The sequence below is a fragment of the Daucus carota genome, chromosome 3, assembly GCF_001625215.2.
Source record: "Daucus carota subsp. sativus chromosome 3, DH1 v3.0, whole genome shotgun sequence".
NCBI classification, from domain to species: domain Eukaryota; kingdom Viridiplantae; phylum Streptophyta; class Magnoliopsida; order Apiales; family Apiaceae; genus Daucus; species Daucus carota.
This window is the reverse complement of record NC_030383.2, coordinates 46,740,704-46,810,941: the sequence shown is the minus strand read 5'-3', so window position 1 is coordinate 46,810,941 and position 70,238 is coordinate 46,740,704. Positions and strand designations below refer to the sequence as shown.

Sequence of the window (70,238 nt, the reverse complement as noted above, 5' to 3'; positions counted from 1 at the left end):
TGAGCTCTATATTAATAAATTTTATATGGTAGAATAGGTGTGTTTGTGTGTGTAATTACTTCTTAATACGTAATACATGATAAATTTTAATTAAAAAAAACAAGATAATAAAGATAAGAAAATATGCATTTATTAAGTTTACGTAAAGAGAGAAGGAATGAGAGAGAGTGTATCAAAATAATAAATGTGAATGGGTCCTATTTCACCTCATCCGAGCAAAGACACCATCTCCTTCTCCTCTACCTTTTCTATTTCTTTTTTTCCTCCTCATAGACAAACCATCTTGTCTAGAGCATCTAGGAAGAGGCACGGAGACACTTTCCATATCTTTTCTGATTTGCTTAGTATAGCACTTGAATGAAGAAACATATATTAACAGTTTTTATATCTTTATTAAGAAAATATCATCATAATTTAAGTGCTTAACAACATACTACAAGTTGTATAAACTTCAAGACTAATTAACATAGATAATTATGTAGATGCTCTTACATAATGTCTGCTTCGCATAGATATCTAAGCTGGGCTTTGTCCAGTTCAATAAATTAATTATTTAAGAGTAAGAATCTTGATCTTGAGTCTTGACATCATATACTTGAGTCCTGCATCTTGCTTGCCACAGATCTTGCATAACATAACATAGTAACATACAATAAAAGCATGTGCTACTTTATTCTTGCATGAACCTGACAGAACCAAGATCAGAATATTCAGTAACAATTCAGCTGATAAGAAATTAACTACTGTCCTCCATATTTGTAACTTTATTTTCTACTTATTCCAGGTGATCATGTGGCCGGAGGGACATGAAAACTGCAGCATACTTGAGTAGTTTCCTATCGCCGCCATTTTCAGTAACAGGATTGATCACCGTAGGCCTAGTCCTGGCAATGTAACGCCTCCAAGACAGTTGGATATTAACAGCAGCCCATGTTCTCCAGTTGGATGAATAAAACCTTGCTGTTCTCTTTAGTCTCTCATTATTGAATTTGTAACGGAAATGATCAGTGATGTATCGCAGATTGTTGGCTCCAAGTTCGAATACTTCTGTTGGTTCGAGGCAAGTGAATGTAGCTGATGAACTAGGCAGTCTGTCAATGAAAGGGCGTCTAAGGCACCACGACAGAAGTTCATCTCCCAGGAAGCCTCCGGGCTCTAGAATGCTCGTGGCTACTATGCCTCTGCTTAAGTTTTGGGTACTTTTCACGCGTCCCTTGACAATGAACACAAGTCTAGGTACAGGGTCCCCTTCCCGAATGATCTGCAGCACAATTAGAACACTTAACGAGTGATTACAGTGATGATGGAAAAATAATTGTGTCCGTGATCCATTTTACCTTTTCGTTTTTGGAGAAAACAAGGGGCTTAACACGGTCACATATGTTGTCGAGGATCAGATCATCTAGACTTTGAAAAAGTGGTACCTTCAAATCAATTAAAGAAAAAACAATGAGCATAAGGATTATTTAGTAAGATGTAGACTTATAGTCTTGAAAGATAGTAGAATCAAGTTTGTTACCTTTCTAATGAGATCTAAGCAAAGGAATCGTTTGATATCACGTCTGAGTCCTTCAGGCAAGTCTTTAACCACCTCCATTTCATCATGACCTCCCATGGCTGACCATTTCTGGCGTTCGTAGTGCCTGACTCTGTTTCTCAACTGAGATGGTAACTGTCTCCTCTTCATCCACCATTCCATGTCTCTGATTCGTATCTGCATTTTCCTCTTCTTTGCCATAACCGCGTGCAGGAATACCTTAAAATGTACACTCATTTTGTTACAACCCGAGTCCTTAATGCTAAATTATTGATATTATAGACAATAAAGTTACCTGAATATTTCCAATCAACAGAGTGAAGAGCATTAAACCACTAAGCACATTTGTTATACTAAATACCACTTCTAGCCAGTTACTTGTTGGTTCTAGGTCATTGCCAAATGTGCTGTGACCAACACATGAGAAACGTAAACATACTTTTCAAGAATTACGGAGAAACATAAAAATGCTTAGATTAGCATCAATTGATTTTATAGTTTACCTGAGGGTCATTAAACCCCAAAAGATGGGGTAGAGAATCTTGACGGCCACAGAGTTACTGGAAATGACCGGAAGAGCACCCTTATAGATACCATAATGGAATGGTCCGTTAACATCTAAACATATTGGATTTCTGAGCACACTGCTTGAGTTACCACCACAGGGATTGTCTAGTGTATCCGCAGCTGACATAAAAAGCTGGTAACACACCTCCTCGGAGCAAGACAAGGAGAGATCACATGAAGCTTTCCTCTCACATTGTTGCCTAAGGCAAGACGCGACTCTCTGTATAGCAAGAACATACCAGCATCCCCCAGCCACCTTTCAGGAGGAAAAAAAAAGTAATTAACGAAAAAATACATGTCAGATGTCGCAGTCACTGGTCCTGATAATATATACTTTACAGCAAAATATTATGAATTTAGAATTAAAAAACTTTACATGAGAGGCAATAAAGTACGCGATGAGATTAAGGGCAAAACCCCACCAAATGGTCCCAAATATATAGCCTGTGACCTCCTGCATTTTTCTCATCAAGCAAATGCTATGGTAGACCTTGGGGAGGAATTGAAATAAAAAGATAAGCAGAAGAATTGTCATGATCAGCTTTATCTTCTCTTCTCTTATCAATTTCGGAACCACTAACCAGAACACAGCCTGATACAATTCAAGTGCAAGTGATATTATCAACATCATATAAATTAGCTCCCATGATCAAACTAATTATGCAATTCTACTTGATCGTATATTATCTTTTCATCTCGGATATTAATAGGTCAAGTGAGTGGTTTCTTTATTTCTCTGTTTTTGTTGCAGAAAATTGGCTAGACAGGCATAGCTCAGACTTGATATAGTAGTTGGGATCCAATAATTGCTGATGGTGCAATCCCAACATAGAACAAGTACCTACGCTTAAAGATATGTGTTTGTCCCGATTCACATACTTCTAAATCTTGAGTGCCCACAAAAACTATTCCAATTCAGGCTTTTTTGTGTTCAATAGTTTTCACATGGAAATCTTCGCCCGTGATGACACTCTGCATATCAGAGCTTATGCCGGTACATTCTTGATTCTTGTTGCAACTTGCAACCTATATATGTACTCTAGTATACTACTCCCTCCGTCCCAATCAATTATATACAGTTTCCTTTTCGGGATGTCCCATTATATCTATACATTCCCAAAATAGCAACTTTTTATAATATAAAACACTACTACACATACTACATTCTCCCACTATCTTCATTCTATAATAATAAAAACACTATTCCACCCACTACTTTCTTCCACTATCTCAAATCTATTATTAAAAAAATATATGGGTCCCACCACTTCACCCACTTTTCATCTAACTTTACCCATTTCTTACACTTTTTCTTGGTCTCCGTGTCCAATCATTTCTTACACTTTTTTTGTCTCCGTGTCCAATCCCAATGTATATAATTCATTGGGACGGAGGGAGTAGTATGCAGTTCACTTCTACATACGCATGATAATTACAAGATAATTTGCATTCTACACGAATAAATTATGAACCCTGATTTAGTTTTCTCCTGCACTAATACTTAAACACATTTGAAGAGTATTCTTTTTGGGTTTTCCCCGAGGAATTGCATGGGATCGCCTAGTCCCCTGTCGGAACTTTTACTACTTCACTTGTTCAAAATTAATTTTACAGAAAAATAAATCTGTTACACAAAAATTAATTTTTTTTAACTCGAAAGTCTGAAACAACCTTTTCTACGACAATAGATTAGTAAATTTTCGATAAGTTGATTGTCGATGTGCAACATGGTATCAGAAGTCAAGTTTATTGTACTTGCGAGTTAAAACAATTCCACTTGTGGTCCATCCTGTGGTGATGAAATAATTGATAATAGGAATCGACAAATGCAAGTATGGTGGCTAACTAACCTGTGGAACGGGAAGTATAACGAAAGCATCGAACCAGAAGCCCTTGAGTGAGCGCAAATAATGCGCAGCAATAGAACGCGCATCCCACACGAGTTTCCCGCAGCCAACCACTAAAGTCTCCCTGGACACGTAGGCCAAGCGGAACTGGAGCCAGACATGGAACAGATGCACCGCATCCACGCAAGTCCTGATCACGGTCACCACCGCGGCTAACCCGCCATCCATGTACAAGCACGGGGAGCCGCCTCGGCCAATCGAGAGCGAGTAGAAGAAGAGAGGATCCACGGCTAAGGCCATGCCACGTGCGAGTAAAAAAGCGCGGTTCCATCTCTGGACCCGTTTGCTCCTGGGGTCAAGGACGGGTCCGAATGGGCCTGAGGTTCGGGGAATTTTCGTGGTGCGGTTGGGGGCTCGGGCTCGGATGGGGACTAAGGAAGAGCCGGCAGAGGCTTCCCATTGGGGCTGGTGGACTTGGTCACAAGTTGTGGAGTGGAATACCGGGAGGCCTACTTGTGTGCAAGCGTAGCACTCCACTGGAGTTGAGTCTTTTGCATCGTCCTCCTCGCTTTTCTGGCGTCCAAATATTTTAAACCACCTGCAACTCATTAAAATTCCAAAATTTTATAATAAATAAATTTGTTTAACCGGAGTTTTCTGCTATAGTATGATGAGTGAAATGTGGAGGAGTTGAGGAAACCTGGAGAAGGAGAAGCGGAGATCTGGAGAGGAGCTAGGCATGGTGTGAAGATGGTAACCATGGAAGGAGCTCGAGTATCAATTATTTTACTCCCTGGAAGATGGAGCTATTTTTGTTTTACAGGAGGAAGAAGAGTGTGTATTTATAGGTGGAGAGAACCTTGTAATTCAGGTTGATGATATATATAGGAGGACTGTGTCAATATGATAATTCTACTGGTAGTAACTGAAATGATTGATAGGTGACATTTTTATGCCAAATATTTTATGGTTAAAAAGACAGGTCGAATTAATTAACCGATGACGATCTACTGAAATGCAGAGTTGGGTTAATTTCTGATGATACGAGTGCAAGTTGCAACTTATAAGAGCATCTCCAATCTATGCCAACCAAAGTTGCTAAACATGCTTATTCATCAAAAATATTAATATTTTATTTTTTCTTTCTTTTAAGTTATTTTTGGCACCCCTCTTATCAATATTCACTCCAATGGTTGGCACTTGAAGTTGTCAAAAATACTATAATTTTGTTTATCTAAAATTAGATAGAATATTATAGGCTTTCATGACAATAAATGAATTTTTCTCATTTTGGGAGGGTGCCAAAAGGTGCCAAAAATTGGCAACTTTGCTTGGCACCCCTATCACTCCAATGGGTAGCCAAAAAGATTGTTATGACATGTCATCCCACATGGCATTTTAGCACCTCTCTTGGCACCCCCATTGGAGATGCTCTAAGTTCTAACTACTACTCCCTCCGTCCCAGTCATTTGTATACAAATGGCTGGGACACGGAGACCAATAAATTGGGTAAGAAATGAGTAAAGTTGGATGAAAAGTGGGTAGAGTGGTGGGACTCATTAATATTTAATAATATATTTTAGATAGTGGAGGAAAGTAGTGGGTGTAATAGTGTTTATATTATTATAGAATAGAGATAGTGGAGGAAAGTAGTTGGTGTAATGATATTTTATATTATAAAAATTTACTATTTTTGGAATGTATACAATTGATGGGACGTCAAAAAAAGAAATTGTATACAATTCACTGGGACGGAGGGAGTACCTAGCACATGTGAAATACAATATCTAACTAGTGGTGAATGGTGATCCTTGAATAAAAAAAGTCTCAAATTTTTTTCGAATAATATGAGTGATAAATGACTGATATTAGTTGGGCAGTGTGTCTCATTATTATTTTTATGAGCAGAATCAATTAAATACGATTAATTAAAATTTGAAAAAAAAAATAAAATCACATTTTTCATTTTTATATGGCAGAAGCCGACAAGGAGATTTCAAATATGTCGAACTACATAGCCGAGGCCCGAGAGTGCCTCTAATCATGCGCGGCTCTTAAGAAAAAAAAACTGTAAATTAAAATTATAAGAATTATGTAAAAAAAATATTTTAACTCCACCCAGATATTTCTTTAATTTATAAGTTTAGCCAACTTTCACATATTGACTTTCTATTTGTCAAACCTCTTTGATATATATACGAAGATTCTATTTTCAGTGTTAAAATACAGTATATATTATGAGTAAAATGTAAAACGTGTATCTCAATTTTGGACAAAATACGAAGTATGTACCTGAAATCGTCCAGCTGCAGAGTTCAAACTCAAACACCGATAAGAGGTTGATGAGAGGTTGATTACGTTAACCATGGCTTGAATGCGAAGATATTTTTACAATAATTTTCTCACTAAACATACACGATTTTTAACTAAATAGTCTTCATAGAATTCAATTCTTAAATATAGATATATAATTTTATTATGTGAGAGATCAATAATTACCTAATAGTTAATACAAACTAAAGTAAAACTCAAGAAAAAGGGAAGGTTTACGCGTTTCAGAATGGATCACTAGATGTAGCCTAATAATGGTGGGATGGATTGGATGTGTGAAATCATGATGGGGTCAAGTGTAAACTCCTAAACAGTTAAATTGTTTGGAGTTTAACAGTTAAATTGTTTGGAGTTTAGATCAAGTGTAAACTCCTAAACAGTTAAATTGTTTGGAGTTCATCTCTATTAAACATATCTGGAATCCATCTAGTACTGCTCGAAGTCTTGGTAAGAGTTAAGCGGAATTCCAGATATATTGAGTGGAGTCGAGAAAATATCACGAATCAGTGATGTCATCTAAAGATAGCTGATGTCAAAATAATTTCTCTTAAATTTTTATTTGGTCGTCGTATAAAAGTACCTTCAATTTCATTCAATTTGGACACGTAGACAGAAAAAAATGTATAAAAAATGAGTAAAATCACATAAAAAGTTAGTAAAAATAAGGAGATCAATTTGTATTTAGACCTTGTTTGGTACGCTGTAACCTAACACAGTAACCTACACGTTTGTGGAACTTATACAATTTCGGTGTTTGATTGTATGTTATTTCAAGTGAACAAAAGTAACTCAGCGTTCCTATGATTCTTAACTTCCTATGAAACACCCGCTATAAATATATATATGTGATCATCATGGCTATGTTGCTTTATAAATTTTCAAATTATTTTAATAAATACTAGAGACAATTATGAAAATACTCAAAGTGGTTTTATAGTAAAAGAACAAATGATTGATTTTTAATAAATTTTCAGAAAAATTAATTTTAAGTTTATTAAATAAATTTTGCTTTTCAACAAAAGATTATTATTATTTACCGCAACAACAATGCCAATGAAGCCTAACTATAAGAAAATTGAAAGAATCTATGGGCCTGTTTGTTTGCTGGAAGCAGAAGCTGCTTCTTGTTTCTGCTTTTCTTGACCCGTCTGTGTAAAAAATTAGAAGCACTTTTAAAAAGCTGAGAATCTTATCTTCTCTCTTCAGTTTCTTTTCCAAACACTTCATCAAACTTACTTACTTCTCACTTCTGCTACACGTCTCTGGTTTAAGCAAGTCACTTCTTTTAAACTTGTCCAAACGGACCATATATAATGGGATCGAAAGAGTACATAAGTAGCCGCTGTTTCGACGATACAGGATGAAGAACAAATATACATATGTCTGTTGACTATAGTCAATAGTCCATAGTCATGGACTCGTATCATAAATTGATGAAGTATTGAAGTAATTATCCGATGGATACATCATATGTAGTTGGGCAAATGGATAACTCCAGAAAGAGAAGAGATAAGTTACTGCAGCATTGTAACAGCATTGTATAGTAGGAGTACTTAAATGACAAGTTTCCAAATTGATACGTAGTGCTGCAATTAATAAGCTCCTTCCTTATCTACACTTCCATCCTGAGCTTTGTTATCACTTTATCATTCTGTTTTAGATGCATATCTGATTATTTATCTACGTCCATGCTCATACACGCATTTATCATATCTGCACTCAGGATGATGTTGTTTCCGTCCACTTTGATTAGAATTTCAATTATTGTTTCGACCTTTTATTATTTAACTAGCCTAATAGCCCGTGCAAGGCACGGGCAATTTCTAGAGATACATAAATATGGGCCATATATTTTATCATTGGATATATAAAATTTATGCTCAAGCATGCGACGAATATAGTAATAATTTGATATTCACTTCTTGATTTTATTTAGTTATGATATATAGGTTGAAAATAATATTGAAAATCTTAATTGATTAATGATTTGTTTAGTTTTGTCGATAAATCACAGCGCCTATTTTTTTTAGAGGAAGTACGAAGGCTTCTGTTTTTCTTGACCTTCTATAAAATTACTAAAATGTGTATCATTGTCGGTCATCACAAGAAATAATAGAGAAGTAGTGATGCCCTGATTGCAATTGGCAAGCAGATAATGTTTTCGCAATGGTGATTACAGTCGTTGAAGTTTAATTAAAAGCTCAGACATTTTGAGCACAGTAGTAACCTGTCAACTTTTATAGATCCTCTGTTGTGCAAGTGGTTGCTTTTTGTTTCAATAAAAGCCACTTCAACTTACTCTGATCTTTTTGATGCAGTTCTTCCCGAATGGTATTGCTGAAAGGTTTTGATAAAGATGGCTTTGTCTGGTTAGTCCTCTTATGTAGCTTGTGTGATGATATATGCTAAATGCTTTATGTAGCTTATCTATATAATCAATATTTTTGTTTAGTAAATGACTACTGTTTATATGCAGGTATTATGGAAGCCAAAAGGCTCGTGAATTATCTGTAAATCCTCATGCAGCACTTCTTTTTTACTGGGATGGTTTAAATAGTCAGGTAATATCTCTACTCTCTAGTTTTCAGCTGGACACATAAAAATTAAAAGAAATGGCTCCCTATGCTTTAGACTTGTGTTTACTTTCTTACGAGGAATATATTATTTTGTACCTCCAATATACTCCCTCCCTCCCTCCCTATCAATTGTTTAGGACGGGGGCTCGACACAAATTTTAAGGCTCTGATAATTTGAGTTCTTGCCCATTTCTGTGAGTGTTTGATTTTATCATGTTTTCTTAAATTTCTTTTCTTAAAGAGAAACACACAGAAAAGTATATTTTCTTATCTCATTGAGTTCTTTAAACATTAATAGTTCCTGCAACTGTTAATTAAACGAAGACTTTTTTTTATCAGTGTCAAAATATCTGGTGTTGTGGCTACGTATATAAGGCTTGATCTTTTGCAAAATCGAAATATGCGGGTGACAATAGATCCAAGATTTACTCCATGATTTATCACTATTTTAGCAGAAAGAAACGACAACAAAACCTTAAACTAAAATATATTTAAGAAGTGTTCAGCAAACCAAGTTAAGATTATAACCTTTCAAATGTAAGATACTGTCTTTTGATAACTCCTCAATGGATCTATGAAATTCCTTACTTTTACATATTGAAACAGCTCAAATGACGACTTCCGTATGACTCATTTCCCTGCATTCCAAGGAAGCTCATACCGGACTAAAACCTGCAGCCCTGCCAAGTTTTGGCTATATATATTTTCCGAATACAGGGCTTAGCAGTACAGGCATATTAATTTACCCCGTCAAATAAAATTACAAGGGAAAAACATTTGGTTTGACATTTCAACAACCATGATTATTTAAAAACCTTATCCAATAATCTTAAAATTTGTTCAACACATTTCTACGGAGATCCCACACGTTAATGTTGTTGTCAATTCCACCCAAGTAGATCTTGTCAGAAGCATCAGAGAAATCGACTGCTGTTATTTGGTATTTGTCCTGAAAGGTCTGGATGGCACCCCGCTGTCGCAGATCCCAGAGTTTGGCAGTGCCATCATCTGACCCGCTGACAACAATGGGAGGGATCCCGACGGGAACGACAGCATAAATTCACACATAAAGAGTGCTCAGCCATTCTTTTTATCTGCTTTTCTATTTCGACATCTCATGCTATCAGTGTCTTGTCGGTACTGGCTGATATTATTTGTAATCCATCAGCAGTCTACTACAGGTCATGAACTGCGTTTTTTTGAGCTCTGAGTATGATGAAGTTCTTAGATTCACCATGGACTTTCCACAAGAAAATTCTGTCATGAGATCCATAGGCAATCGCATTTCCAGCCAGATTAAATTTTATAGTGTATCATAAATGGTGACTCCAAGTTTGATATCCTCTGCTTTCCATTTGACCTGGAGGCATGAGAACCAGCATGTGGGGCAGTAGATAATTCCATAGGCTTGGGGCCCACCAGAGACAAAGAACTTTCACCATCTCTGTGCAATGCTTGCATCATGGCCTCTTGCTTACTGCAAAAAACATAAACTAAATAATTATAATTATCAGATCACATATGTCAGCAAAAAAAAATAAAATTTAATCAGATCATATTACTATTGAATGAAATATACAAGTATTACATTGCGATATTGTGTTGAAATAATTTTTAATTTCAAATACATATTAGAAGTTGTTTATACACAATAATTATAAATCCATTATCTAAGTTGGACTCCTAAGCAACTCCACCAAAAATCTGGAATACTCCATTTGTTCCTTTTACACAAGTAGTTTTAAAAATCAACGGTTAACTGATTAATCACCTGGATTGCTACAAGGTATTTTAATTTAATTATTATATTATTTAATATGTCCGATTAATGTCCCAATTAATCGTTATGATCAATCCCCGATTATTCGCTAAACAATTATTCCACTGATTACTTCTTATTTCCGTTTTCACTCGGTTGTTTTTTACCTGCAACAACTTTGCAAGCAAAAGGACCATACAGTAAAATCCATTAAATTACCATCTGTCTTTAGGCATCATAAATTTATAGATAGTGCTGACTTCAAAGAATTAATAGGAAGAAAGAGCATAGAAAGACTAAATCCAAGTAGGGTAGCCGATTGTAATACACACAAGGCAATAATGAGGCCAGATAACAGGAACGGGAAATGCAATCCCACGTATTTGGGGAGCTTAAGAAAAAAAATTCTGACTTATCTATGTTAGTTGAAGTTCAAAACATCTGTTTTCACTATTTTTTAGCTAAAAATCATGAACAGGGAAGACATTATTCTATTAATTCAGCCGCCTCACAAAAGGAACCAAGAATACTAAATTGCTATTAGACTGTCTATATGACATGAGTAGGAAAAGTTATCCGAAGATATTTATATTAGCTCAAGAAAGGGAGCTGCAGACGGAGGAGGCTGATGCCTACACAAGAAAAGCTATTCGAAGACATTTATATTAGCTCAAGAAAGGGAGCTGCAGACGTATGAGGAAGTTGATGCCTACAAAACACGCAAGCAAAGAAGCAGAGCGGAGATATACGCTAACTTAGTTTATTGCTATTCTATAAATATTAATAAGAACTTAAAAATTAAAGAAAATACTAATCTATTTCGTCTTACAGTTCCATACAATTTTTAGTTCAGCAATGACAAAAGTTAAGAACTTGACAATCAATACATGTAAACCAATGGACCAGATAAACCTACTTCGATATCTACACGGCTTAGTTCAATTTCTGTCAAATTTAATACCTGAAACAGTTCTGATGATTCTGTCAACTAATGGAAGTTTGTCAACTACAGATTAAAAGCTAGAGGCTATTACCATATAAAAGATCTTAAGGCAAATCTTGTAGTTATTTATCATAAACATACGCAACATAGCTTGTAACTGTTCGTCTAGGTCATTTGTTAACATCATTTTTCTCTGACCTTCTCTTTCAGTCTAGAGCTTTTAATTATTATCTGGAGGCTTTCTTTACTTTGGGAAATTACCTTTATTAAATCCTTAATATGTACTGAATAAATACAAACATATTGCAATGGAAAATATAAAACTCTAGAATATAAGCTGAATTTGTAAAGCGTCATAGAAGAATTGTTAACCTTAGGGTGCAGAGGGATCCTTCCGTCATTAGAATCTGTCAAATGATGAAGCAAGGGTCACCGCTACCAGTCAAAGTAACTGCACTTGGAGAAACTTTAAGAAGATCATAATCATTTCTTGCAAGTCAACAGTAGAGTTAATTCAGTTGGATTAAGCCTCCATAATTACAAAATGGCCTTAAGGACCAACCCTTCCAGTTTCCGATCTTGAGCTGCTGATGCTTCATAAAATCGAAAGGTTAGCTTGTGGTGGCTAAATGGATAGTCTCCTCTGGCTTCGGCAAATCCTGCCCATCTAAGAAGATGACATAGCATTAGCATCTAATTGTTGTAAGATTGTTTCAAATATTGCTTATATGGTGACAGTGAACATTATGCAATATTTGTATTGCAATATGCAATACATAACTCTAGTAATGGTGTTAATGTGCAACTACAAAAGTGAAACAGAATATGCATGAAATATAAAGAAATAAATTACTTGCTCTCTGAATGGCTTTGAACATATTTGATGAGGTGCAATGTCAACCTAGTTTGGTGTTTGTTTACTGAATCAGATGTACTCTTCCAGCTCTTTGGTTAGCAACTGCCCTGCCCTAGCATGACGTGATCCCAAACGCTGAGCACATAAAAGAACCGCTTGAACAGCTTGAAGACTATTACCAATGAAGAATAACATACGACTGACGCATATAACTTGCAGAAAACTTTTATCAAATGTCAGGGAGCTTAAACACATAGAGGTCAATTTTTAAGAACGAAATAGGCAGGTAAACACCAGGGATTGGTACCACATATATCATAACACATTAAATAACAAAACACATATTAAAAAGCATAGCAAAATAGAGGATCAAAACACCTGCCTGTGTAGGATTTATCCCACCCCTTTAGGTTCTTTCTCCTATTTATAATAAAATACATAAACCAACTCCACGCCACAAAAACCAAACAATATGGCAGAACCCAAGTCGAACTGCAACTGAATAAAACTTATCTATGTTGGAATTCAATCACGTGATCTCTCCATGATGCTTCTTTCTAGGTCTTGCTGTGGGATATTGCAATTCGATATCTAGTAGGGGTTTTTATATAATTTTTTGTCCAATTTCTTCACATATTTTGCCCTTGATTCTTCTTAATATATAGGTAGATTTCAAAAAACCCAAGCAATCCATCAAACTTTAAATGTCACATAAACACAATCATCAGAAGAAATCCACACTCAAGCAGAAAATGGAAAATAATAGGAAAACAGGAGCAACTATACCTTCATGACCTTAAAAAAAGGAGGTTATCAGATTTGAAAGCTTCAGCCGAGGCAAGTGCTCAGGCTCAGGCTCTGGCTTTCTTTAATTGCAGGCGGACAATCTCCCAATTTTGCCAAACCATCTTGTAGCCAAACCTCACCTTCTAAACTGTATACAGATACATATGACACATGTATTTGTCGTATAAGAAGATGACCAGAAGCTCCTAAGATATAATATGGATTAGGAGGAGAAGAAGAACTGGCGTGATCACTAAATCTTTTCTGAATTTTTGAGACAGCAGCGGGAGAGTCTCGCAATGTGTTATCTGCTTGGTTATGATAAAAATGTAATTCTGAAAAAATCAAGGCCATGCTCGTCATTTCACAGGTATTTTTCTGGCATATTTTGCCCTTGGTTGCCTTATTATATATAGAAGTAGAAGTATACGCCTGCATTTTTTTTACTTCTTCTTTTATATATTTCATAGTGAACTCAAAACTATCAAAAGCGTATATTAGCCTTTTTCAAACATAACTTAATTTACAATATTCTACGAATATAAAAAATCTTTTGAGAAGAATAGAGTTAATACCATCAAAATGAGTGTGATGTGATGAGGCTGATATTTTGGGGTCGTTATCGTTGTTAAACTAGTTTGTAAATATTAATTAATACTAGCTTATAGCCCGTGCAAGGCACGAGAGCTTTTTAATTATTTATAAACTTTTTAAATATATTTTAAATGATGTGAAAAAATTTAATTTATAAATAATAAATTAAAATTTTCAATAAAATAAAATTCGAAATTATGATTTGTTTGTAAGTTAGAACTTTGGTAAATACATCATCACAGCCATTAATGGTTTCAAATAAATTATTTTGATCAAGCAATTCCTTTTCTCGTATGTATCATGCCAAAGTATTAAATTCTATCTATCAAATTTTAATATATTTTGAGTGGAATACGTTATGCCAACTCCTATTAGATTATATTAATAAATGTATTTTATATTAAAATTATTATAATGTGATTTAAATATTTTTCAAAAAATTTATATGGTTCTAAATTAAAATTGATAAACATAATTTGTTTTGAATTAAGAAAATGAATCATAAATATGCAATAAGAAGGTAGAATCTATTTTGGATTAAGAAAAAGTTTTTGTATTTGTTCCTCACTTAAATCCGGCTTATTAATTTTAAAATATATTATAAAAAAATTGTGACGGTGAGATTTATATGATTCTACGAATAAAACTGGTAGGAAATATTTATTTAGGATTAAAAAAAATCATATACATGTGAAAGAGAGAATTTGTTTTGGATTCAGAAAAGGAATTATAAACATGCAAGTAGATATCAGTTGCCTTCTAGAACAGAATTTAATTTTGTTCCAATCTAACGGTGCTTATTTGTTCAATATAAGATCCAACGGATGATAAGCTTTTGGACCAGAGGACCATGCGACCAAATTATCTCCCTTACGCTTATTATATATAAGTATATAATGAATATGAATGCGATTTGAATATGAATTAGGGATTCGGAAGATTCACATTTTACATTGGGTTGTTCAATTCAGATAGTCACAGCTCATATCCAATATATATTTATTTGGAATTTTCTAATGTTAATATTAAAGAATATATTTATTTGTTGTATGATAAAAAAAAAAAAAAAGAGAGAGAACTTAAGCATGGTATATAAGAGTGAGTTCATTTATAGTCTTTATAGCTATCACCTACACATAAAAATCATATAACAATCATATAAAATGTTTAATTTAAATAATTGTATTTGAGAATTCTTAATTTTTTCTTTTACATCTTTGAAAGTTTTATATTGCTTGCATTCTCTCTTTTTCTTGCTAAGGACTTCAACTGGAATTTTGAAACATTGTCGCTTTTTCCTCCACTTCAAATGCAATACTATATACTGGGTGCAGTTCCTGGACCCAAGTTCCCCAAAACTTTTCTGGGCCTCCCGTTTATTCGGATGCTGCATGCGCCATTTTTGGGCTTTGTTTTACTTAAAGTTAATTCTCAGGTACAAAAGGCTTTACTCAAGAGTTAAATGAATATCCTATTCTACTATATATTGTATACAAGAAAAATTAGAATTATATTATCATATGTTGCATGTTTATGCTAATACTAGCTTATAGGGTGATTCATAACATTTGTAATTATATCATCCATATATATTTTTTAAATTTAATTGAAATACAAATCGATCATACTAATGAATTTTTAAATGTTTTTGCTTAATTGATAATAAAAATATTTATAATAACACGTTATATATTAAGGAGACCCATAAAGTTAATACCGCTAAGCGGATAAAACTCGACCGATCAATAAAATTATTAATATTTCAGTTTTAAATTTTAATAGAATAATAATAATATATATAATATAATAGATAGTATAGATTTGTGATATTACTTTTAAAGTGATATCGTTGGTTGTATATTAATAATTATATATATAATAATATTATCTTTCTTATATGTATGTTACATGTGTTATTTTTAGAAAATCAATTTTTTAGTTAGGAATCTGAAAAAGATAATGTGTTTTAGTTAAAAAGGGTAATCGCTATGTTGTTCAATGTTATTTTCAGAAAATTGTGTTTTTTCTAATTAGAAAATATAAAAAAGATAATAGTTTTACTTAAAAAGGATAATTGATTATATAAGTACGACTCATTACCTGGCCAAGTACCAACCGACCAACTGACCGGTGAAAATTTTATTATTTCAACTTTAATCTACTTATATATATAATAGCCCAACACGTTCGTGTCAAGCCTCCCTCCTGAGCAAATAAATTACCTAGCTCCGAACCGGAGTCTAACTCCGAACCTAACTCCTCCTCATACATATAAAAAAATGTTATTAATGGGACTCGAACCCAAGCCCTCTTCATTACCATCACACCACTCAAACCACTTGAGCTGCACAGGCAATTGATTTTTTTATTCAAAAGCATTAAACTCATACATTAAAACTGTTGTATTTATATTCTTTTCAATATCTTATTTATTTGAGATAAGTTATTATTTCACGTAGGTCTCATATGTTTTTTACATGATAGATTAATATCTATAAATTAATTACTTATGTAATAAATTTAAATTTGATAAAGAATTTGAACAATTGGGCTCGAGCCATGTTTCAGACCTAAAAAAATGGATATAATTCATATTTGAATAAAATTGGACGAATTCAAATCTAACTTAATACTTTAAACGAGTACCGATACAATATTAGAGAAATTTAATTCATGAATGTGAGAAATAAGCACAAAAACTAAAATTTCGGTGAGCATCTTTGAAAGGAAAAATTGATGGACTTTCAACATGGACTATGTCATATTTTTTTTTTAATTATAAAAGGTGACTTATGAAGAGAATACAATATTTTTAAGAAAATGAAATAAGATAACTGAAAGAATATTTTTGTTTAAAATATTTTTTATTTTAAACTTATGAATTCAGAATTTGACGTGTAACCAAATCTTTTCAAAAAAAATTTTATAGATATAAGAATAGTGACAAAGACATCAAATTTGGTGTTAGAAAATATGTCTAAGTTATGTGATTTTGGTGATATATGAATTTGAAATATTATAACTTGTGATACAAAGGTGAATTTACGAAAATTTAATGTTGTTAATCAAAAGTCAACCAAATAATAATAAAACATGTTTACGAGACCTACTAAAAAGAATTGAGTTATAAATTTTACTTGCTTGAAATAAAATAACACAAACGTACGCTCAAAAAAGAGAAATAAATATAAAACAACGCGGACCACACATCTTCATCTAATCATGATTTAGGATATCGTAATTCACATATCAAGAACAAGTTTTCATATTTGATGAAATAATTTAATAATTTTCAACCATAAATTACAGATCTTTTCAATGAGGTATAATATATTTAAATTCTAAAAATTTCAGTATTAATTTCCAATATAATTTTGAACATGTAGATAATATGGTAGTGACCTCTATATCCTAACGAATTTGAATATAGAAAAATCAGTTCAAATGTTGTTTTTGATCCATAATTTTTTTTAAAATATAGTACATATTATTACCATCAATGCTATTAGATTGCAAATGTTACATTTCATATTTACATATTCTGTTTTAAAAAAAGACGTAATAATTATGCTCGAAATAATATGATAATACACGAATATTATTTAAAACACAACAAAACTAGAGTCCCGTGCCTCGCACGGGCTTTTATGCTAGTTATATAATATAGATCGAATAATATTATAGTTTATTCTCTCTCAAATTAGGGTTTTGAGAGTCGACTCCCAAAACTAGCCGTCACTTCTCCATTCTTCACCTTCATCCTTTTCATCCACCAAATCATTTTCGCTCTCCCATCTTCTCCACTATTTACCAGTTTTTTGTTTTTCAATAAAATCGAGTGTTGCTTAAACCTCGAAGATTCCAATCGAGTTTTATTCTCGGATCTGTTTCGGATTTGAGTTTGGGCTTGATTGTTTTCTGAATAAATCAGATCTTTTGAAATCAAAGGTCCGATTGTGTTTTCCCGTCTCGCCTTCTGGCGTGTGTTGATTTAGTACCCCATTCTTGGGTGATTCTGCGTTGTTATGTCTTTCTGTGTTATCAATGAGAATGATTGTGATGGAGTTTTGGGAGATCTGGGTTATCGCATCATTATTACTTTCGGCATGTCTATAGCTGGCTCCCGGCATGTAGATAGCTGGGGTATACTTGGAACGGTGGCGATCGCATGTGCTCACCTTTCACAAATTATAGTTGTTCATTATTCGAGGACCCTTGTTCCTCATTGCTTAGTTTTTACAACTGAGTCGTCTGAACACCGCAACAGCCATAGAACTATTGTGAGGGTCAATTGTGAAGCTACCATTTTCGGGATTGATGTAGGCTGGATTACTCGAGAAGCCTTTGTATTCATTCTCAATTTCAAGAATCCTTGGATTCAGTTTGTTAAGCAGTCTGGAAACAATGCGGCTATTTGTTTAGCTCGTTTTATTGTTTATCAACCTGATTGCATTGTTAGTTGGGGATTTGTCCGACTAGACTTGTTTTAATTTAATGGAATGAATTTGCATTTTGTCAAAAAAAAAAAAAAAAAACTCATCGTGAAGTGGCATTTAAAAGTAAATAAAAACATAGTTCGTTCCTTAAAAAAAAAACATAGTTCCTTAAGACTGTATTTTAAATTTTTATAGAATGAAAAGTATTATTTATATTTTTCTTATATCTTAAAACACGTGAATAAAATCAGCATGATTGTTAATTTGGAAGAGAGGGACAATAACAAAAGCATATTTGCAATAAGGAAAGAGAGTGGAAATCATCACCATTTGTGATGTGATTTCGTGTAATATTTAAAGAAAGCATAGATAATTCCCAAGCCTGTGGCTCTGAATCTCCTCTAATAAAGCAGCTGAGAACAAGTAAACTAGACGCAATGTTGTTGCTGGACAGATTGAACGGATTTAGTTGGAGGGTCACCACCACATATCATTCACCATTTGTTTTTGTAACGATACCAGTTCTAAATTTACATAAAAGTACAGAACAGATAAATGTCCACAGGCACATTTGATTTTCTTAACTGATTACTTTTACACTGTGAAAGACTCAAAGCAATTAACGTATGATCAGTATTATGAGTTTCTAGTCTAGCTATCACTTAAAAATCCATGACAAAATTGATAGTCTAAGACCAATATGACTTTGATCAATTATGTTCGCACACTTATATAAGAGGTGACGTCATTTTGAGAATATGACATGTTTCTAATCGATTTTCGCTTAATTTTACAATCGACATTTTAAGCCGATCACTGTAACAGCGGTTATATCTTTCAAAATAGATCAGGTTTTTCTGAATTTTTTTAAATATAATTTCTTAAGTTCAATAGGCTTTGACTGACGTCGTTTAGATTTAAAATCGAAATCTCTTGTCCAGCTCGGATCGATTATATTTCTTTGATATCAAATTTATTGTTTTCAGTTATTTGGGAAAGAATCTTTAAGTTGTAATTTAAGAATAACGCCGTTTTTGTTTAAAGTCGTAATCGTCCGTTTTTACCCGTCGATTATGGGTGTTTTAAAATAAAATTCTTATTTTCAAATAATTTGAAGAAAAAAAAATATGTACATTATATATAGGGGAATGACGCTATTTTGTGTTAAAGTCGTATCGACTATTTTACCATTCAAATCTCGAGACAACGAACCGTATCCTTGAAATGATGTTGGGTTATGTGCGGTCCATTTTAGAAGTTTACAAGCATTGCTGTTTTAGACCCGATCAATAACATATAACTGATCACATGACGGTCAATTTTATTAATCAAATGTCGTTCTCTCAGTTTCCAGACTTGTTGCTTGATCAATAAATGTTTATAATCGATCGGGGACGGTTAATTTTATGTTTGATCCTTAATTTTGATTGGTCAACGGTCAATATTCAAGGAGTTATATATTTGATGACTTTGGATCTCAATCGGTTATATGATACGGGATATGGTGTAACTTTTCAGGTGACACTCTTGAACTCCTTTCTTAGCAGTTTTTTTTAAAAAATAAACCGACCACCTGATGCAATCGGAGTCAGTTGAGTAGGTTATACCGACCAAAGTCTCTAAACCGACCAACATAAAATCGACAACAGCTTCCGATCGATTGAACTAAAACCGGACAATTTGTAACGTTGTTCTCCCCCGATATTAGTTAGTGTATCATGATTTCTACGTTTCGTGATCATTGAAATTTTATCCGTATTGTCAAATTAAATATTATACATGTTTATATCTCTCGTAGTATTTATAAATGAAAAATTACATTCTTTTGAAGCACAAACTACTTACAAGTTAAATCAAATAAATATTTAGTCGGACAATAATACAAGCTTGTTTTAGCTTTACAAGAAATTAATTGAAACTATTAGATATCACTTATCAGATACTCCGTATTACATTTAGATGAAAAATAATGAACATTACTTGTGTATGCGTGAGCACGTGAATGAGCAAGTATAGTGTGGACCAGCAGAAGCATGTATGGATGAAGGTGGCCAACCAGCAGCACCGGCGGTCCAGCACCATATAGCTAGATGAAGGTGGCCACTACTCGATTGTTTCACTTTAGTCGTTACTCTTGTGGAGTGGTAAGTGATTACAAAATTTTGAGAATCCAAGGCAGAATTATTTAAGTATGAGTAAATGACAAAGTGGTGGCTGTAGTTTCCCGGATTTTACAAAATGTTGGCTGGAGTTAAAAAACTACAGATCGGTGGCTAGACTTTACTTTTCCGTTTCAATAAAGTGGCTGCCGTCAAGGTCCGTTAAATTTAGACCGTTAAGTCCAAAAAAAATAAAAAAAAGAAGGGTAAAAGTGGGTTTTAGGATAAAACACAGTAAACTATATTGAATACAATTTCTAGTACTAGCACGGTGATGTTGCCGACCGTCCTGGCCGCCGTCTCTGGCACCGTCATTGTTCTTGCTTTAGGCCTCCACAAATTTCACCTACCAACTTTTCTAGAACCAATTATTCCGCTGTTAGTTGTTTATTTGGTTTGTTGGTTACTCAAACCTAACCATACGCCCATACCCCACCCAGAATCCCAGTAGCACCAGCAGCCAATCCATCAATAACACCAGGAGGAACAACTGATTTTGCTCATTTCGTAGCCCGATACATCACTCCAGTCCGTAACCCAGCCACCACACTATTCACCGGTTCATCTATAATGCAAAACAGTACTATCCAACCTCGAAAAAATCAACACCAAAATCTTCATGAAAAAGAAACTCAGGCGAGGTGGATACCTCGTAAAACTTGTGAATTGGGGTGTTGAGGCTCTGGTAGGAGTGGCAGTGCCGTGTTGAGGGTTTGTTTTCATTGGGATTTGCTAAGGGTTTTGAGCTCGTAGAAGATGGGGTGGTTTGGATTGTGATGAGAGTGATGGATGACTTTTGAGGATGATTTTACTACTTTACCCTTACTTTTTTTAATTTTTTTTGGAGTTAACGGAGGAAACTAACGGAGTATCACGGCCGCCACCTTATTGAAAGGCGGAAGTGAATTTCAGCCACCATTCCGTAGTTTTCGAAGTTCAGCCACCATTCTGCAAAATTTGACAAACTTCGGCCATCACTTTGTCATTTACTCTTTAAGTATTTAACTACTATGTGTGTATACTTGACCACATGGAGTATCATTTTCACATTTTCTAAGTGAGACTTGGCATCAAACGGGGTTTGAACTTTTGAGTCTTTTGGACCAACCATGAAAATAATGTCTGTTTCGGAAGAAAAGATTTTTGTAATATTTGAGTTGAAATGTTTATATTAATTTATATAATAACAAAATTAAATATCTAGATCAAATCCTCCTCTTGCAATGTTCCGTATCCATTTCATACAACACTAAAATTTAATCTGAACCACTCCCGCCCATCAAAAGAGTGTGGTTCCAGAAATTTAGCCGCAGATCATACATGTATAACACATTATGAACATGCAACTCGTAGTCTTACACGAACCACACGATTGTATTTACTTTTTTGTTAATAATGTTGTTCTTTGCATTAGTATTCACGAGTACATTCTTTATTCTTACGTAATTTTTAACTCTGACGACTACGAGTGTTTGTCCGGCTCAAAATTTAAACTCAAAACTAGCATAATAGCCCGTGCAAGGCACGGGCGCTAGTCTGAATTGTCTGTCTGGGGAGATGTCTGTTTGTGCAGTGTCACGGCGGTTGTTAATTTTGTATTTTGTAATATTGTGCAGAGGAGGGTTGATTGTTCCCTATGTAGAATTTTTTGTTCTGAAGTTTTCAGGGTTGTGTCTTTGTAGTGATGAATGCAGAAGCATGCAAGCCCTTGCAAGAGTCTTGTGTTGCAGGCGCAGTAAGCGAGGATGTTATTATTGCGTTTGTTAAATTTGTATCTTGTAATATTGCGCAGAGGATGGTTGATTGTTCTATGTGTAGCATTTTCTGTTCTGAAGCTTCCATGTTTGTGTCTCTGTAGTGATCAATGCAGAAGCATGCATGCCCTCTGTCAAGAGTTTTGTGCTGCATGCGCAGTATGCGAGGCTCTTATGGAGTTGTTTGTTTGTGTAGTATTAGGAATGTTGTTATCTTCGTATTTTGTAATATTGTGCAGAGGCGGGTTGATTGTTCCATGTGTACCTTTTTTTCTTCTGAGGCTGCCAAGGTTGTGTCTCTGTAGTGATTGTCTACTGCTACCCAATGCAGAAGGCGGCAGGTCCTCTTGGCATAGTCTTGTGGTGCCTCCGCACCATGTGAGGCTTTTATTTGAGGGCCATTTCTCCAATCTATCTACAGAGCATCCTGGCCTGACCCGGGTATTTTTTTACCTCTTTCAGAGTGCTGGCATGGTAATAGGTATAAATGTTTTTAAAGGCGACGATGCGTGGAGTGCTCTGTTCTTATCTGTAGTCGCACCGCCGGAGTCCTTTTCCTGAACAGAGTTGAGATTGCTGTTATACTTATTTTTCTCTGGGACTGCGTATTCCTGTGTGCACGACGGTGTCATGTTCTGTTTTCCATTTTCGTACTCTGCTATATATATATCTGAGTATTGCTAAATGCACAATACTCACAAAAGAAAAAAGGAAGTGAGTTAGACCAAACAGAAAAAAACTTGGGCAAAAGAGGAAGTGACTTGCCCAGAAAAATTGACTTGATTTAAAAGAAACGAAATAATTTAGACAAACCCTTATTTACTTGATTATATGAATATAAGGTCATACCCACTCAATGGGAACAAAATCCATGTGCCTTAAGTTCACTTGAATAGCCCTTTTATTAAAAAAAACACTTTACTATGTTGTGCCTTAAATGAATATGTAGTTCGAAAAAAGGGAATAATCTAATAAAAAATGCTTATTGGAGTTGGAATTTTTTGTTAATTAAAATAATTGTAAATCTATTAATGTACTTAACAGAAGAAGTAAATAGTTATTTTTTTTATATAATTTGTGAGTAGGAATACTAAGATATACTAATTATCAACCAAGTACCTAAAGTAAATGAATACAAAATAGGCCAAAATAATTTAATAGGTAATAATTAAAGTTTTACTTGTTTATAATGATAATATTTACGACCTAAAAAAATATAAAGTATGGATTCTAATCGACCTACAGTAAAATATAAAATTAATATATATGTATATAAATATTATGGTCTTGAAAATGGGAGTCCCCCTAAACTTTGGAATCATGTGCTGAGTGGCCGTTTGCACATGTTAATCACCGCTACTGTTTAATATTCCAAGTGCTATGCAGTATTACCACAGACTAATATTGACCGGCCAATGCATTCATGCTGAAATATATCAGAATTTATTGAATGTGTTAATTCGGGGCTTCTGAAGGCACTAATAGAATATGCCACACCATACTGTGCGAACATATATCAGTATTGAATGCAATATTCTTTTAGTCTGAAATGAAAACCCGTGCTAGTTAAGATTTGTTTTATAGGTTCATAAGAAACAATAGTTTATAAAGGAGTCTTTCCGAATGCAAACCCGTCATAGTACTCAGTTTGTTTTGAAGGCACTGCGTAAAGTGTTGTGGCGATAGATTGTTTTTGGTTGGATTGGCTATCAATCCAACCTAACCCTCTTGTCCTTGTGGACAACATTGACACCGTCAGAACTACCGGCTTCATCATTTGAGCATTCTGAGACGCGGGTGACGGTATACTCCTCACAGCCATGTGTTATATTGTAGTTGTTGATCTTAATTTGGAAAGCACATAACTTCCCAACGATGTTTTTGATTGCAGGTGGGATTTCTTCCATGTCTGTTCCCTGCAATGAGATCATTATGAAGTTGAGAATTTATAGATAGGTTTCGAATGTAGGCAAGCGTCGTCGAATACAATGCGTAGAATGCTTACCTCGGTTACCTCATTAATGAGCTTTTGAATTGGAGCTCCAATAAGTTGTTCCGCCTCTTTGTTGAAAAGTGTCACCGTCGTTGTTCCAGTGTCATCCTTGATGCGAGCTACGACTCTATACCTTAAATCATTTATTGAGGCTTAGTACATAATTTTCAAAATTTTGGGGTTGAAGGTTTTGTAAAGAATAAATTGTATTCCTGCAGGTTATTAGTTTTACTTATAGTGTACAATTGTATGAATCACGCAGGTGTTGTTCCAGGGATTATACCTTTGTGAGACCGTTATGTTGTCAGCGTTGCAAGCCGCGCAGAAATATTTTCCTTGGGTTGGGTGCACAGCTCTGGCACATTTTGAGCAGCAATTATATAGCCATCCGTTTCCCTCCATTATCTCTGTTATTGTTGCCGTACAAAGACCGCGCACTTGCTGCGTATCAACAGAAATTAGTTAGCAATTGTACCATGTTATGTTCAGTATTTGGTAAGTATTTGTAATGCCCAGAAATTATATTGTTTTATCTTTTACATCTTTTCCTGGTGGGATCTCCATGTCGAGGACATCTCTAATATGGAGTTGTTGGACGCTCTTTTCGTCCGAGGTTACGAATTGAACGTTTGTTGGAGGTACCAGAGCAACGCCAGCTTTCGCACTTGCCTCATGTAGTGTATTCTTCAAATCTTTGAGTGGTTTGTAATCAATATCAAAATAAGTTCTTGTTGCATCAGTGCTCGATAGAGAGGGTTTATCTGTGTCATCCACAAGGCATATATCAGTGTATGAGTTTTTTTGTACTGAATAAATCGGCATGCGTGTACCTGGGAATGATTAATACTTATATCTCAACCTTTCTCATCTATTGGTTCCTTTAAAAGAAATAGGCCTGAAGGTCATAATATTTCGTGATATACCTGAGAATTTCTTTGCTAGCAGTCCAGTTATGACAACAAATATTGGTCATTGACCTGTGTTCTGGAGGCCTTCCTGGAATTGATATGCTCTGTCTTCCCACAATGTGACTATCATTTTCTCCTTCCTGCAATGCATACATGTTACAGGGGAAGTCCATGTGTATAGGTAAACTCATTTACCATGTGTGAATATTTTATACAACTGTATAGTAGATTGGTTAATTGATTGGTCTAGTTTAAACCTCCTGTTGCATTCAGTCTAGATCATATATATACACAGTCGTCATTTTTTGTTTCTCTTGTCCTAGTTTTCATTACCTCATCACTTTATTGTCGTGGCCCCTAGCTGGGTCTACATTGTTGTTTTAGATCAAAATCATATGGAAAATTTAGTATAAGCTGGGCACCAGATTTAGCTTATTTTTTGAGAACCTAAATTTTGGCCATAAATGTGCATTGAACCAACAACATCGAGAATGTGTAGTGGTTTATGTATCCAGTGCCTTTCTACACGAAAGACTTCTCAAAGTTTTGGTGGCTAGATTTGCGTAATCCTGTCTATGTTTTATGGATCAGGTGTATTAACATTTTTGCTTTACTACCCTGTAAGATTTTGTTGAATTTGCAGCTGCAGTTTTCCGCTTGCTTTACGCAAACAGAGGTCTTGCATAAGTGTTTGGTCACCTACAAGAGTATAGTAGAATCCAACTGCCCACCAGATGGATGAGATTAAAGTGGACACAGATTGTAAGCTATAGCCTGGTCTGAAATGAAAAGGGAAATGGTTTACTGAGATGAACCAATTTTCAAAACTCGGTAAATTTTTATAATATAAAAGTTAAACTCATCCACTATTTTTATTCACTACAGCCCAATAGCGCACGGCCCAAAATTTTTAAGGGCCCCATTTTTATAAAAGTTCCCTTCAGTCAGTTTATTTCTCCCTTTCACTATTAAATATTAATTAAAATTTGTATTAGTTTAAAACACACAACTATTTAACCCCTAAATGAACTTTCCACCCCTTTCTTCTGCGGTCAGAAACGCTAATTTTATTCAGATTTCACGTTAAATTTATAAATAGTTAAAGATAACACTTGATTTTAGGTTTGAAATTTATGGTTGGACGAATCTTTTTATCGTGAAACACCTGTATGGGGTTAACATAGAATCTCAATGATTGTCAACTGGACTGGAAAATAACGCAAATACAAGGGTCCCAGAACTTACCCGTCCTGCTTGGCTCAGCTCCATCAGCTGCATGAACTTGACTGCTGCAGCGTGCAGTGGGTAATCTTGGCGAAGGAGTTACACTGAAAACATCGGAGGATGTTGGACCTAATTCATGCACGAGATCGCAAAATTTCAAAATGCAAGTTAGGCACAACAGCAAATTCAAATCAACAACCTTTGCAATAACATTATCAGCACGACCTCTGGTATAGAAAACAGCAGTTCAAAGTCCTATGGATTGAGCACTTGGATTACTACTGACATATAGATTTAGAGTTTACGCTTCTATGCAAGTCAGATGATTAGAGACAGCATTATTTTGTTATGCTCAACCAAAAAAGCTAGGTTGATAACCTCCTCACATGCTTCATTTCATTACTTTAATCATATCTATTGCAAATTGCTATTACTTTAGTGGTAAGCATTGTTTATATGTTCAACCAAGGTTAATTCCTTAGTTTACATATGAGATACATCGATACATTGAATTTGTAATACCGTCTCATATGAGTTTTTAATACATCTACTAATCAGACCACATGGGCGTGTATTTAACTATGTATCAAACAACTTTAGTAATATAAAGATAAGTCATATTCAATTGGTCGTTCTCCAGTTTACATAGTTGTTCTTTTATTGACGTAAAAAGTGTAGCTTCCTTGCCAACCACTTTGATAATGTTTGATGATTATTAGCCGGTTGCATCTTATTTTAATTTTAGATTAGGTTGCTTTCTCTGTATTATTTAGTGGCTAACACACGTCTATATATCTATTGCGGTAACATGGCTCTTGTGCACAGCGCAAAGGTTTTAACTGACATCACTACCTAGGTACCAGCAATACATATATTTTAAACCCTGATTATGGTATCTCCTTATGACTATGTTTGTATATTTATGTTCGTCCAATTTTAGCATGCTTGTTATGAAATTATCTATGTAGTCTTCACATAGGCAAACTATATTGTGTTGGTGCAAAAAATTTAAACTGCAATTGTATCCCTCTGTGTATGCCTTGAGATTTATATACGAGTTGAGTTGGGACACTCGACAAGCTTCTCTCAGTGCTCGACACACATTTTAAGGCTCCGACTAAGTATAGTTCCATACCCCTTTTTTGAAATTTTTCTTTTATGAACAAAAATTTAAACATCATATTTTAATTTAGAAGGGAAAAAATCTAAAATTATTTATATAATTATTCTTAATCAGAGTCTTAAGACTATGTGCCAGTCCCCGCCCCCCATGTAAAGTACATGGTGTCTTTGCCCATAGCTAAAGGAGGCAAAAGCAATTCACTCTTAATTTATATGTTTTGCAAATGATATATGTGTGAGTGTTTGACTTTCGTCGTGAGATGCCAAACCGTCGGCTACATTAACCTGAAGTAATAGTCTAATACCAGTGCTGCGGAGTTGATCAAATTTTGGCAGCTTGCTAGATTCAAGTCATCAACCTAGACATATAGAAAAAGCATTTAAGCTTCAGTGTGCAACCACTTTGACATAAAAAGGGCTATACATCAAATATTTTCCTTTCCTTCGCACTAGGTATTAAAACCTTACTCAACGAATGAGCTATATATCTGAAATCTAACATTGTTAAAATCAGCATTACCTAAGCTAGTAAAAATTTCTTCATTTAAAAGCTCTTCTGGATAACCGTACTAATAATTACAGAGACATTGGTAGTTACTTCCTGTGTTCTTGATATTCACACATATTTTACTTTATAAAATTGGTTTAGCTGTCCATTATACCCAAGCCATTTAAAACTGCTCAGAATAAAGACCTTGAACATCTTTATTTTCCTTGCTGAAATATAGTGTTAATGATGTATATCACTTTATTTACAAACTTTGGAATTCAACCAAACTGGGGTCTGGGGTTCCGCATTGTCAATATTTACCATCAACTACAGAGCATTCACCCAGGAGGAAAGTTAGGCAAGGGAACCAGAGGTCAAACATCGTTTTAATGATGGGACTCACAAGGCCAATTGACTCTTATAAATTATTTATTTATTTAATAATGGAGTGGTCCTAGGCAAACCAAATAAATGTGGTGAAAAAATTATAAACTGGCTGCCGGTGAAATGGATGCGATGAATTCAGCCAAACTGAGGTCCAGGGCTACGCGTTGTCACAATTTATTATGAAGCACAAGGCATTGACAAGGAAAGCAATTGCAGCAGATGGTAAATAGTGTTTTAATGATGGCACTTACAAGGCCAAGTTAGTTGGATATTTTTGGAGTTTTGACTGATAATGCCTCTCCTATGTGCGCGGCTTCAAACCCCTTAAAGCAATCAAAGAATAGACATGAAATAGATATTCTTGCTACATGAAATAGACATGTACCCGGTCTAAATCTTTGGCTGATTTAAATTATTATACACAGGCAACTAATCAAACACCACATGCATGTAGATAGTCGGCTGACCAAACAGAATATCAAAAAGGCATTGCACAACGATCTAACACAATTGTTACAACATGCATGTTCAGAATACAAACCTTGGCGGCCGGTACGTCTAGCATTTTGCTTCCGCTTGGAGAGCTTTCTCCATTCTACAACATCTTCGGTGACAATGAGCTTCGGCCGGCCCCTTTTCGAGGTGCCATCTCCGGAAACAGCTTGTAATGGAGCAGCTCCTTCTACAGATCGAAATCAGGGATTCCTTCATTAAATTACTCAGGCACAAATCAACATAGAAGGGTACAACACGGAGCAAAGCAGGAGCATGAATCTAGCTATAAAGAAGCCTAAAATAAATACACACAAACAAAAAACCTGAAAACCAAATCATTTCAGGAGCTGAAATGCAATTTTGAATGAACATGATTCTGACGGGGGAGAAGGAGGGGGTTAAATAATTGACGGTTTGAGGGTGGGATCAGTCGGGAGATAACGGCCCCGTAGTCTACCAATTTTTTGCCCATGCCATATAAGTGGCCAATGCCGCATACTCCTCGATTGGTGCACAACATGCCTCATGTAGTGAACTTTCCTCATCAGACGGAGGAAGGCAAGGGCGAGCAAAAGTAAAAAATTGGATTCATTAAATTCATTCAAAAATAAACTAAACCCAATCACCAATCGAATGAAACACCAGAAAGAACTGGACAACAATTTAAGCATGAACAACAAAAATACTTATGATCAAATTGAATAAATCGCGGGAGCACAAGCGCGTAACCAAAAACCCAGAAATCAAGAGAAGGCATGAACTCACAGACCTCCACGATGGGCCATATATATGTCTGTGTGTGCCCGACCACACCCCAGGTGCATCAAACCAAAACCGTTGCAGAGGAAATGCAAAGAACAGCCGCTTCCAATTGAAGACTGCACAGACCAATGACAGATTTGACCAACACAGGCACCGCCGCGGTGGGCCGCTGGAGAGAAGCAGATGTCGTGCCGGGGGCAATTTATAAAGAGATTACAATATTTTGGAGAACACGAAATAAGGTGACTGAAATAATATTCCTATGTAGAATATTTTTTTATTTTAAACTTATGAATTCAGAATTTGACGTGTAACTAAATCTTTTTTTAAAAAAATTATAGATATAAGAATAGGTACAATACATCAAATTTGGTGTCGGAAAATATATCTAAATGATATAATTTTGATGATATATGTATTTGAAATACTATAACTTGTGATATGAAGATGAATTTAAGGAAATTTTATATTGTTAATCAAAAGTCAACCACATAATAATAAAACGCGTTTACGAGAACTACTAAAAAAATTTGAGTTATAAATTTTATTTTGTTAAATAAAATAACACAGAGAAATAAGTTATATATATTAAAGTCTTAAAACTATAATTTTTAATATGCCATCATCCAATATATAACATACCAGTTAAATAAAATGATTCAAACTATAGTTAAATTAATCATTTACAAATTAAACTAATAAAATATAATTAATTCTGAACCGGATAATCTGACGCGATACGGTGAAACTAATATCTGATCAAACGGGACTAAAACAAGAATAGTTTTTTCATGATTCAAAATATCGAATATATAACTTGATCTTTAACAATTGAACATGATATGCCACATTGATCACTCCTAATAAATACGAGTATCAAAATATTAAAAATGTGAGTTTGCACAAAGCTAAAAAAGTAACTACACGACTAATTGAACTAAATATTTTATGGTTTTATGAACTTCATGATGCCTAATTTATATCTACTCTCGTTTTGCTATTTGAAATTCCATACTCAGGAGCAGATAGCACCAGGCTTGGAACTGAGGTTCGGATATGCTGTGGCCTATAAGCTAGCCTCGGAATTTGGTATTTTATTTGCTCAGGAACTCGGTTTGACAAGTACCTGTTCTGTTATAATATATATAAGTAGAATACTTGTTTGTGTAATATATGAAATTAGTTTAAAGTTAAAAATAAGTTAAGTGAATCAATTTTTTTTAATTTTTTTTGATAAAAATACTCATAAGACATAAATTATCTATAAATAACTTTATTTTATTGTTATATTTTTAATAGCTAATAAATCAAAATTATCCAAATAAACATTTTGCACTCTCTACGTCAAAAGGATATATTTTTAAGTTAAGGTGGTCACAAAAATTAAATTATTTTAAATAGATAAACTTATATTTCTGAGTTGTATTAGAACTACAATAAAATTTATATAAATTAATATGTTCGAGATCGTTAAATTTTATTGATTTCCAATATTATTAATAAATCAATATTAAATATGTGTTATCGTTATTATATTATAACAAAAATTTGTAATTCAAATATTAATTTATCATGATTATTAGTTTATTAGTTAATTTAACTTAACTCGCCGGTTAATTGAAAGCAAGAATCCACTCATAATACTCTTTCAACCTGCAAACAATATACTCCTTACAATATTTATTGGAATTTAAAATTTCTATAGGGCTTCATTCGTACTTTAATGCTAGCTGAAGAAACAATCCAGGTCGGGGGATAGACGTTAATCTCGACAAAATTTGGCACGCCACTCGATGAAAAGGAAAAACTAATTTTGTCTTTTACTCTTTTATCTTTATCAAAATTGTACTCTCTCACTCCCACAAGATTCTTTACCGTTTCTTCTCTTGGACGTCTCATTCATTTCTTTACATTACAAAACTTTCCTAAAATAGTTAATGGGTCTCACGACTTTCCCACTTTTTCTTCCCTTTCACACTATCTTTACTCCACTATCTCTATTTTTATATATTAAAAATCAATGGGTCCTACCACTTCACCCACTTTTTTTTTTAAACAAAGGTGTTAATCTAATAATAGAAAGCCATACGGCATCTACACCAATGATCAAGTCGAACAAACTGGAAATTGCAATCGCTTGTTCTCATGAAGAGACGGTTAAACGATATTTTGAAGATAAAGTATATACAAATACAAATACCCGCTTCATGCATCCTCGTTGAATCACCGGTACCCTCTTCATCATGCCCTAATAGAGCTATCGTTTGAGCTATCCACCAGAACTGCGATTCCATTCAAACTTTCATCATCAAATCAAAACACCAGCTTACAATGAAAAAGCGAAAACAAAAATCTCACGAAGGAGAGAAAACAACCTTAGATCTGGAGCGTAACCACAAAAATAAGAGAAATCATACTGAAAATCCACCCGATTGAAACAGAGAGGAAAGACAGCGAAATCTCTGATGGTTTTAGATCTAAGAATCTTCCCGAGAATAGATCTGGAACAGAACCACAAAAACAAGAGAAATCGGACTGAAAATCCACCCACTTAGAATAGAAACAGCGAAATCTCCGATGGTTTTCGATCTAAGTTTTCAGAGAAGAAGTATTATTCGAAAACTATAAAAAAAAACAAAGTAATTAACTGATTTGGGGCTTTCCACCAGTGAAAACCGATGGAAGCCCCAAGCCGCTACGACAAGAGAGAGGCTAGACTCTGGAGAGAATTAGGGTTAGATGAGGGAGAAGTATTGGTAGTAGTATTCACTTCACCCACTTTTTTTTTCACTTTTCCACTATTTTATACATATTTTTTAACCTCCGTGCCCAAACCCAATGTAAACAATTGGGTGGGACAGAGGGAGTAATCATCATCTTCCTATAATTAGTTTTGAATTATATAATTTTTTATTTCAAATTTATATCAAAATAAAAAATTGCATTATTTCTTTCTCCTCCTATATTTTTTTTTCTAAACTTCATTCTGTTTTCATTACACTAACCAAAAATCATTGAGGCTGCAATTCAAGTCGAACAAATGAGTTTCGAGTTGAGCCTAATTTGGGTTAAGTTTAATCGAATTAAGCTGAATCTGCTTGTTTAATTAATCGAGTCTAAATCTTTGTCCAAACTTGACTTATTTAGTTTTACAAGTCGAGTTGAGCTGGATTGTTAGCTAAATGAGCCGATTTTAACAAGTCGAGCGAGCCAGCTTGTATAATTTTACACTTAATCGAGTTTAAATTTCTATCTGAACTCGGCTCATTTAATTTCACGAGTCGAATCGAGCCGACTCGTTTAATCAAATGAGTCAGAACTTTTACCTAAATTTCATTCATTTAACGAGTCGAGCGGAGCCGAGTGTTAAACAAGTTCGAGCCGGGCGAACTCGCGAGCCGCCCATCTCAAATTATAGCTCTAAATATCACTTTAACATACTAAAACAACTACTACTAATAATAATAATAATAATAAATAACATTATTTTCACTTTAATATATTAGTACTCTAGACCGTGGCCTAAATTATTTCTATATTTACCTCTAATTATTACAAAAACACTAAATTTCAGAAAGCCCAAAACTTAGAAATATTGTGACATTTATGCAGTATATACTCATCCATATAATTTGTATAATATGGGAAAAGAAAAACATAATATTATGTGAATTTATCTTCAAATCTATACTATACTATAATAAGCCAACATAAGTATAATTTGTAGTCGTACAAAATTTTGAAATGATCATGTCTTAGTTATGTTTTTTGATTTGGTAGTCTCCCTCTGAAACTAGAATTCTATAACATGTGCATACACTCTTAAACAGTTTCATATACTAAAAACACTCATTATAATACATCATTATATATTGTTTTAGAAAAAAATTATAATGATGTTGAAAATAAAGTTATAAATATACAATTTTAAATATCTTTTTTTTCAAAACAAGATCCTTCGTATAATTCTTTTTAACTCTAATCCGTTACACGACAAATATAGTATCCACATATTAATAACAACAAAATATTTATAAATTGATAATAAATTATAAAAGCTGAATTTTTTTAGAAAATATAATTATTTAGTTAATATAATTTAATTAAAATTCAATTCATTAATACTAAAATACTAATAAAATAATATTAAAATTTAAATTATAAATAATGAATTACGAGTTATATACCGTCTGTGTTTCGGCTAGTATAAATAATATTAACAGATCGCATGAAACAACGTCAAAATAATTGTAAATTTATATCTCGGCAATCTTCCTATTCGAGAGTGAAACTAGTTCTTGTTGTTATTATAGGCAAAGAATTGGGAATACACGAGATGGAGAGAATAGAGATGGGGGCAAACACGGCATAGCAGATGTCGCCGTGTAGATAATCACTAATCATCTCCTGAAAATAACAACTCCTCCAGGTGGGCCCACAAAATATAACATATTTTATTCATTAATTAATCTCGGAGCTGCCACTCCAAAGGCTCAAACAATGTGAACCCAAACCCACAATATAATCAAAAAATTCATGCCGAAAGCCCCTCCCTTGAACCCCTAAATCTAATATACACACACCAAAACATACACACAAGATTAGTATAATAAACAAAACAAGGGGTTGCTTGCACGATCTCTGAAGCAATATAAACATTCAACACAAAGTTCAGACGAGGCTTCTTTCTTTGTGGTTAAGCTTCAAGAGGGTCAAGAAAGATCAGTTAACAACTAACGCATTAAATAATACCAACGAGAAGAAGAAGAGTAAGCGTTTCTTTTGCTTTTATTTTTCTTCATTAATTTTGTGTTTCTTGATTTTATTATAAAGAACGTTTTTTTTTTTTGAAGATTGTTATATAAGTTGGTGTTTGTCTCATTGTTTTTGTGTTCTGTGATGTGGGGTTGTTGAAAAATTGGAACTTGATGATGGGTTTTGATCAATGTGTTTGATCTGGGCTGTGTTTGTTTTGAGCTGATTTTATGTTTTGGTTGTGTTGAGGAGGATAATCACTGTGTGTAAGCTTTTTGTTCTAGTCTTTGTTTGGTGTATCTGTATTGGTTGGTGTGATTTAGGTGTAATGTGGTATCATTTGATATGTGCTTATCATCTATATAGGTTTTGGTTGATTAAAAATGGAAGAATAATGATAATTACATGCCTTGTCCTGTGGTAATAGTTGATATTTGTTGAAGCTAAACAGGGTCTGCTTAGTTTGTTCCGAAGGAATAGTCGAAGAAACATGGTTTTTTACCCGTTTGATGAATCATGGTTTCTTCGAATTCTTAGTTATACTGTTATTTTCGTACTTTGACCCGGAGCACATATTTACTGCTTGAAAGTTCGTGCAGTGTTCTTGTGATTGTATATCTATGGAATTGTGAAGATGACGTGATTATTGTTTGCTTGTCAGTTTCGTGTGTGTGTTTCATTGTTGGTGAAACACAGTTGTGATTCAGTGCAAAACACTTTCAATGGGAAAATGCTGATAACTTTTGCTCCTTGTTATTGGGTTCTATATATGATTGATAATATGCAATTATGAATTCTATAAGCACTTTGGATCATGCATTTGTTTATGGGTATTGCAATAATGTTCCTATGGCCTCACCCTGAACTGGAATTCTAGTATGATCAGAAATGAGGTTCTTCGGTAAAAATTCAATATATGAACATTGTTTAGATCCAAGAGTGGTGGTGCCCAAGTATTGCTTATGTGCAATTGACAAAACAGTATGCAGATTACCAGTTTTTGTAATTGTTTCTTTTCCTCTTCTTTTTTTTGACAAATATTTGCAACGTGAAAGTGATAGAAAATCTTGTGAAATATGATTTATTTAATTCCAAATTCTGTCTATCAAAGTTGAGGAATTATACGATTGTATATTCGTTTATTCGCTCTAATTTCATTTTCTTGTCACTCCCTTTGTAACACATCATACATTTGTTATTTTTTCAGGGTCTTTGATACTCAGCATCATTCTATCTCTCTTCCTTTTCCATGGCCGAGGAAAAAAATGCTATGCAGTTGAGCACTGAGATAACTAAGCTTGATAAAACAAATCCAAGAAGAAACTCAACAGGTAAACCAGTTAATTTCAGATAGTAAAGTTCATAATATTTCTAATTTTACCAAGAGCCTTAGTTGCTTCATGACATGATGCAGGTATTGTGAAAAGAAGCTCTACAGCAAAGTGTAGTTCTCAAAACTATCTCAGAGCTTCTACTGGGTCGTGTCATGACTTTTGCAAGTATGGACGGGAACAGACTTTTGCAGTCCAGGCAAGAAATCCTAAACCAAAAAGAATAACAACTTCGCCTGCCAAGATAAAGCACGAAGAAAGTGAAGTTGTAGTGCAAAAATCAAAACCATCAGCTTCGAAGGTTAAACCCTTTAATACTAAGGTTCACTCACTGAAGCAGAATTCAGAAAATGCAGTTAAAGGTGAGATATTTAAGACATCAAAAGTCAAGCTGAAGCCTTCTACTGTAGATACAGCACACTCACCTGAACCCCCTGAAATTATCAAGCGAGAAATTATATTGCCATCTAAACAACTTAGTGTTTCTCCTAAGCAAAATTCATCGGATACTAAGATAAAGATAGACAAAAAGATGAAGACAACCCCCTCAAAATGTTTATCGGAAGTAAAATCTAAGCCTCTAAAGCCATCTCCTTCCCCGACGAAGTCAGGAGGTTTTAATGGCACAAGAAATACTTCTAGCAAACCTGAAAAAGTAACAGGAACATCCAGAACAACAACAAAGAAACTACCGGCAGCCCCAAGTGCTTCACTTTCTACCAAAACTTCCAAAAGTAGAGCTGTGAACTTGTATGCTAGAAAACACAGCAGTGTTAACCTGGAGTCTCCTCTAAAGGATCAAAAAGGAACACAGAAAGTGAAGTCGAAGCCTGATACTGAGAAGGTCCAGGAGAAAACTCTGCTTGCTGTCGAGGAAGATACAGATGACAAAGTTGTAGAACCTGTTCAAGGTGATAGTACTCTTCAAATATCTTCCTCTCCTTCAGTACAATCACTGTCATTATCCCTCCCGGACTCCCAATTTTCTGCATCTCATGAAGATTTTGTTGAGGAGTCGAAGTATATTGATAAAGATATACAGCAGTCTGAATTTACTGATAGTGAAGATTCAGAGGAGTCTGAATACACTGAAAGTGAAGTAGACGGGTTTATCTCGGAAGATGATGATACTTTAAACATTAATGAAGTTAACAGCTCAAAAGGTAATAACAACCAACGTCTCAAGATAGCAAGAGGAATCCGTTCTGGAAATAAGGATGATGCAATGACAAGGTCAAAATTTAGGAAGGGAAGAACAGTGGACCTGCAGATTGTGCATAATGTCCCTAGGAAGCTCAAGTTCAGGCGGGGAAGAACACTGGAGGGCAATGATGACAAGCATGCTGCTAGGAGAAGTTTTGAGAAGAGGGAAGTCGGGGATGGTTCAAGCGGTGCTAGCCCTAGTTCAGAAAAAGTAGTGTTGAGGCATCAGGATACACAGGGGAAGAAAGATGCACAAGGTCTTTATAACAACGTAATTGAAGAAACTGCCAGTAAACTCGTAGAAAGCCGGAAGAGTAAGGTCAAGGCTTTGGTTGGTGCTTTTGAAACAGTAATCTCCCTCCAAGAGAGCAAACCTTCTATTACAACAGTTACTTGAATGCTTATGAAAGTTTCCTTTCTTCACAAGCTTTTAATTGGTATAGTACCAAAGCTTGCAGCGAGTTTATAACGTGATGGGTTAAAATTAGAAAGCTTGAATGTGTGGATGTGTGCGGAGTCTAACCAGGGATATCTGACTGATGCTGTGTGCTGATTCTTTCTTTCGGGCAAGGTTTTTGGACAATATTGATGTTTACAATGAACTTTTTATACAATTGTGAATGCTAGTTTGGAACAGGGCTGGAAAAAGAGTTTTTTTTTTGTGCATCTCTTTTGCCTTTTTAACATTGTGAGGTGTTTATGTATCTTCCAAGTCGTGGAGAAATGTCTTTAGGACATCTTATGAATAATGCACTTGGTACAACAGTTTTTTTTATACTTCAAATTGAGTTCTTGCGTGTTACAAGTTTGTTGATAATTTCGCATGAGTATAATATTTGGCAGAACAATGATGTATGGTTCTTGTGGATCATTTGTTGGGATCCAGTAGTTTTAAAAAGTTATGGAATCAAGTATGAAGATCATGCCATACTGTTGGCAAGTCCAAATCAACGTTTCTTACAGGGAACCAGTTGAGACACACTTATGTTAATTGTGTAGCAGGCCCCATTTTTTTGCTTCTCAGTAAACCTGAATGGGGTTAAACTGTGCGATTCTTAGAATTTAGCATGTTTGGGTGTTTCCTGTAGGATGATCCATTGATATATTTGCTGAGCCATCCATTTCTAAAGTTTTACATGATCATTTTAGACGGGCTCTAGTCTCTGAAGACTATCCGCTTCCTTTGTTGATAAAAATAAATGGAATTAATATGTAGTTGCTCTACAGTACTAGTACTAGTAGTACGTAATCGTGGCGTGTTCCACCGGATGTCCACCCTTTAATAAAAACTATACTCCCTCCGTCCCAATGAATTGTATACGGTTTTCTTTTTGGACGTCCCACCAATTGTATACATTCCAAAAGTTGTAAATTTTTATAATATAAAACATCATTGCACCAACTACTTTCTTCCACTATCTCCATTTTATAATAATATAAACACTATTACACCTACTACTTTACTCCACTATCTCAAATTTATTATTAAATATAAATGAGTCTCACTGCTATACGCACTTTTCATCTATAATATTTTTTGGTCTCCGTGTCCCAACCATTTGTATACAAATGGGGAGGGAGTACACGATTCTTTCTCCAATTCATTTTGGATAACAGCTAGGGTTTTATTTTAATACAACGATACATTGTCTGGATTCGACCACAAAAATAAAAAGAAAATCAAAAAAAAGAAGAAGCCGCTTGGTGGAAAAAATAAAAATGTAAAAGAGAATCAGATTAACCTAGACAATTTGATGGCAGAACTATCCGCATTAAAGTTTACGTGAAATTGAACTAATCATGAGTTATGAATTGGATTTAAAAAAAAATTAAAAATAAGTTCTGTGTATTTAATAATATTCTTTTAAAAAAATAGACATTAAATTTATGGGCACGGTCCCTCGTTATCGCTATGTAAGTTGCAATGTCCTAAATATCAAAAAATAATAACCCCAAATATTATTTTTTAACGCTACATCATGTAACGTTTTGGATATTGATAAAAAAATTACATCTTCTAGTTTTCTATTAAGGTAAAAGAACAAAAATACGTCTAGCGTTTTGCTGGGATTAAAACAACAAAACGTCATACGATCTAGTATTTTATTCTTCAATTGAAAATGTTAAATTATTAGATATTAATAAATGATATTTAAGATTATTTTTTTCATGTTATTTTAAGATACTCCCTCCGTCCAATAGGTTGTATACATTTGGTGTGGACACAGAGACCAAGAAAAAGTGTAAAAAATAGCAAAGTTAGATGAAAAGTGAGTAAAGTGGCGGGACCCATTTGTATTTAATTATAGATGTGTGATAGTGGGAAAGTAGTGGGTGTAATAGTGTTTATATTATTATAAAATGAAGATAGTGGAAGAAAATAGTTGGTGTAATAATGTTTTACATTATTAAAAATTGCTATTTTAGGAATGTATAGAAATGATGGGACGTCCAAAGAGGAAACTGTATAGAAATGACCAGGACGGAGCGAGTATTACTTATGAGATTTGGGATCATTTTTCCAGAATTTACTTGGCCCCACAAACATGCTACCACAACTGGAATGCTACATGTTCTAATTTCATTTGTCTGTCTCCGTCAAGCATAAATGCAGCGATGTAATATTAGCCTTTTGTGTAAATAATAATCTACTACTTGTAGATATAGGCTACGAAACCCCTCTTTCATCTTCACTGTTTAAATCTCTCAAACAAACCCTAGCTGTTAAATCCAAGATTCTTGAAGCTACCGTCTTTGCCATTTAATTAAGGTGTTTTTTCTTTCCTTTTTGGGTTAAATTTCAAGATTCTTGAAACCCTGATATTTGTTTGTGTTTTTATATTAAGGTGATATTGGGAAGTGACTTTGGATGACTTGTGGTATGTAAAGTTTTGAACTTCAATGCTTATTTATATGATTCATTCTTTCCTTTGTTAATTTTGGAATTTGATTGTGTTTGTTTGATTTTCTTGATTTTGCTTTATTTTTAAGCTATGTTTGCAATTGAATGTTGATGTTGTTGGTTTTTCTGGTTGATTTTGATTCAAGTTAGTTTATTAAATTCATCTTTGATTGGATGATAAGTGCTTATATTGTTGGGTTGCAGCAGAAGAGAGAAAAGGACGATATGTTTTTCCGAAAAACAGGCATGCTAACATCTAAGAATCTGATATTTTGAAATTTTTATTAGTTAACTCCTTTTGTTACAAAACTATGATTTCGGGCACATGAACTTTACAGAAGTGGTATGAATTGAAGAAAAGCAGAGGATGTGAATTTGTAATGACGTTGTTAGCTCTACTAAAAATCTGGAACACGCTAGAAGTAATAATTTAAGGTCTTCCCCTTTCTAGGTTGAGCTAATATCATAGTAAAGTGTGTATATATATATATATATATATATATATATATATATATATATATATATATATATATATATATATATATATATATTCAAGTTCACGCATTATATATACTTGTGGAAAGGACATCTAGTTTTGCTTGTATCTTTTTCTTTAAAAATCCCTTGTTCAACCTTATTATAATTTCCTTCTTATGATAGCCAATGAGTAAGACAAATAAAATTTTGAAGGCATTTCTTGAGAGTTGAGACCATCGCTGAGAACTCAACAAGTTTGTTCTATTGATTTTCATGTATAATTTTCATATAGAGTGTTTTGTCTTGTGTTTACATAGTAATTACTTTCACATGGCACCATGCAGCTTGGTTTTCCAGATTATTCCAATATCATAATTCTCTTTATGGGAGCATGCTTTATATGAGAGGTGAAAGTGCTACAATACAAGATATAAGTACTAAAACGTGTCATTGAACCATGATGATTTGTTACACTGTGAACCCAATATATAAGCTCTTAGTCTTGGCTAGCAAGTCTCTAACCAAGCGGAGTTACCAAACAAAAACAAATTGTAGTTTTCTTTTTACTGCATGTATTACAAATGTGCCTAACCTGTTTCTGCCATCATTTTTGTAATTAAATGGAATTTTGAGCATTATCTCAGGATCTTCGCCCCATCATATCTATCTACTCTGCTTAGTCACCTTAACCTAGAGAGCTACTATATATGACCTGATTGGTTTCTACATATGAGATGTACCTTTAGTCTCTCGTACATAGTTTTCAATTCTTGATCAGTTAGATAACATGAAAGGTTTTTCTGCTTATATAATCACCTAATGCTTTTGAGGTTGATAAAGGCCATTTGTTTTAGCAATATGTCTACAGCTCCATCTGGTTTAAAACCTAGTCTTTGCGAGTTGAATATTCTTTTTCAGACATGATTGGCATGTTTCTGTCAATATTTGTATAATGGGATCTATATGGCATGCACTTGTTTGCTTGAGCTTTTGATGGTTGCAGTGGTTATATGTGTATAAATTTAATTTTGTAAGCGTGTACAACAAAGATATTATAGACTTATTCTTAATTTGGGTGCTACTACTTAATAGGTCCAGCATGACGATTACGAAAGTGTATCGCTGTGTACATTCGTCTACCTGTGTCTGCACGAAAGGACATATAAGTGAAGAAGTTATTTTCTTACTACTACAGCATTTGAATTGGAATCCTAAGATAATTGCAAGTCTTTCTCGTGTATGCAAATGGTTCGATGATCTTGCTAAAAGAGTGCTCTGGAAGGAATTTTGCCGGACAAGAGCTCCCAAAATGATGCTTGATTTGCAATCTAGTGGGAGTCACAGTATTGATGGGAACTGGAGGGCACTAGGGAAATTGCTTATATATTGCTCAGGATGTACTAAGGGTGGATTGTTCAATAGCACTCATATACCTGGCCACTTTGCGTACAGAACTCGGTTCTCTCGGACCTCAGGAAAAAGTTTTCTCTTACCTCAATGCAGATCAGATATTTTGTATGTTTCAGACCCCTGTGAACATCTTGACCAAGGGGAAGAGGGAGATGTGGGGTTTTTCAGGGGCGTGTTTAAGTCGTTTGGAGTATCAAAAGTTCGGAAAATGCTGATCGGTAGAGGGGCTAAACTTCATCCTACGGAAGTGTGTCCATATTGCAAGGCAAAGCTCTGGAGCATGCTGCAAGCGAAGATGATACCACAAAGTGCTAGCTGCAGGTTAGGGGCTTACGATGATGCAATTGAGTATTATGTGTGTCTCAATGGACATGTTCTTGGAATTTGCACACTTTTGCCATTGTCTGATTCAGAAGAGGCATCTGAGTTGGAGTAATTACTCAGTGGAAGCAGAATATATTGCTGCTCTTTGTAGGTACACTTAATGATTCTTTTGACAAATTAAGTTCAGCTCTACATACATGCAACTACGCCGTCATGGATTTTTTGTGTCAGCTTATCTAACATTCATAATTCTATAATCTGATCAATCATCTTTCCGATGGAGTATCTGTAGACATCCTTAAGCTGCTTGTTGTACTTCAAAAGCCTATGTTACCCAGACTCGGTTAAAAGTGTCCAACATGGATACGTGTCCGAGTTTCAGACTCAGCAATATTCTGAAAATTTTACATAGTTTTGGCCTAAATAAGTGTCGGAATGTACATACCCATGTCCAAGCGTCAAGTGTCTGACACGGGTACACTATAGACAAAATGAAGAGTCGGGGTAACATAGTGAAAAACATTGCACCTCACATCTCTCCTATATCAGCATGTACTGGGAGTATCTGAAATATTACATCTTCTAATTGGACAGGTATAACCGTTTAAAGAAATTCAAGCTTTTATTTGTTTGTTGTCGGAGGATTTCTGCAAGCAGGGAAGACAAAGTTGCCTTGTATTGAACTTAAAAGCCTACACTGTAAGTCTGTAACGGTCACAGATGCTATATATTTACAGCAAGTATGCTGTTTTCAGTTCTTTTCACCTGTTGCTGGCCGTGGGATTTTTGAAGATTTAGCTAATCTTTTGGTTTCATCAATCATTACTAGACCCTTGTTGCCTGAAATGTGTAAAAAGTATGTAGCTACATTTGTATTTGAAATATTATGTACTCTTAACCACTTGGTTATCTAATCGTGCTCAACTCAGCAATATCACTTCCACTAACTCTTCTCTAGGCATGGACTTTCCGGAATTTAAATACTCATCTAGGCTCTAGCTCCTCTGCGGTTTGAAGTTGATACTGTTATGAGTTCAAGTTCCTGTACTTCAACTCGGCTGTGTGATTAAGTTCATATTTCTCGTTGCCTGCTGGATTCTTAAAATTACTCTGCCCTTAAATTAGGTGGGTGTTCGGCTTCATAATATAAATGTGGTCTTCGCCTCTTCAGTCATGTTCTTAAAAACAGTTTTCAGAAAATATATAAACATAAAACATGATAATGTTGTTTCTGGTAAACATAAAACAAGTCTAACAACATCTAGGCAAACTTTTTTTTTGTAAGATTGATTTCTGATGTTCAGTTATTGATCATAAGAGGGCCATGGGAGCTTGTGTTTCCTTTATTAGGTATTATAAAATTATTAACATAATAATAAAATATTATAAATCATCTTCTGAAGTGATATTATAACATCTTTAAAAAGCCAAATTTCAAAAAAAATGTATAAATCACTAAAATAAATTAAGATTTTGAATTCCCGTCTTAAAAAGTCAAAAATCGGCTCATACTCCCTCTGTCCCATTTTAACAGATGTTTGACTTTTTAATACGTATATTGAGGTGCAAAAAAATAATATGTACACTCAACTAAAAAATTCAATTTTTATATCAAATAAAAGTTTAGATTCCGAACTTTTATTTGATATAAATTTTATAAAAAATAATTATGTTTATATGTGATTTTTTTAACATCTTAAAATACGTGTAAAAAAGTCAAAAGCAGTTAAAATGGGTCGGAGGGAGTAACTTCTTTAAAAACGGTACAAATAAACTGATTTTGACTTTGTAAACCGGAAATCGGCAAAATAAGCTTTTGGGAAACAACCACATAGATGATACTAATTCTCTGATGATCGCACTTCGAAAATGATGTTCCAGGGATGAATCTGTCTGGCTGTGTTTACAATATTCTTCCAAGGGGTGGTTGTCCCAATGCAACTCATAGGCTTCAAGAGATTGACATCACCCTTTGCTCCATGTGTTGCACTTAAATACCAACTTGGATCAACTTGTCTCAAATGATAAGTATTTCAAAATAAATTTGTATTCAAAATTACTATAATTTTTTGAGAATTAGATTGTTAATTATTTACAAGTTACCTCTGTTATACAAATAACTCAACAATAAAATTTAAAATTCCTCGTTCAGACAAATTGTCTTTTAATTTTTATAAACAATTTCATGCCTGCTCGGCGTACTCACACAAGATTTACTCAATAGTATATAAAATAGACATTTCTTCAAACATGTTTTAATTCTAAATTATAATTAAAAAATTAACTATAACTTATTAATTCGGACAATAAGTCGAAAACAATGCTAAAAAAACCCGGCCAAACGCCCACTTTATTCCATGTATGGGTTATTTTTTTTATTTTCTGTCTAGGGCATGCACATTGAGAATTAACCACAACACCTATCAGCCTGTTTCCAACTTGATGCCCTTACTATACTTGGTTTGGCTTCATGTCCATTGCCCCCCAGGGTAGGCTTTGCTTAATGCATAAATCCAAAGATAACTTTCCTCATCTTTACATCTAAATATATATTCATCTCAGCATATTATTTGTTACAACTAACATAGTTTACAATAATACAATGCTTTATCCTCATAATTACAGAATCCTGTACAAAATTAAAGAATTTTGTTAACAGATTACAAGTATATTCAGCTCAGTTTGGTATGATTGCAAGTGCATGGAACCTTAAACGGTCTTTGAAAACGTTTCTGCTTTCTCTGCTGTGGTATCTGAATCAGAATCTAATCTCTTAAAAACTAGCTTTTGCTGAGGTAGCTGGCCATTGGAAAATGCTGTGACCTCTGTGTCTATGAAGACTGTGTCTTCATCCTTAAACTGTCCCCTCAAGATACCCTTGGCAAGCTCATTCTCCACATTCTGCTGGATCACTCGCTTTACAGGCCTGGCACCATAGCTTGGATCATACCCAAGACTTCCTAGGAGTTTAATAGCAGCATCACTGACTTGAAGCTTCATTTTTCGATCTGCTATCCTCTTTTGAACACGTTCCAGCTGTGATAAACGAGTTGAATAAGTTTTGTACTGCATACTTCGAAGACTCAAAACTAGTGCAACAGTAAAACCAATACAGTTTCTATCCCTGGGACTAGAGATAATTATCACTATAAAAATTTATTTTTCAATAGAAGTTTATGTACAGTAATAATAATTTAATAAAGAAAACTACCATACATTGTACAGAACTTGGATAGTGAGGTTTCCCTTGATATCTTTTTAATCAGTGATTCAAAAGATATATAAGATTCTTAATTTCTAAAAAATAAAAACATGCCTTTAACTTGAGGGAAAAAAAATTAACATACAAAATGCATGTATATTGTACATAAACTAGATTTAGAATTATCATTCATGTAAACATCTACAAGATCTAAAGACAAATGTATATACATCATGTAGGCCTTTAATATATTTTCGAATGTATGTTTGCATCTTTCAAAATCTCTTGTGTTTTCTTCTTCTTTTTTTGCCTTTTACATATGTAGATCCTAGACAAGTATTTTAATATCATCTTAAGTTTAATGCAAAATAGTAAAACGATTCTATATACTTATATAATTTAAAATTCTAATTCTAATCTATCATTATATAAAGGTCATTTGTAATGGTCCTAAAAGACGTAAAATATTACACTGCAGAATTGTTCTTATTCATAATCGGTGACTTGGGAATAAGAATTTTAAAACAAAACATATCTTGGTTAGAAAAACAACTGTTTCTAAATTAGTCTACATTATACATAAAAATATATAGATTTTGTATTGTGTTTTTGTTATAAACTTGGGTAAATTACCTACGGCCTTAGGAGCATCAATATATATTACTTTAATTTGCAGTTGAAGATATTAAATTTATGCAGTGCAAGTACAGGCTTGAATATGTACCTGTATCCTGACGATACTGTTGATCTGGTCACGATCAAGAGGCTGAAAAACTATATACTCATCAACCCGATTCATGAACTCCGGTCGGAAAACTGACCTAGCAGCATCCATTACCTTCTGCTTTATGGTTTCATACGTTGTTTCTTTCGACACGGAGTCATCATCTGTATTAAGAATGTATTGTGAACCCACATTTGAAGTCATAATGATGACAGTGTTAGTGAAACTCACAGTTCGGCCCTGTGAATCTGTAACTCTACCATCATCTAGGATTTGAAGAAAAACATTGAACACGTCAGAATGGGCTTTCTCAATCTCATCAAACAAAATAACTGCATATGGCCTCCTCCGGACAGTCTCACTCAGCTGTCCTCCTTCCTCATACCCTACATACCCAGGGGGAGCCCCTATCAACCTTGAAACCGCATGCTTTTCCATGTACTCACTCATATCTATTCTTACAAGGGCCTCTTCAGTGTTGAACATATAAGAGGCAAGGGCCTTTGCTAGTTCTGTTTTACCAACTCCTGTAGGACCCATGAACATAAAGCTAGCTATTGGACGGTTAGGATCTGAGAGACCTGCTCGAGATCGCTGGATAGCATCAGCAACAGATGTCACTGCAGGATCTTGACCAACCACGCGTTTATGTAGCTCCAATTCCAAGTGTAACAGCTTCTCCCTCTCTGACTGTTGTAGCTTGGAAACAGGAATACCAGTCCATTTACTCACAAGCTCAGCAATGTCACTCCCACTAACTTCTTCTCTAAGCATGGACTTCCCTGACTTCATGTACTCATCAAGTTCTTTTTCTGCAGTTTCAAGCTGACGCTGCAATGAGTTTAAGCTCCCGTACTTCAACTCAGCTGCCCTATTAAGATCATATTCCCTCTCTGCCTGCTGGATCTCAAGATTTACTCTGTCAATCTGTATTTAAAAACAAACACATTCAATGGAAAGAAGAATATTGTCCTTTGGGCCTTGACCCCACTTCTTTCGCATGGAATCAATGGAAATTATACTATACCCACTTCCTCCACGTGGAACCAACAAAATTATCCCACTTCTTCCATGTAGAACCAACAATATTAAGCTATACATATGTGCAGTATTTGACATGGTGACAGGGCAAAATAATGTTTTATAGATTACTCCCTGCTGAGATATACCTCTTCTTTTATTGATTGTAAGCGTGTCATGACTGTTTTTTCATGTTCCCACTGCTCATTCAATTCAGCCTGGGTCTCCTTTAATAAATTCAACTCCCCTTCAAGACGACTTAATCGGTCTCTGGAAGCTTTATCAGTGTCATTTGTAAGAGATAGCCTCTCCATCTCTAACTTCAGTACTGCACGATTAATCTCATCGAGAGCAGTTGGTTTTGAGGTGATTTCCATCTTCAGTTTTGCGGCCGCTTCATCGACCAAGTCAATAGCTGTAACAAAAATGAAAAAGTCAGCATACTACAACCTCCAGATTTCCTGAACAATTAAAAGGGAAGGTATTTAAGCTTCAGAGTTCACTTATGCAGAACACTTCAATACAAATTTTTTCATCTCATTCTGATATTTGCTGGGAAAGGTGACATCAGCACCCCAAATCTTTACAAGCAGTATACAACGTCAAATCTTTTTCATATAGGTTTATGCTAGTGTGTTACTATAAAGGCAAATGATATTAATTAGAATTCACCTTCACATTGCATATTAGTAGAATACACTAAACACCACTAGGATTTTCAATTTTAGTTACTTAGAGCATCTCCAATGGTGCTCTTAAATCCTTCTTTAAAAAATAATATAATATGTGGCTCCTAGTAAGTTAATACATTGAATACCGTGACAACTCCAACCCTACTCTTTATATTTGCTCTTTTTTCATATTTTATTATTATTTGAGAGAAAAGTTGGAGAGAGAATTAAAGAGAAGTGAATAGAAGTAGAAGGAAGTGATTATTTTATTCAATGAAAATAAGTTAAGAGCACCTAGATGCTCTTTAAAAGAAAGGAGAGAGAGAAACCTCTTAAAGTTTTAAAGAGCTACTAGGAGCCCATTGGAGTTCTAACTCTTCATATCCTCTTTAAATTTAGAGTTAAGAGCTTGTTTGAGGAGCCCATTGAAGATGCTCTTATATATATGTGGCAATATGCAACTGTATTCTAGAAAATATGGGGGCCTTTGTTGTGTTCTGGTGCTGTGTCTAGTATAAATACATAGAGCTGCATGAGAAGGGAAGTGGAAACATACAAATTTATGTATGTTTTTCTCATATTTAATATTCATTCTTCCTCTTGAAATTTAGAACTCGGTTTGGCATTGCTGTTGCAGACAGCAACAATAGTTTTTTGCTCAAAAGCAGGTGAAGAAATGTTTGGTAAATCTAAAAGTAGCTTTTCTGAAAAGCAAAGCTTTAAAGTTGCTTTTAAGAAAAGCATGTCCCCCAAGCTTTTGGAAAAAACTGTTTTTCAGCTTTTGCGGGAAGCTGTCATAGATTTCACTATCAAACCTCACCAAAAACATTATTTTTTCTATTATAACTCAAATTACGCAAATATAAAAATATTACCAAACAACTATCTGATTTCTACAACACCACTTTTTTTATCGGCACTTTTTTAAAAGTATAGCAGTTTCTAACAAAACTCCCAACAGAGTTTTTCTAAATATGAATGCGATACTTCTCTTCAAATTTTTATGCAAGCTATAATTTCATGCTTAATGTGTATACATAATGTATAATGTCTTCAAGAGAAATAACAAAATGGAAAAACATCGGTATCTCAGGGGTTTCTTACTTATTTGTACAATAGTTGTTGTTTTAAAAGAGTACTATTAACACAGAAAATAAATTGTTCATAAATGCATCAATAAATTTTTGAGATAAAAATGTTTTTTAAAAAGGTTTTATACTGTTATATATGCTTCAGAAAGTGAGAAAGTTCTCAAAATGTTATACAAACAAAGGCAAATAACACAAAACTGTCGATTATGGCAATGTTAGTAGCTGTGATTTTGGAAATTTGTTATGCCCCCACTAATCTACAAGGATGGCCCCACCACTGCTAAACACCCTCATACAACTATAAAATTCACCCTGGTTGATCTCATATGGATCAAGTTAACAGCACTAAAATTTTGAGGTACATACATATCAGATTTTCAGTCATCATCAGTATTGAAGAAGTCAGAAGAAAATATATCAATTAATATAGCATTCTGGAAGTTCAATGTGGAGAATTACCTTTATCAGGTAAAAAGCGTCCGCTAATGTAACGATCTGAAAGAATTGCAGCATCGACAAGTGCACCGTCAGAAATGCGAACACCATGGTGCAGCTCATATCTTTCGCGAAGTCCACGGAGTATAGAGACGGTATCTCCTACCGTGGGTTGATCAACAAGCACTTGTTGAAAACGACGTTCCAGGGCTGGATCTTTCTCAATGTATTTACGGTATTCATCCAAGGTGGTCGCCCCAATACAACGCAATTCTCCACGACCAAGCATCGGCTTCAAAAGATTGCCAGCATCCATTGCCCCACTGGTTGCACCTAAACATTAACACAGACGACCTTGTTTTTATGATAACTTAATAATTTCATCTATTTAGATAACAAAAATAATCATATGAGCCATCAGATGTAATATGAACCAATTTAGGGGAAAAAATGACAAGACGGGGTGGAAGTAAGAGAGAACATATACAAGAGAATGAAGATATGCATTGTCTCATGACCATACATTCAATTCAAACTCTAACATATCCAATGGTAAAGTTAAAATCTCAAAGAATAGACTCTGCAAGAGAGTACCTGCCCCCACAACTGTATGAATCTCATCTATGAACAGAATTGTCTGCCCATCTGATTCTGTCACTTCCTTGAGCACAGCTTTTAATCTATCCTCAAACTCACCACGGTACTTTGCCCCAGCAATGAGAGCACCCATGTCTAAGGATATTAACTGAATTAAGAAATCATATTAGTTTACTCTGCAGAAAACTTAATGCAAAGAAAAGAATGATATATCCTGAAGATGTATACAATAAATTAATCACCTTTCTATTCATTAAAGCTTGAGGCACATCTCCTTGCACAATTCTCTGGGCAAGCCTATTACATTATACATATAATAGAAAAGTAATCAGATAACTTTTGACAGTATGAGAAAAAATCATACACTATAATAAGACCGTAAACTAGTCTCCCTCCCCTCCCCTGATTGTCCTACTTGCACAAACCAAGACCAACCAATAAAACTTACTTTTAACTTTTCTACTTCCAATTCAACCCTGCATAATGGAATGGTAACATCTCTACAATATATGACCTATTAGTCTTCAACTCTTGTGCGTGTCTGCGACAGAACACCTCATTTGAAACTGGAAATGTTTATTAGTTCACATTATAGATCATTATTCTGTACCTTGTTTATCATGTGAGCTTGATAACATGGTCCACACTACTTAAAATACTTTGTAAGGAAGCTGCAAGCTTATTAACATTGACAGCAGTCAAGCTCTCTTCAAGTTCACGCTATGCATTTGTTCATCAGGGAAACAAGAAGGAGAAAAGTGTAAGTTTACCCTTCAGAAATTGCAGTTTTCCCAACACCTGGTTCGCCAATTAGCACGGGGTTATTCTTTGTTCTCCTGGAAAGAATTTGGATGCACCTACGAATTTCATCATCTCTTCCTATCACCGGGTCAAGCTTTCCCGCTTTTGCCATAGCTGTTAAATCTTTACCATATTTCTCCAATGCTTCATATTTCCCTTCAGGATCTGTTTCACAAATGAAACAACTGGATATCCTATTGATGAAAAAAATCCACTATACAGTATCACTAATATTCTTTTTATTTTCTCACTTTCTCTTAGACACCTAAAATACTAAATACCAAGATGTGACATATTATAGGAGCACAAAAGAAAAAAAATATATAAGTCTTGGCTCCAAGCCTTCAACTATAAATAACCACTAAATAGTCAAGTATTAAAGACTCAACACTTTTAAGTTTTCCATTGGTAGTATAAGAGGGGAGCGAAAGTGTCCAAAATCTAGTCAAGGTACCCCCAGATAACAGATGGTCACAATGTAAACATTTAAACACTAATAGGGGGAAAGAAAAACTGTGAACAAACCTTTTAGTCCTATACACTTTAATTTGAAATTACACATATATTAACGATATAAACAAAGTACGTAATAAATAAAAAGAAGTTGATATGAGCACATGTACATCATGTCTACAATTGTAAAGTAAAAGATCCGCAGAAGGTAATAGGTCATCATGTTGAAATTTTTGGCCAAAAACAATTACCCCAATAATTGTGGTTTAACTGAATATTTCTGAGTTTTGGCGTGTACATGGAGCACTGAGGCTATGTTTAGCACAACCAGTTGTAGCAAGAAGTTAGATGCTGCGACCTTATGAGCACTTAGCTGAAGTTTATGTTTGAAAAAGGTTGTGTTTAGAAAACTAATTCTAGTGGTGCAAAGTGTAAGAATACTAGAATGACATATAAATACAATTATATAAATAATCTTATGGATACAAGTTCTTAAAAAAATTACATGTAACAGCATTTTACAAAGTCTATATTTACCTTGGTCAATCACCGTTTGGCGTCCTCTTATTGCTTGCACAGCATCTGTTAAAGCTTTCATTGAGATCTGAAAATCCTTAAACAATTGTTTTCCGAATCTCTTATCTTGCACGAAACCAAGTACTAAATGCTCAACCGCTACAAATGAATCATTATACTCTTTTTTGTAATCTCTGGCTCGTTGTAATAGGGTTTCCAGGTCTCGCCCTAACATTGAACCCGCAGAATCACCGATAACCTGGATTTTATGAGCACAAATAAAAAAACAAGTTGATACATGCTACGAGGACAAGTTTATGAGACTAAGCATTGAAACAATAGAACTCCATTCACAGTATAGTGAAGTTCGAACAGACAATGCTAACAGTAGCACTTGTTCATCAATACTTTAGACAATACAGTAATTTTAAGGGCTCCTATGTCAAACACTTGAATCCATAATTAGGAAGCGAAATGTTGACAAACAAATAACCGAAGAATAAGCTATAATTGATCATCATTTGAAATTGCATTTCCATAATTAGACTTAGATTTAACCAATATGCAACTGTTTACTCAAAACTTATTAGTAAACTGAGAACCAGTCAATCACAATTATCGCAACCACACTGTGTATACCTTTGGTTGTCGTTTGATAAACTTATCCGTAGCATCAAGAAGGCGTGTATTATCGACACCAGCTTTCGAAAAAATACGACGAGCAAGTCCATTCTTCTGTTCCAACAAAGCCTTCATCAGATGTTCCGTCTCAACAATCTGATGCTTATTCTCTTTAGCCACTTCTGGCGACGAAACAATCGCTTGCCAGGCCATTTCCGTAAACTCCTCTTGTGAAACCTATCAACAAACACAACAAAATCATCCTCAAATCATATTAAATCAAGATTATTAATTCATCAAAATTTCGAACCTTTCCGCTAGAAGCTTGGCAGCGAACTAGAGAAGGTCTAGGATTGGCTGGGGAAAAGACAGGGCGAGTTTTTCGGGTGAGAGACGCGGAGTGTCTATTGAATTTGAATGAGAGAGAGCAAGTTAGAGCTTGGAGAGGTGGATAAGTGGAAGAGAGATTGACGGAGAGTGTGGAGGAGTGAGAGACCAGGCTAGTTTTGTTACTTGGAGGTCGGTGTATGGCGGAGAAAAAGGTCGCCGGAGAAGCCATTGCCGGAGAACGGCAACGGTGCTATTTGGCGGTGAAGTCAGAGCAGTGAACTGGTTGGTTTGGATTCACTGCACTGGGGCGTTCAGAACATGTGAAGCAGCTAATTTATATTTATTATTATTGATTTTTGAATCCTCACAGGAAATTTGAGTATATTTTTTGGTTTCATACTTCATTAACATTTTAAGTCAATGATTTTAAGAATTTTTATTTTTATGCTTATAAATCATATAAATAAGTATTTGTTATAATATTTCTCTAGTCGAGTTATATTCTAGTCGAGTTATAGTCCAGCCCAAATGTCCAGGACAAGTCGTAATTATTATTATTTTTATTGACGTGAATATTTTCAGAGTCAAAAATATTATGATAATATATATTTTGATCAAAGTATCGCGGGCATTATGCGATTGAGTAACTAAATAGATATTTTTTTCCCAAATTTTTTAGAAAATTTGTTATGCATTTTCAAATTAATGATTATACTTAATTTCAGAATGAGTAATTAATCAAATAATTTAATTTTTTATTTATTTAAGACATGTCACGCATTTCAGAATAGGATATCATGTGTTATCTAATTAATTGAATAGATTTTATTTTTTAATCTTAAAATCTTATCATATACTATATACCACACCTTCATCTGCATCACTGCATGTATAGCATCGCATAGCATTTCAATTTAACGCGAATGATCATCAACATTATCATCTTTTCATTAATTATCTCGTCGTCAAAGACAAATATAAATAAATCGGGGCTCATTCTCAAAACGATTTAGCAACAAGTGATTTTTAATGTTAAACTAATAATATGTATTCAATTATTGGTATAATATATTTTTCCATTTAGACAAAGCTTTTTTGGACTTGCTCTTGTCTGCGGCTGCTTGAAGTAATCTTGCGAAACGTAATACATGTTTCCCCTTTCGATTGAGCACCACATATCTGTATTAATATCTGCTCAAGAAATTTTGGAATTTATTTGCATAGTATAATTTTCTTTTTGCAGCAGGCCTGTTTCTGTAGGTTACAGTACATCTGGTGCAAGTTCTCATTTTCTTCCCTTCGCGGGTTCGCCTTAATCATAATCTTAATGGACAATACTTAAAACATCGAGACACACTAAACAACCTCTTAAACCAAAATATAAGAACCACAAAAATTATAACTCCAAAACGTAAGAAAAATCACAAAAAATAAAGCTCGAGGCTCTTAAAAGTTTTAAGAGTCTCTTCTCTCTCTATTTCAAGAGCTACTAGATAGCTCTCAATTTTTTTATTAATAGAATATTCACCTGCACATGTTGGAATTTAAATCTGTCTTCAATTTAGACAGAACAATCTTTTTCATATATATGTTTCGAATATGACTTAAATATAAATAAAGAATCAAAACAAAAAACATCGATAGAGTCGACACTTTTCAAAGTATATACTTACTACCAACTTACTATGAATCACATTATTTATATTATATTTAGAAGTCAACCAAGAGACTCTCGGATATGTTCTTAATACCTTACCCTGCTGGTGATAAAATAAAATCAATAAAACCCTTATTTTCTCAATGATAAAAGGTCAAAAAAGTTAAATCCCCCTAGTTTAAATCAACCTCGTCAGCAAATATATAGGAATACAAGTGATTCTTAAAAGTATAAACTGATACTTCTTTTGTGTGTAGTCACAAATTTTTAACTGAAATTCACAGCCCTTTAAAAGTAAATTCAAATGTGAGTAAAGATTAACCACACAATAAACAAAGAACTTTGATTTCAAACCAACTATACGCTGACATTGACGAGAATTCTGATAAATGTTTGCCTCACCAATGTCCCTCCATAACATTTCACCAGCTTCTATGCATCATTTTTTTTACTTGCAACCTAGAAGGGAATATGTTAAAATTTTAGTAACCTGGGGGAACAAAAAGAGGCGCACCCTTTGACTGTTACTTGTTTCACAATGACAGAGCTATAAATAGAAACCAAGAGGATGGAGCAACCTGCATGCAGAACTTGCATCCCTAGTAACTGCTCCCCATTATAGTATCACACAAACACACTTGTTTTGCTTTGGATCACTTGCCGCTTTCTTTTCTGTTCCCCAGAAAAACAACACTTAGATTAGTCATACTACTTGACCAACTGAATTGAATGTGAAATTTCCAATAATCATATGTTAAACACAGAAGTATATTTTATGCACCTTTTTCAGGAGCCGGTGGTTGGACAACAACATGCATGGTAGTAACTCCGCCAGGAATATCACCCAACGGGCTTCTGCATTCTCCTACTGTTCTGTTGTTCTCCAATATTCTTCCAGCACTAATCAATTTGACATCTTTTACCGTTCTCGGACCATTTTCCCTCTCTGACAAAAAAAGAAGATAAATCCTAGTGAGCAAACACAAAGTCTTGAGTCTCTGTGACATCAAAAAAGGCTAGTTCAAGATCAGTTTCGAGAACAAAAAAGAGAAGCATCATCTGCTACCTCCCAAGATAATCGTTGCAACAGTAGTATAAATTTTTTCATTACTAGTGCTACAACCTCCATTCCAAGTAGGAATTTCAGCAAGGCAGTGAATAGTTCTGGTCCATGAAACATAAATATTCACACAACAATTTGAACAAAAAAATAGTGGAGACTTGCATTTCTCAGCATTTTGACATATTACTTGATCATCAAGTACTGTCGATTGACTTTAACATACTTCTCATTTGCAGGTTTTATGAAGAGATTAAACACATAATAAGAAAAATTGAGGCCTGAGGATGTAGGGCGGGCACCAATACTCCCTTGTAGACCACAGAAGCTGACTCTAGAAAAATACATTTACTAAACATGAGAACACTCTATTAAACAGAAGTTGGTGCCCTTTATTATATAGAATTTTTTTTCCAGATATGGCCTTTGTCATTCATCTTCTTGTTTTTATCCTTTCAAGTCATATAAATGACTCTAGAACAACCTTGAAGACCACCACATTACTGTGTCTGTCAGTCACTGGTGATGCAATTGCGCAGCCTAAGAGCTGAACTAGTCCGGTACTAGTTAACCATACCACAGGGATTATATTAAAAATATAAAGGGATCTATCCTGGACTCGTAAAACAACAAACAAAACATGTATATATACTCAGATAATGATGGGAAAAAAGGTTTTCACATCTTGAAATGCACAATCTACAGTAATTTTTATATAAATTGTAAAGAGTGCTGGCAAGTGTATAAAAACCAACAGGCCAAGAAATTTCATCCAAAGAACACTATAAAACTATATTATAAACACATAGTTGAGAAAACTGTATTCAGTCGCACTTATAAGTTGTGATTTAGATGCATGTATCAAGCTTTTTTTGGTAGTGAATACCTTATATTCAGTACTCACAAGTTGAAACAAAATCGAGCAGGTATGGATGACATCATGAATGACCAAAACGATTTTAATAAATTGACTGAATATATCAAAGTTGCAGTAAATGAATATTTACTACCTTATTAAATTAATTACTTTAACTAAACACTTTAAACATTATAGTTATTAGCTAAATCAACTTCAACTAAATAGTAGAACATGTATTAATTGTAATAACAGTTTAGCAGTAGTCATCCACCCACCTCAGCCAACTAAATAGTGTAAGACTCAAAATAACTTGGTGCAGATTTACAGGTGATATATAGATATAAGCAGAAACACATGTCATAACGAGCCAACTGAAGAGAGCAAAGAGGGAGAAGGGAGTATGCTGCTCCTGACTATCAATTTGTTTCTCCTGCTGCTATCTTCTGATTTCTTCTTCTTCCTTCTCATTTTACTCTTCTGCTTTCCTCTCAATTTGTCAGAATAGGATAGGGAATCCGTAACTAAAATAAGTGCTACAGAAATTACTACGCTACTACATATGGCATGTGCACTTTACAACACTTATCTGTTGCGCCCTTGCTTCCAGCAATAATTTTTAACCCTTAAGCTTTGTTGAGGATAACATAATCAAAAGCAAGAGCGGATCTCAAGCACTACGCACAGTCTTTAAGCAACATAACACAGAGCAACTGATCTTCTAAAGAAGAAAAAGGAGTGTAGCTTTAATGGAAGAAGTAGACTATGATGATTTAATATATATCAAGGAAAATGATAGAAAGTATCTTTTTATCATACACAAACAATTTAAGAGGCAACCTTATTCAACCTTTTTAAAAACTAAATTACATTTAGTGTTATATTGAATATAACACTAAACGTAATTTAGTTTTTACAAAAAGAGAAAATTTATAAAACAATGTACGGAGTATATTTTTATAAAAGATAATTTGTGAAACAATGTACAGACTAAAATTTTCCTCCTCTAATTGGGTGAGTATAGGGAGTTGCTTCTTTTTTTCCTAAGCTCTCTCTTCTTTTCATGAGAAATAGTGACAGCACCTTAGCATGATGACCCCAGTACACCGAATAAAAACTCTTGCGGCACCTAAATCAGGGTTTTTTATTATTAACTTCAATATTACTGTTATTACTCCAGAATATTACTGTTGCTATGTAGGATTATCCTCACAAAACAATTTAGTGTGAGAGAAGTGAACTTTCAATCTTATAAGATGCATTAATATTCTGTGATCAAGCATGCTAGTTGTTATTTAGCTTCTTTAATATGGTAGATTCAGTAACCAAGAATGCTACTTGTTGTTATGTAGTTTTTTCAATTAGGTAGGGTGTAAAGGGCTAGGACAATTTCTTTCCAATATTGCTGTCATGGTAGCAGAATGTGAGTAGCCACTTCTATACATTTAAAAAAATAACATGAAAAGGGAGTGGTTACAACTTAATGACAGCGGCAAATAACAATACCCGGACTAATAGAAGTCACTCTAAATAAAGTTACCGAGTATTTACTTTAATCTCATATTTGAAACAATATTAACAGCTTCTCATATATTCATGACAGCAGTTTATCAACTTTGCCCCGTATTAAGCTTAGAAAAAAAAATAGTAAGCAGTAACAATTAATGATTCCACCCTTACCCACATTGTATCAGAGTGATGTAACGCTCTGCAGTCGCAACTTGCAAGTAATAATGAATTTTAAGTTTGGGCTTCAAATTTGAAATGTAGTGGTGTTCTAGTTTACTGTAGTCTTTATTTGAAAATATATAGTATAAACATGAACTAAGTGAAATGGACAAATCCAAATAAGTCATTACAATTCAAAGACGAGATGGATCAAACACCACATGGAAGTAATTTCCCCTATGCATATGTTTGTCAATGTAAAAAATACAGGGAGAAGAAAGAACACAAAGATGGAAATAATAATACAACACGAATCATTAAAGTTCTACAACAGAGAAAGGAAAAAGGAATGACCAATTTGTTATTTCGTTCCACAAAGTTAACTGAAACCTGATATATCCACCTTGTTGCATTTCTGAATTAGAAGCTAACTTAGTTCTACGATCCATATGCCATTGGGATCAAAGGTCATAATATACACAAAAAGGGAAATAAATATTGGCACAATTAAAACATTTTCAATCCCACAGTCGGTGAAACACATAGGAAGACAATTTAAGGAACCGAGTCTTGTGGATATGAGTAGAATACAACCGCCGCCAGGAATGACACGACTAAGTGATTGTTACTTTCGTCATTGATGATATTAACATCCCTCAATCATGAATTTCAAACTTATTCAAGATAAAAACAAAAGTGATGCAGTTCTAAAATTCTACATATGAAATTTTACAATAGACTCCCTTGCCTAATATAACTACTAAAGTTTCACATAGATCACTTATGCATGTCATAAGAAATTCGCTGACGCTATGGAAGAAATATAACTAGTTGTCTAGAGAGAACAAAACCAATATTTACTGTATGTTCCAGAGACTCGCTACCTGTATATAAATTCTCAATGCAATAAAAAGACTACAAGCTGTGTTTAAACAAACAAAAAAAAAGGAGTAGAGTAATTACCTTTAGGCCATTGAGCAAGGATGCTCTCCTTCAAGTTTGCAACACTTGCACCAACAGGGAAACTCTTGGGACCGATATCCGTTCCATCTATCAATCTGAACTTAATCTCAAGCTGATCTTGAACTCCAGACATCTCTAACTTACTTTATAAATTATCACTAAGCGAAAGGTGTAGTCAAATATTCACTTGAGTTAGGTCTACAAATTGAATTCAGAATCATATGATCACCAGTTCAGGACTCTCACAAGCTGAATATAGATACAAAAGACCAGTCAATGAGTTGTTTCCAATAAGATTAATTACAGATTGTAAAGCAAGAAACAGAACATTTATTGAAAAGAGGAAATACCAACAAATCATCAACTGATTTCTACAGGTAAAAAGAAGAAGAAAACAACTTAAATAGAAACAAGAGGCAAGCATAAGCAGACTAGAGCAAGCAACCCCACCACTTTATATTGATTCTCTAGTGGATAAAAAAGAATGGAAGGAAACAAAGTATACAGAAGTAGGATCTGACAGCTAATTCCACCAAAACATATCACTACTAAATAACATGAAAAAGCTTTAAATTCAAATAATCTAAAATATCTTTCTTTAAAATAGAGAAAAGAGAATACAAGAACAAGCAAAGTAAAGAAAGATCAAGTCTTGGACTTGAACTTGAGTTGGGTCACCTCTAAATCAATCAAAAAAGAGCGAATATATATAAATCTTTGTAGACATACATAACATGGAACATGGGTATCTATCAAATCAATCAATTATGAAGATTTTCAATGCTAGAAAGGTGGGGGTAAAATCTTACATAAGTGATCTGGGTCTTCCTTTTTGGGAAGAACAAAGGAGAAGAGACCAAAGGGGTTGCCTAGGAGTAATAAATAAAATAAGGGTAGTATAATTTGATGGCAAGTGTATATACGTACATGAAAGAAGAGGATTAACTACTAGGAGGACTCAATAATTTATGTACAAAGACTGGAGAGAGAGAGGGCGTTTCAGAAAGTCATAGTCAAATGTCTCTCCACTCGTATTTATTATTTGTATCATTTTGTAAATAGTGGCCCCCGCCTTGTAATTCTTCGAAATTTCACCAACCCAAATTTTCGGTTATAGTTTGAGATTTACAACAAAAATTATAACTAATCAAAGTCTCGTGCCTTGTTTTGACTATAATATGATTAAATTGATTAATAATTAAATTTTATTATTACTCATCTTAAGAAAATGAAAAGTACATTTTAAAGCAAATTAAACTATTTTCTAATGATATAAAGTTTAAAATTTTATCAAATATATAATTTATATAATTTGTGATCACAATTTGATTATAAAATAGTCAAAACAAGACACGTAACACGAGATTGAGGGAGTAAATTTTTACCATCATCGTAGAAATTGTAGGTTAGTATTAATCTATTAACGTCTAAGATTTGTCAAAGAATTTTTTTCATAAATTAAAATTTTCTAATAAAATCAGAGTGTTATCGATAATTGCTAAAATTAAATTATTCACGAATCAATCAAATTTTTTTTTAATAAATTAGGGTATTTAGAACGGTTTTTTATAGACTTCAAGTCCCTCCTATATGAATATTACAGTATTCTCTCCTTCGCCTTTCACATGTTCATTTTCAAAATTAATTGTATCCTTATTTACATATCTATTTATATTTTTGAAACAAATTTAACAATAATTTTCAATATTTTCATAATTTTTATTTTCAAGACTTGACTTATTTAAAATTAAGTTAGATTTATCATTTTCAAAATATTAACTACGGGCATCCAAATAAAATAAAATTATACAACTAAATATTTCTTATAAAAAGCATGTGTGATTTTTTCAAAACAGGCCTGTAAAAAAAATGAAGGAAATACATCATAAACATTTTTCGCTGATATATATCAATTCTAATTTTTTGATAATTTCTGCTCATTCTATAATTTTCGATGATTTTTCTTATCATCCTATACTGAACCAGAAAACTCATCCGTAAAGTAAATTGTCAATTAATAATCGATTGTTATTTTTTACGCAATATTACTCCCAAGTCCCACGGCGCAATTAACAGTACAAACTGTACAATGTAAATCATTTAAGAACAGGTGCGAAATAAATATGACAAATTCTTACCGTCTTCGGCGCCACCGATGAAGAAATAAATAATATCTTGTTTTCATCTGCACGGTACAATTAGAGTGTTATAAAAATATGAATCGGATTTAATCAATAAAAATTTAAAATTAAAAATAATTAAATTAACCAAAAACTAATTAAATAATCAATAATTTAACTAGTTTGATAAATTTATGAATAAAAATTAATTGATTATTAATCAGGATCAATAACCAATTTTTAAAATAATATATAATAATAATAATAATAATATTTAAACATGATATCTAGAGAATAATAGAGCATCACTAGTTTATAAACAGTAAGCCTACCGACTGATAATCGTCTTTGTAAGTACATTAGTACAATCAACTTGTATTACATTATCAATCCCCACCTATTTTTCTTAAATGCACTGTTCGGCTACAAATATTATGTTCGTTAGGGACGGAGTCCCAAAGGCTCGACACCTATTTTATGATTTTTATAAATTATAATTTTAAATATTTTTTAAAATTACTTTTAAATAAATATTTAATATTTAAATCTTTATTTAGAATAAAATATTATAAAATTATATTGTATAAAATTTTAAAATACGTTCTAAGCAATAAAAAACTTGTATATTGATTTTGATGGCCAGCTTCGTAGACTCCAAACTTAAGAAGCAAAAGATGCCATTTCTACGTAAACAAAGGAGGACATTCCAAGTAAGAAGCTACAGTGATGAACGTTAAAGATTTCTTGACGATAAAAATCTTTGTAAATGCCGCTTGTAAGACAAAAAAACATTTGGTTGTAAACTTTGTGACTGTATGACAACAAAATCAATTATTCCTGATAGAATAACATTTAAAATAATTTCACACTACAGTCAACTAATCTGATTATGATCCCCTCCGGAACTACCTATCTGCAATATAATAATATCAGTGCTTCATCTCCACGCCATATATTTTATTGTGCATCTGGAGAGGGCGATCAGATAAAATCATAGAGACAAAAATAACTACTATAACTATAAGACTATAACAGCACAAGGGATGAAACTCGGATATTGTAAATATTGGGAAAAAGAATTTTCTACAAATTTTGAATGTTTCTTGTAAATCGTAATCAAGATGTACATATATCCTAACAATGTTCCGCAACTAAATGGGACATGTAATGAAGTAATCCCATTGACTACCCGCTAAATTCAACAATAATGATATGAAATAATATAGAGGAGCGAATTCATGGCGGTGACAAGAAAAGAAAACCAAAAAATGCACGGAGGACTTCATTCTAAGGCTATACCTGGAGCAATCTGCATCCTTTCTTTCTCTGACAACGAATGTGCTCGCGTGTAACAGGTATTTATTTCACTTTAAGCTCTAAGATATAGGAGACAACCTACCTCTGGAAGACTCAAAGGAATGTCCTTTCCCTAATAAAAAATAGGCAGGCAGATTGTTATGTTACAGACTGAAAGAATGAAATTGTCCTCGTGCGAATGATGCAGGTCTTCTTCTTCCAAAATTGAGGGGTCAGCAGCAAACCATAATCTTGATCGAATGCTTCTGGCCAACTACCAATTATCTGTACCTCATCTCAACTGAATATTGACAGTATTCTCTAGCTGCAAATAAAAACTTCAGGAAACTCCATCTGCTTCCAACTGTACTCTCTTCTCCGAACACACTTTAATTAATTTTACTACTCCAATATGTGGCAATTTCTGATAAAATCATTAGAGTAGTTGATGTACTTTGTCCAAAAAGGTCTTAAATGCTCAAAACCTATCTCTAGCCAAGGTTTTGCCTGGCCATTGTAGTGAATCACTGCAGCCTTTTGTACACTATCAATATTAGTTTTGTTCTGATACCCCAGTCCCAGCATGTGCCATGAGGAATCTATTGGGTGGACATGACCTCTAAATGCTATTAAAGCAGGAGGAAGAGTTCCGAGCTTCCACATTGTAAGATTCGATTTTAGGTTCTGCAAATAAGGATGACAAATATTGTTTACCATCTAAATTCAACTCTTCGATCACATATACTATGATATGTGGAAATAAAGTGGACAAGAGTAAAACAAAGATTGTTCACACACGCACACACACACACACACACACATACATACATATATAAATCTGGACAACTTTTAAGCCACAACAAACAGCGAGAATGAACATTTAACATTTAAAAAAACTACCCTCCATCCCATTTTAAGTGTCCTGTTTTGACTTTCAATGGTCAAATTGACCAGCTTTTGACCAAGCATAAAGAACAAATTCGTTATTATTTTTAAAAACTAAAAATTACATTTTATAGTATATTGTATGTACTTTATAGTGACATAATTTTTTTTACTTTTAAAAATTATATTATATGTGTAAATGTCAGTCAAAATTTGGTCAATTTGACCATTCAAAGGTCAAACAGGACACTTAAAATGGGATGGAGTATTTAAAATATAGGGGGTGGGGGTGGGGGCGGGCCCTGAGTGGGTGATGTCATATAGGGGTGGTTGATGACATATACGATTCATATTTCTATACACTGTGTTGCTTCAAACAAGGACATATAACAAGCGGAAGCATGAACTGTAAAGTAAGAAATGGCTGTGCATATACATGTGAATCCACATCAAACAGACCAATTCATAAGCAGAAAACGTGTGACAAATGTAATTAATCAATGCAATTAAAAGTAACTGTTTAATCCTTTCGGAAAAAAAAAAGAGGGGTCAGTGTTTACTCTGCAGTAATGCTGGCCACAAAAACCAAGATATGTAGCATATAACATAATATATATAAACATTGATCCAAATTAGTGTTTTTACCTCTTTTAGCCAAGTGTGGTATTTGTCTCGTATATCAGTCCTTCTCCACGCATGCAAGTCAAAGATATTCATTCCATAAGCCCAGGCACACTCATCCGGATTCAAGTTTTTCGATATCAGTGGATGAGAGAAGTTAAAATAATTCTTAAACCGCTTAGACATTACCCACTCATCCTCGCCTTTACAGGTTTCAACAGCTCCATTGACCTTTCCACCAAGGTCAATTTCCCAGAGTGGAGACAAATCACGCTGAATTACAACATCATCATCCAGAAAAACAACCTTTTCAAGGTTGGGGAAGAGCTGCACCATGTTGGGAATACACATTAGCACCAGTGAACAGAAAACAGTACAGACAACTTATGAAACAGAATTATCTCTAATAAGCCAAGCTCTTGATGTAACACAAAAATTAACTATGTAACCAGACATATCCTAAGCTACACACACACACACACACACACACACACACACACACAGCGGATTGCGCCGAAGCCCTTGGCTTCTAAATCAACAATAGGTTTAGCTTATTATATACTCAAAAACACGTTCATGGCTAAAAGAGGTGACCCCAATCCTGTTAAAACTTTAGAGTAAAACAAACATAAAACTCTCTACAGCATTCAGAAATATTGGTTCCACACTAAAAACTCATTTCATTTAAGTAATTATTAAATTTAATGATGATAAAGTTACCCTCTAATCTCCACGAGCATAATGCAGAGTAGAGCTGTAAACGAACCGAGCTGATCGTTAAGAAACTCGACTCGACTCGGTTCGGCTCGACTCGTTAACGAGCTCGAGTTCGAACAACGAAATCTGTTCGATAAGCTTAACGAGTCGATCCGAGCTTTTTAGATGTCCGACTCGACTCGACTCGATTTTGACTCGAACTCGAGTTCGACTCGTTAAACTCGAACTCGAACTCGACTCGGTAAGCTATATACATTAAAAAAATAATCTTTTTTATATTATTTAAAGAATGGATTAATAATAAGATTTTTGGTTTTTGTTCTTTTTATTTTAAACTTTTAATATTTAATATTTTTTAAGTGTGTAGACAAAATCAAAGCCAAGAAAAGAAAAAAAAATGAAATTTTTATCGATCGACTCGGTTTCGACTCGACTCGGTTCGTTAAGAACTCGAACTCGACTCGGTCGTTAACGAACTCGAGTTCGAACCAAGAAAAAAGATCGATAAGATAATCGAGTTTGGCTCGACTCGGTAAAAAAAAGCTCGACTCGAACTCGAACTCGGTAAAACTCGACTCGACTCGGTTCGTTTACAGCCCTAATGCAGAGTGATGCATGAAGGTATTCATTTCAAAAGAATTGTAAATTAAGAGGGTGAAATGACACACAACTCATTACCTCCGGCAGATATATGCGAAGATGATTTAGCAGCGAAATGTATTTTGGGCTTCTAGCTTGTAATTTGGATGCAAATGTTCTTGGAGTAGTTTCACTAAGATTGGCTCCTGCAACATGATTCCCATGGTAGTAATTCCGAATTCCAAAATGGTTCTCAACAGCTTCAAGAACTGGTACATTCTCCCTAGTCAACCATTCGAACTGATGAACACCTTTCACCTCAACAATTGCAGGAAATACGGGATTTAATGCAAACCACGAGTGCATTCCCGCATAAGTTTTCTTATCAGTAATTACATGGAATACAATCTTATCAGGCTTCAGAGATGACTTAACAGCAGAAGCTACCACAACCGAAGCAGCCAGAATGTTGTCAGTTGACAATACAAAGTGATGATACGAATTGTCAGAAAGGATAGGTAGTAATTCAGGCGAGGGCAGCTGCCTGCGTGCATGAGCATTTGAGGAGTACTCATCAGTCAAGCGGAGAGAGAGGCAATGAATCCCTTTGGGAACAGCACTAGCTGCAAAGTGTTTGTTCGTTAGTTCAGCAAACTTTGAGACTCTCGTCTCCTTTTCAGCTTTCTCCATCTACAAAATGCAGTTCAATTTAATAAAGAGTCCAACGCAAAATAAATTTATCTATATTGCAGTGAACAGATAAATTTAATGCTGACACTGCTCATTATTATGTAATGCAGATGAATCTCAAAAACACAATTATAAGGACTAGATAACTAACACACTCAAAGTAAAACTTTGCACTTACATGAATAAATTTTACTGAAATAACTATATTTGACCACAAAAACTATGAACGAAAATAAGGTTAACGAGCTAGGAGGTGCAACTAATAAAAAATTAGCCACATCATTAAATAATCAAATCCAATTATTAAAGGTGATTTTATCTTTTATCAAAGCCCTCCAACATAAGTCTCAACTAGTTACTCTTTAAGCAAAAGTTCAATCACTTTGTTCTATTTTGTACTTGGACTATTGTGAGTGCCTGAGGGTGTTCACACTACATATTGTGATCTTGTTAATCATGATCATAACATGAGAATTCCTAATGAATTTGATAGATGGATATTAAGATGATTAGACATAAAAATCTCAATAATGTCAATAAAAGCAAGAATTAGAAAAGAACATAGAGAAAGAGTGATGGAGAACTACGCTACACAACTAGGTATAGCTACACTACATTATTGCTGTCAGTTGGAGTCTTCTGAACTAGTTCCTCTCAGATTTTTTTTTAAGGATGTCTTCAGGAGATTGCATTTACATCAGCATAAAAAAAAAAATCTTCCCAATAAAATCTTTAACAGCTCATTCTACATACTCCTCTTCCCAGAAAGATCTCCAACAAAAATATACCAGAAATGTAAAACAAATACAGAGATATATAAAACAAGAACTAACCATTCCCTTCAAAATCATAGCAAATTCCTTCGCATTGTATTTTTTGCTTTTCATTTCAGAAACAAGTTGACTAAATGACTGAGGAAGCTTCAAGTCATTTGGGACTGCTTCAGCGTTCACCTGATTTAAAATCTTGTAGAAGTCTCTAACCAACTTCTGCAGCCACACAGTGATGCAAATTCAGTTTAATACAAAAATATACATATGGACTATACAGAAGGGTTCTAAAACATGTATATAAGAAATGTGGTGAAAGGTCATTTACCCCTGAATCATCTCCCCTACCGAGAAGTCTTGGTCCCAACCGCCTGCCTAAACAATCTGAAAAAAAGATAAAGAGAAGTTACAAAGAATCAATTGTATGGCCTATACAGACATAATAAATCACTGAAAGAAGCTAAGGACTTAGTAATGAACAAATATATCAATAAAGTCACAAGGCTAGAGCTCTACTGATCTAGACGTTGCACATAAAGGCTCATAATAACGTCAAGACATTCAAGAATAAAAGAATAGGAAAAAACAGGAATTGCTAAATGCTCCAGTATACTTTTCACCCAAGTGTATAGCGGATGAACAGCTGGAGCAGTGATCAGCTACATTGTTAAGTGTTAAACTATCTCATGGCTAACATTAAGGTTGACCATTTGTGAATATTCTAAGGTTTCTTGATCAATTTTTTACAATATCATGGAAGGTACATTCAACAGAATTTTGTTCTAGACATTTGGGGATAGAAATAATGATATTATGTTGGCAAGAGTCTTGAAAAGAAATGATCCTTTAGTAAGCAGCAAACGTTATGAAAACTGAGAACTTACAATGCTACCAAATGGCCGGTAGGATATATGTTCAAATTAAAACATACATATTACTGACAGGCAGTTACCAATCACCATTTAATACTTGATCCAACCCATTATCAATGAGAGCAATGGAGTTAAGATTCCAGTACTATGCCACTTAATTAAGATGAGAACTGAAGCATTAAAATCAATCTTTTTCTATGCCACTTGACTAAAACAAGAACTAAAAGCATTGGAATAACTTGCAATCATGAAGCAAGTTAAAAGAAGATTGAACTAATCAACTAGTAAAGCAGAAACGTTGCCTATAATACAACTGGAATATCGATCAAAATTAAACCAATGGAAACACAATCAGATCAAAGTAGATAGTAGAACTAAGAAGCTTCAGATCCATAACAACATAAAGAAACTCCAAACAAAGCCACATGACCAAAAGATGCCGCGATTACGGAAAACACAAAACAACTAAATCCACCGACACAGAAAAACAAACAAACCAGCATTTCGACATTGACATTTCAAAATGAAATTATGATCCACACCTAATCACACAACCCAAAACAATCCAGATTCAATCATATCATTAACAGAAGAAATCATCGAAAAAATGTCGGAAAAAAGGGGCTAGGACTGACCGAGAGAGGAGCACTTATTGACGGTGCCTTCGAGCGTAACGAGCGCAGTAAGAATGAAGACAAAAGGCAACAAAAAAGCTAAGATGAGAATGGTATGAAAAAGTGTACGGTACGAAATGTGACGAGCTGCGACCTTGATCTTCATCAAGTCAACAAATCCATTGCTGCTCGAAATCGTTATGCTTCTCATACTAGGTGATAAGTGTAGCTGCATCGTCTATCTTCTTCCCCAACCCTAATTCTCCTTTTCAATTTCTTCTCATTCAATCCCTTCTCTCCTCTCCTCAATTTCAATTCTCCTCCTCTGCTCACCATCAGATCCGCCGCCGCAACGCTCCCGCCGATCCTCTCCTCCTTGTTGAACACCAATGCATCTGACTTTTCAATTCGATAATGATATTCAACAATCGAATCTAGGGTTTGTTTGTGTAATCTCGATGCACACAACACGATGAGAGGATTGTGTGTAGGTGCGTGAATTCAAATATGAATCAGAGTACCTTCTGTACTTTTTCTCTCTACAGATTGAATTTTAGAGAGAGAGAGGGGAGAGAGAGAGGTGGAATCGCTTCTCTTTATTTTTTGTGTTTTCTTGTTTTTCTTATTTGCGAAAAGGCGTCTTCTCATTGGACGATCTGTTTTTCTCTTTTTAATTTAATGAAATTAAATTATAGAATTACAGCTAGTAAATTTTGTATTATCGCCTAGGTAATGAAATTAGGATAGTCAAAGCCGTGTTGAGTGCCTAGAGAGAGAAGATGGAAACAAGGGGGAAATCAAAGGAAATAAAGCTTAGAGAGAGAGGGAAGACTAGTGGTTTGACCTTGATATTAGGAAACTCAAGTTGTGGACCTTGTTTTTAGTTACAAACTTGAGGATCATATTACATTTCTTATTTTAGGGCTTTTTTTTATTTTAGTAACTACACTAACTTTTTTTTTGTCACATTTAACTACACTAACTTGATTATATATCTATTTGTTTAGTGATTTATTATTTGCTGAATAATTTTGAAAATATAGAACTTATTCAAATATTTAACACGAAACAGTTACGTGCTAGCTAATCAAACCTTTCATGCATACAATTATACAAAGTTAAGAACTGGATGACTTTTTGTCAGGGAAATAACTTTTCCAAATTTGATGAAGAATATTCTTAATAACTTCTCAAACAAATTTCTTCTCACTTGGATATATCACTTTCAGAATATGTATTATTTTGAAGTTTCTAAATGGTCAGTTTTCAAAACTGCGAGCATTGGTATTAATTATATAATATTCATTTTAAATATATATCAAAAAAATTTCAAAAATATTTTTTGTATATAATAAGTTACATAGATTTTTCTCGGATGAAAGCTCAACATAACTAAATATATTAAAATAAAAACTTCGATAGACATTTTTGTAACACATGCTTTAGTGTTGCGGTGGAAAAACAAATATTAATTAAAAGAAGTTATAACATAGATATTAAATTCTTTTACATTGAATATTTGTTGAAAATCTTAACCCGTTATATAAAAAATTTAAAAATAATTTAAAAAAATTGAGAGTGTTAACTTTTCACGGCTTCAACTTCTTTTATAAACAATGTAATATCTTATAAATCTTAATTTATTTTTTATTTTTACTCAACTTTTAAAATTTAAATAAGAATTAAATTTTTTTATGCTAAACCAAACCGTCAAAATTCAACACAACTCAATTTGTTATTGGTAGTGACGTTATGTATGTCACTGATTGAACAAGGCAGAGTGATTGGTCTATAAATATCAGTTACGTGGTCTAAATCAGTCTACAATTATTTATTAAAGCTGATGTATGACTATTAGTGTTCTAGTCATACAATTCTTGTATAAACAGTTTACTTTGATAACTGTAATAGAATTAAACAAAAACATGATAAATGTGACATTTTAATGAATTGGTGAAGGACGAACCATATGCGATTGAGTATATACAAATACATATAGCTGGCCACCTTTCGTTCTCAGTTGGATCCAAAAATTGATTGCATCATCAAGAATTTGAGTAATCAGATCTCCCGATTAATAACTCAGTATCTTTTTATTTAAGAGCGTAGAAGAATTATGTAGGCCTCTTGATAATATTTTATTAACATCTCATAGTCTTATTCTATAATAAAGTGTTCTAAATATTGTATTCCAAACAAATTGAATACTGATCCAATTTTACTTAGCTTAATTTATATTATTTTTCTAGAAATAAATGTTCACAGTTACGAATCAGAAATATTAAGCATCCTTTAAATGTTTAATTCTTAGAAATAGTATATAAAAATTAAAAAATTATAAAACTGAGTCATTATTTTGGGTAAATAAATATAGCATTGGACCATAGCCAATCAAGGACATTGATACACATTATGACACAATTATATCATAGAATTGTTCATTTATATTCATGAATTACTCATACAACAGCATTATGATTC

General features: G+C 34.1%; 7 protein-coding genes and 1 pseudogene across 17 annotated transcripts; 2 read left to right on the top strand and 6 right to left on the bottom strand.

Moving 5' to 3' along the window:
* Positions 1-527: 527 nt before the first annotated feature.
* Positions 528-4,878, bottom strand: LOC108211064 (cyclic nucleotide-gated ion channel 2). Of its 2 annotated transcripts, XM_017382551.2 has the most exons (8): positions 4,652-4,878; positions 3,955-4,549; positions 2,481-2,696; positions 2,041-2,360; positions 1,833-1,944; positions 1,520-1,756; positions 1,338-1,424; positions 528-1,261 (listed from the first exon to the last, which is right to left on the bottom strand). In XM_017382551.2, exons 1-8 carry the CDS (start codon positions 4,690-4,692, stop codon positions 776-778), a joined length of 2,094 nt encoding a protein of 697 aa, XP_017238040.1. In that variant the 5' UTR covers positions 4,693-4,878; the 3' UTR covers positions 528-775. The 2 variants fall into 2 exon arrangements, with proteins under 2 accessions (XP_017238040.1, XP_017238042.1); XM_017382553.2 differs by lacking the exon at positions 2,481-2,696.
* A 4,553-nt stretch (positions 4,879-9,431) lies between these two features.
* Positions 9,432-13,509, bottom strand: LOC108211700 (uncharacterized; annotated as a pseudogene).
* Positions 13,510-23,565: 10,056 nt separating this feature from the next.
* Positions 23,566-29,747, bottom strand: LOC108211123 (replication protein A 70 kDa DNA-binding subunit B). Of its 5 annotated transcripts, none has more exons than XM_017382640.2 (9): positions 29,534-29,747; positions 28,811-28,951; positions 27,678-27,751; positions 26,292-26,399; positions 25,062-25,186; positions 24,679-24,899; positions 24,422-24,579; positions 24,151-24,271; positions 23,566-24,061 (listed from the first exon to the last, which is right to left on the bottom strand). In XM_017382640.2, the coding sequence occupies exons 6-9, from the start codon at positions 24,700-24,702 to the stop codon at positions 23,855-23,857; spliced, it is 510 nt and encodes a 169-aa protein (XP_017238129.1). In that variant the 5' UTR covers positions 24,703-24,899; positions 25,062-25,186; positions 26,292-26,399; positions 27,678-27,751; positions 28,811-28,951; positions 29,534-29,747; the 3' UTR covers positions 23,566-23,854. The 5 variants fall into 5 exon arrangements, with proteins under 5 accessions (XP_017238129.1, XP_017238127.1, XP_017238126.1 ...); XM_017382638.2 differs by having other exon boundaries at positions 27,698-27,751; XM_017382637.2 differs by lacking the exon at positions 27,678-27,751 and having other exon boundaries at positions 29,088-29,747.
* A 4,258-nt stretch (positions 29,748-34,005) lies between these two features.
* Positions 34,006-37,592, top strand: LOC108211410 (uncharacterized). Of its 2 annotated transcripts, none has more exons than XM_017383005.2 (3): positions 34,006-34,295; positions 35,489-35,612; positions 35,696-37,592. In XM_017383005.2, exons 2-3 carry the CDS (start codon positions 35,531-35,533, stop codon positions 37,210-37,212), a joined length of 1,599 nt encoding a protein of 532 aa, XP_017238494.1. In that variant the 5' UTR covers positions 34,006-34,295; positions 35,489-35,530; the 3' UTR covers positions 37,213-37,592. The 2 variants fall into 2 exon arrangements, with proteins under 2 accessions (XP_017238494.1, XP_017238495.1); XM_017383006.2 differs by lacking the exon at positions 34,006-34,295 and adding an exon at positions 34,330-34,547.
* A 1,816-nt stretch (positions 37,593-39,408) lies between these two features.
* Positions 39,409-42,743, top strand: LOC108210504 (EID1-like F-box protein 2). 3 transcript variants are annotated; one of them, XM_017381826.2, is made up of 4 exons: positions 39,409-39,585; positions 39,662-39,694; positions 41,287-42,075; positions 42,523-42,743. In XM_017381826.2, exon 3 carries the CDS (start codon positions 41,294-41,296, stop codon positions 42,038-42,040), a length of 747 nt encoding a protein of 248 aa, XP_017237315.1. In that variant the 5' UTR covers positions 39,409-39,585; positions 39,662-39,694; positions 41,287-41,293; the 3' UTR covers positions 42,041-42,075; positions 42,523-42,743. The 3 variants fall into 3 exon arrangements, with proteins under 3 accessions (XP_017237315.1, XP_017237314.1, XP_017237313.1); XM_017381824.2 differs by having other exon boundaries at positions 39,410-39,585; positions 41,287-42,079; XM_017381825.2 differs by lacking the exon at positions 39,662-39,694 and having other exon boundaries at positions 41,287-42,079.
* A 1,695-nt stretch (positions 42,744-44,438) lies between these two features.
* LOC108214688 (chaperone protein ClpB3, chloroplastic) lies at positions 44,439-52,755 on the bottom strand. The gene is made up of 10 exons (XM_017386825.2): positions 52,370-52,755; positions 52,078-52,296; positions 51,460-51,697; positions 50,439-50,634; positions 49,911-49,965; positions 49,666-49,816; positions 49,096-49,404; positions 47,024-47,289; positions 45,855-46,781; positions 44,439-44,964 (listed from the first exon to the last, which is right to left on the bottom strand). Exons 1-10 carry the CDS (start codon positions 52,616-52,618, stop codon positions 44,638-44,640), a joined length of 2,937 nt encoding a protein of 978 aa, XP_017242314.1. The 5' UTR covers positions 52,619-52,755; the 3' UTR covers positions 44,439-44,637.
* Positions 52,756-54,265: 1,510 nt separating this feature from the next.
* On the bottom strand, positions 54,266-59,560 carry LOC108210483 (membrane-anchored ubiquitin-fold protein 2). Of its 2 annotated transcripts, none has more exons than XM_017381793.2 (5): positions 59,403-59,560; positions 58,594-58,842; positions 54,828-54,992; positions 54,625-54,718; positions 54,266-54,505 (listed from the first exon to the last, which is right to left on the bottom strand). In XM_017381793.2, the coding sequence occupies exons 2-4, from the start codon at positions 58,724-58,726 to the stop codon at positions 54,663-54,665; spliced, it is 354 nt and encodes a 117-aa protein (XP_017237282.1). In that variant the 5' UTR covers positions 58,727-58,842; positions 59,403-59,560; the 3' UTR covers positions 54,266-54,505; positions 54,625-54,662. The 2 variants fall into 2 exon arrangements, with proteins under 2 accessions (XP_017237282.1, XP_063945199.1); XM_064089129.1 differs by lacking the exon at positions 59,403-59,560 and adding an exon at positions 58,944-59,012.
* A 2,195-nt stretch (positions 59,561-61,755) lies between these two features.
* LOC108214900 (probable galacturonosyltransferase 14) lies at positions 61,756-68,401 on the bottom strand. Of its 2 annotated transcripts, none has more exons than XM_017387143.2 (6): positions 67,779-68,401; positions 66,600-66,655; positions 66,335-66,490; positions 64,911-65,501; positions 63,540-63,842; positions 61,756-62,693 (listed from the first exon to the last, which is right to left on the bottom strand). In XM_017387143.2, the coding sequence occupies exons 1-6, from the start codon at positions 67,990-67,992 to the stop codon at positions 62,412-62,414; spliced, it is 1,602 nt and encodes a 533-aa protein (XP_017242632.1). In that variant the 5' UTR covers positions 67,993-68,401; the 3' UTR covers positions 61,756-62,411. The 2 variants fall into 2 exon arrangements, with proteins under 2 accessions (XP_017242632.1, XP_063945198.1); XM_064089128.1 differs by having other exon boundaries at positions 66,335-66,487; positions 67,779-68,133.
* Between the last annotated feature and the right edge of the window lie 1,837 nt (positions 68,402-70,238).

What these genes read in the sequence shown, in the direction of transcription:
- LOC108214900 (XM_017387143.2), bottom strand. Translation starts at nt 67,992, where the DNA reads ATGCAGCTACACTTATCACCTAGTATGAGAAGCATAACGATTTCGAGC. An exon ending in CAATAAGTGCTCCTCTCTCG is followed by an intron (nt 66,656 to 67,778) that starts GTCAGTCCTAGC and finishes TCTTTTTTTCAG; the next exon opens with ATTGTTTAGGCAGGCGGTTG. An exon ending in CTATGATTTTGAAGGGAATG is followed by an intron (nt 65,502 to 66,334) that starts GTTAGTTCTTGT and finishes TGCATTTTGTAG; the next exon opens with ATGGAGAAAGCTGAAAAGGA.
- LOC108214688 (XM_017386825.2), bottom strand. Translation starts at nt 52,618, where the DNA reads ATGGCTTCTCCGGCGACCTTTTTCTCCGCCATACACCGACCTCCAAGT. An exon ending in GCCAAGCTTCTAGCGGAAAG is followed by an intron (nt 52,297 to 52,369) that starts GTTCGAAATTTT and finishes GTTTGTTGATAG; the next exon opens with GTTTCACAAGAGGAGTTTAC. An exon ending in TTATCAAACGACAACCAAAG is followed by an intron (nt 51,698 to 52,077) that starts GTATACACAGTG and finishes CATAAAATCCAG; the next exon opens with GTTATCGGTGATTCTGCGGG.
- LOC108211064 (XM_017382551.2), bottom strand. Translation starts at nt 4,692, where the DNA reads ATGCCTAGCTCCTCTCCAGATCTCCGCTTCTCCTTCTCCAG. An exon ending in CTCCGCTTCTCCTTCTCCAG is followed by an intron (nt 4,550 to 4,651) that starts GTTTCCTCAACT and finishes AATGAGTTGCAG; the next exon opens with GTGGTTTAAAATATTTGGAC. An exon ending in GCTTAGATCTCATTAGAAAG is followed by an intron (nt 1,425 to 1,519) that starts GTAACAAACTTG and finishes ATTGATTTGAAG; the next exon opens with GTACCACTTTTTCAAAGTCT.
- LOC108210483 (XM_017381793.2), bottom strand. Translation starts at nt 58,726, where the DNA reads ATGTCTGGAGTTCAAGATCAGCTTGAGATTAAGTTCAGATTGATAGAT. An exon ending in CCTTGCTCAATGGCCTAAAG is followed by an intron (nt 54,993 to 58,593) that starts GTAATTACTCTA and finishes TTTTTTTGTCAG; the next exon opens with AGAGGGAAAATGGTCCGAGA. An exon ending in ACCACCGGCTCCTGAAAAAG is followed by an intron (nt 54,719 to 54,827) that starts GTGCATAAAATA and finishes TCTGGGGAACAG; the next exon opens with AAAAGAAAGCGGCAAGTGAT.
- LOC108211123 (XM_017382637.2), bottom strand. Translation starts at nt 24,702, where the DNA reads ATGGAGATCCCACCAGGAAAAGAT. An exon ending in AGATCCCACCAGGAAAAGAT is followed by an intron (nt 24,580 to 24,678) that starts GTAAAAGATAAA and finishes GTTGATACGCAG; the next exon opens with CAAGTGCGCGGTCTTTGTAC. An exon ending in AACATAACGGTCTCACAAAG is followed by an intron (nt 24,272 to 24,421) that starts GTATAATCCCTG and finishes AAATGATTTAAG; the next exon opens with GTATAGAGTCGTAGCTCGCA.
- LOC108210504 (XM_017381825.2), top strand. Translation starts at nt 41,294, where the DNA reads ATGACGATTACGAAAGTGTATCGCTGTGTACATTCGTCTACCTGTGTC.
- LOC108211410 (XM_017383005.2), top strand. Translation starts at nt 35,531, where the DNA reads ATGGCCGAGGAAAAAAATGCTATGCAGTTGAGCACTGAGATAACTAAG. An exon ending in TCCAAGAAGAAACTCAACAG is followed by an intron (nt 35,613 to 35,695) that starts GTAAACCAGTTA and finishes GACATGATGCAG; the next exon opens with GTATTGTGAAAAGAAGCTCT.